General features: G+C 42.9%; 1 protein-coding gene and 1 pseudogene across 4 annotated transcripts in view; one reads left to right on the plus strand and one right to left on the minus strand.

Annotated features, from left to right (window-relative positions):
- Positions 1–17,739, plus strand: part of SEMA4F (ssemaphorin 4F) — a 28,021-nt gene extending 10,282 nt beyond the window's left edge. For 2 of the 4 annotated variants that reach the window (XM_025354816.1, XM_025354817.1), the window contains 9 exons: positions 9,173–9,292; positions 9,393–9,544; positions 10,198–10,376; positions 10,588–10,735; positions 10,862–11,084; positions 11,223–11,332; positions 11,447–11,607; positions 14,956–15,014; positions 15,279–17,739. In XM_025354816.1, the coding sequence (XP_025210601.1) occupies positions 9,173–9,292; positions 9,393–9,544; positions 10,198–10,376; positions 10,588–10,735; positions 10,862–11,084; positions 11,223–11,332; positions 11,447–11,607; positions 14,956–15,014; positions 15,279–15,889 (1,763 nt within the window). In that variant the 3' untranslated portion in view covers positions 15,890–17,739. The remainder of the gene's footprint in view (positions 1–9,172; positions 9,293–9,392; positions 9,545–10,197; positions 10,377–10,587; positions 10,736–10,861; positions 11,085–11,222; positions 11,333–11,446; positions 11,608–14,955; positions 15,015–15,278) is intronic. The other 2 variants (XM_025354818.1, XM_025354819.1) reach the window with 1 other exon arrangement.
- A 12,054-nt stretch (positions 17,740–29,793) lies between these two features.
- On the minus strand, positions 29,794–37,064 carry LOC112604511 (annotated as a pseudogene).
- Between the last annotated feature and the right edge of the window lie 35,025 nt (positions 37,065–72,089).

A 72,089-nucleotide genomic window follows, 5' to 3' on the forward strand; every position in this document is an offset into this window, starting at 1 on the left:
ACACCCTAAATCAGTAGTGAATGAGAGCGGCCTTTTTTTTTCACATACATTTCACCAGAATGTATTGTTCTCATTTTAAAAAATCTTTGGCTCAAGCCTGTAATCCCAGCACTTTGGGAGGCCGAGATGGGCGGATCACGAGGTCAGGAGATCGAGACCATCCTGGCTAACACGGTGAAACCCCGTCTCTACTAAAAAATACAAAAAACTAGCCGGGCGAGGTGGCAGGCGCCTGTAGTCCCAGCTGCTCGGGAGGCTGAGGCAGGAGAATGGCGTGAACCCGGGAGGCGGAGCTTGCAGTGAGCTGAGATCCGGCCACTGCACTGCAGCCTGGGCGACAGAGCAAGACTCCGTCTCAAAAAAAAAAAAAAAAATCTTTGCTATTTTGAGACTCAAAATGGCACCTTGTTTTTATTTGTATTTCTTTGAATATTAGTGAAGTTGAACATTTTTCATGTTTTAGTGCTTATTTTTATTTATTCTTTGGTAAATCCTCTGCTCATGTTCTTGGACCAGTTAAGAGGTAGGATATTAGCTTTTTAATTACATATCTTTTCCTTTGTGATTGTATATAATTTTTAAGCTCAATCCTTCACTTAAAGAGCAGATAACATTTTTTCTTAAAATTTTTTTTCCAAACATGTAACTCTTTGATCTATTAATATTTGGAGTTATTTTGATGAATCACATGAGGGGGGATCTAAATTAATTTTTCCCAGCTAGCTAATCAGTTGACTCAGCATCATTCATTATACTGTTTTTTTCTTTCCTTGGTTTTTTTTTGCCAACTGTATCATAAAATTAATTTTTGCCTATATTTTTGGGAAATATTTTATATAAAACAAAAATTGGGACACAAGATCTAATGATGAAAATTTTTTCCTATGCATGACTTTATTTTTTAGGGAAAGTCTTAAAAGATATACAAATTACATCAGTCTTTAGTCTTATAGTTAATGACTTACCTTTTTCTGAAAAATAAAAGTTTTTGAAAATGAGCATAAAGTATATATTGACTAAATACAATATTTTGAGTTGTCATGATTATCATTATCTACTGTTGAAATTGATGAAACCTTCCTTATACTCATACATGTTGGAATAAAACAGTTTAGTTGATAGTTTATTTTTATAGGTTTTTTATCAACATCTTTGGCAAAACTCCGAGTCATTAAGAAAGGTTTCTGAGTTTTCATGGTTGTGATGTCTCTTGAGTCTATAAAATTGTTTATCAACAAAATGACTTACTTGCAACAATCTAAGATAATCGTTTATCATACTTTTGTTTCAAGCAGTAATTTCTTTTTTTTTTTTTTTGAGATGGAGTCTCGCTCTGTCGCCCAGGCTGGAGTGCAGTGCGCCATCTTGGCTCACTGCAGCCTCTGTCTCCCAGGTTCAAGTGATTGTCCTGCCTCAGCCTCCTGAGTAGCTTAGATTACAGGCCCCCGCCACCATGCCCAGCTAAGTTTTGTATTTTTAGTAGAGATGGGGTTTCACCATGTTGGTCAGGCTGGTCTCAAACTCCCGACCTCATGATCCGCCTGCCTCGGCCTCCTAAAGTGCTGGGATTACAGGTGAGAGCCACCACACCTGGCCTCAAGCAGTAATCTTTAAGCATGTGCAGCCCTCTGTGAGTAATTTCTCTTTATTCAGTCAGCAAGTGAATTCGTATTAGAATGTGGTTTAAGAATATAAATTTCCAGTTTTAGTATATATGCTGCTGAAGCGAGCATAAGAATACAAATTTCATAAAGAAGATCATTGTGAGACAAAGTGGGAGGAACATTTTCAAAAAGGTTTTAAGTCTTTTTTTTTTTTTAAATAAAATTCAATGTTGCCTTTCAGTTGATAATTGATGGAGGTGATCAGAACTCACTTCCTAATGGCTTCAGTTAATGTGGAAACTCTGTCTCTAGCTGTCTCAGACCCAAATCATAGTCAATACTAATATTATACATTTTCATCTGCAGTTATTACTTTACAGGGTTACAATTTAAAAGTTTTTCCTGGTCTGACATGAGGGCTAGCATCTACTTGGGGCTTTCTAGAATGATTCATTATGCCTTACTTTGCCTCTGTTTTGAAAATAGCTGTATAGAAATAGTGGTAACATTATATAAGAATTAGAACCAAAATTCCCAATTAGGTTCTAAAAAAATATCCTTAAAGATAATAGCAGTATTTTGAAATGAAAAGAGCTTTTAATAATGAAAATATGATTAGAATATAATAGGAGTATTTACTTAAACCTATAAAAATTACACTGTGCATTGTAGAAAATTGAGAAAATGTAGAAATATATAAAGAAGAAAGTAAAAATGTTATTTGTAATTCTGTCATTACCAAGTAACCACTATTATTATTTTGGAGTATTTTGAGTGTTTTCTTCTACTGTGTCTATGTGTCTGCGTATTTATTATAACTTGGAATTATGTATATTTCATTTACTATTGTATACTGAGCATTTTCTCATCACAGACATTGTTTCTTCAAAACATGATTTTTAGCAATTGCATCCAATTACATAAATTGTACTGCATACGTAGATGGATGTAGCATGATTTAATTATTTCTATGTAATTATACATTCAAATTTTAAAATTATTGTTTTTATAAATAATGTAAATAATGCTGTAGCAAGAATCCTGTTACATAATTCTTTGCATTAATCTACTTAATTGCATATGAGTCAATCCAAAAAGTGGAATTGCTAGGTGTAAAAGTCTAAATATTTTGATGGTGCCTGATGGATTTGGACAAATTAATTGCTCTCCAGTTAGTCCTACCAGCAGTGGCTAAAGGGCCTGTCCCATTGCACTCTTGCCAGTCCCAAGTAATATGTACAAACAAACAGTGACCTCCTACAAAGTCCAGTATGATATTTACATATTTTGATTGGCATTTCTGTTAGTGAGGTTGAACAATTTTTCATGTGTTTATTGGTACTTCTGTTTCTTTTGGGAAAGCCTCAGAAATCTTATTTTCAAATATGAAGTTTATCTGTACTGTACTTAGATACAATTAAGAAAATGATCTCCTTGTCTTTATTTGCGCTGTTCTAATTTGGAAAAATATGAATATTTTGACATTCACGTTAGCATAAGAACATCGGTGATTCCTTCTCAGTCTTCTTGATAGGGCTTTTGTCTTCTGCTCATTCTTAAATGTTGGAGTTCCTTGGGCTTCTACCTAAGAGCCTCTTCTCTTCTTACTCTATGTAGTTGTGATCTTAGTGAGCCCCATGGCTTCTGTTTCCGTTGCATTCTGTTGGCTCCCAAATCTACATCTGCCCCCTGGACATTACCTGGAGGTACAGACCACACGTCCTACTGCCTTCCAGACATCTTCAGTTGGATGTCCCACAGGAATCTCAAAATCATCATGCCCCAAAGTGAGTTCATTGTCTTTACTCACCTCCCCCAAACCTGCTTCTCCATCAGTCTTCCCTCCTCCGAGTGTATAGTGCCATACTCACTCAGGTACACAAGCTAGGGACAGCAGTCAGTCGTCTTTGGGCCTCCCTATCACATCCTATAATGGATAGGGTTTCTATCAAGAAGAGCAGAAGACTTTGCTCTTTCTCTTTGGGAACCCATCCTGTGTTTTTATCATATGGTTTTGGTGTCATTGCATCTTGTGATGAATGCATCTGCCAAGGAGCTCTGCGAATGTTCCAGATGCACTGCATGCTGCCAGCATTTTGAGGCCAAGTCTACCTCTTAAATCTCCGAGACTAGCATTCACACATGAAAACAAGACAGTTACAGAAATCCTACATGCCCGATAGAGGGAAATGTAGAGTCAACACTGCATCTCCAATCATCTAATTATGCCCAATAATAGGCTTAAAAAAAATTTTTTTTTAAGTATCCAGCTGGCTCAATCCTTAAATAAGGAAAAGACTTTTTGAATAGGAGCTGTCTATCCTGAAAAATGTCTGACCATGAGAAGAAAAGGGAGTGGAAGAAGAAAGGAGGCCAGGGCATGTAAAAAATCCGTTTTTTGTTTTTTTTTTTTTTGTTTTTTTGTTTTTCTTTTAAACAGCGTCTTGCTCTCTCACCCAGGCTGGAGTACAGTGTGATCTTGGCTCACTGCGACCTCCGCCTCCTGGGTTCAAGTGATTCTTCTGTCTCAGCCTCCTGAGTTGCTGGGATTACAGGCACGTGCTGCCACGCCCAGCTAATTTTTTGTATTTTTAGCAGAGACAGGGTTTTGCCATGTTGGTCAGGCTGGTCTCTAACCCCTGACCTCAGGTTATCAAACCACCTCGGCCTCCCAAAGTGCTGGGATTACAGGCATAAGCCACCGCGCCCGGCCAAAAAAAAAAAAAAAAAAAAAATCAAAATCAGCTTTTTAAAACTAATGTAGGCCGGGCGCGGTGGCTCAAGCCTGTAATCCCAGCACTTTGGGAGGCCGAGACGGGCGGATCACGAGGTCAGAAGATCGAGACCATCCTGGCTAATACGGTGAAACCCCGTCTCTACTAAAAAATGCAAAAAACTAGCCGGGCAAGGTGGCGGCGCCTGTAGTCCCAGCTACTCGGGAGGCTGAGGCAGGAGAATGGCGTAAACCTGGGAGGCGGAGCTTGCAGTGAGCTGAGATCCGGCCACTGCACTCCAGCCTGGGCGACAGAGCGAGACTCCGTCTCAAAAAAAAAAATTAAATAAATTAAAACAAAAAACAAAAAACTAATGTACAAGGCTAGATGTGGTAGCTCACACCTGTAATCCCAGCAATTTGGGAGGCCAAGGTGGGAAGATTGCTTTAGCCCAGGAGTTCAAGACCAGCTGGGGCAACATACTGAGACCCTGTCTTTAAAAATTAAATTTAATTTAATTGATTTAAAATTAATTTAAAATTAAATTTAATTTTTAAAGACAGGGTCTTTAAAGGCCCTGTCTTTAAAAAAGACTCTGTCTTTAAAAAAAAGTTAGCCAGGCATAGTGATGCATGCATGTGGTCCCAACTACTTGGGAGGCTGAGGTGGGAGAATTGCTTGAGCCCAGGAGGTTGAGGCTGATCACGCCACTTCACTCCAGCCTGGATGACAGAGTGAGACCCTGTCTTAAAAACAAAAAGTAGGCTGGGCGTGGTGGCTCACACCTGTAATTGCAGTACTTTGGGAGGCCGAGGTGGGCAGATCACGAGGTCAGAAGTTCGAGACCAACCTGGTCTACACAGTGAAACCCTGTCTGTAATAAAAATACAAAAATTAGCTGGGCATGGTGGCGGGTGCCTGTAATCCCAGCTACTTGGGATGCTGAGACAGGAGAATCGCTTGAACCTGGGAGGCGGAGGTTGCAGTGAGCGAGATAGCGCCACTGCACTCCAGCCTGAGCAACAGAGCTAGACTCCGTCTCAAACAACAACAACAACATCAAACCAAAAAGTAACAAACACACTAATGAACTGATAATTCCTATTGTAAATCTCCTTTAAAAGGAAGCATTTTGATGCCAGAATGGAAATTTTAAACCCCCAGGCTGTAGAGAAATATTCACTGCCATGACACATGTTTATAGGCTTTCCATCTGGCAAGTTGGGATCTATTTTTACACACAATTATGATTTTTCTTTGAGTGTGTTTCTTCGTCTTTTGTGGCTTTCAATGTCTTTTTTTTTTTTTTTTGTATTTTCAAAATGAAAATATCTTAGTTTTTTTGCACTATAAAAGTAAAAGATGCTAACTACAAAAAACAAGGATTATTCAATGAATAATCTTTCCCATGCTTGCAGGCATATATACATATTTTTAAAAAAATAAAAATAGGGTTGAATTATTCCTGGTGATGTTTTCTAACCTGCTTGTTGAGCAAACTCATCACTGTGGGAATTACTCGCTTTTGCACATCATCTTTCGCCAATGGCAGATGTGGCCTTGATCCATTCAGCAATAATTTGCAAAGCAGTTGTATGGTCAGTGTTATTATATAAACAATGTATCACAATCACAATATTTGGAATTGAGAGTGTCTTGAAGAGTCCAGGGCATGTGGTGATCTTGTGGACTCCTATGCTCAATATTGTAATGGTTGCTATTCTTTCTGCTGTGTAGGGGTGTGTGTGTGTGTGTGTCTGTCTGTAAGATGTGCTGCAAGCCCCCTGGTACTCTTAGGGCACCTGGAGCCCTGCTACTTCCTCCCAAAGTGTCTGATCCCTCCTGCTGATCCTTGGCTGTTCCACTCTGAGTGACTGCGCACTTCTCAGCATTTCTGGGCTCCAGTGTTGCTGATTCCCCCATTGGTCACTTAGGAAGTTTTGTGACCTCCATCTACTGCTGAATCTTTGCATGGTTATCTGTGGTCCTTTACTGTTTCCAGAATATTTATGATTGTTTTTCTCCAACCCTACATACCAAGTCATGATCCCAGCATCTGCTTTACCACATCTCCTATTCTTAGGGTATCCATGACAAGGCTTCTACCAGGGTTTTGATTTTAGAGCATTTAATGTGTCATGCTCTTAGGGAACATTTTCAAACTCTGGCCTCTGTGTCAACTTTTTCCCCCTTGGAAGTACAGAGGGTTGGCTCATTTGCTGTTCCATTTTCTGCCAGGACCTTTGACCAATACTTGGTTTTTCTTTCCTGAAATTTTCTAGAAGGGAATGGAATATCTTTGTATAGCTTCCCCCTCTTCTGGTGGCAGATTGAGCATATGGCCTTTTGAAGTTTCATAAGGAGCTAACATGAATGAATGTCAACCGTGTGCCAGGCCTTAGCTAGGGCTCTTTATCTTATTTAACCCTTAGCGCTATTCTGAGTGGAAGATGGCATTATCTCTATTCTGCATTTGAGGAACCTGAGGCTTCGAAAGTTGCTTTGCCCAAGATCATAGTACCACTAAGTAGTCAGGGTTCAAACCCAAGTCTTCCTGGCTCCCAAACACTTGGATTCTTTTTAAAATTGCAAATAATGGAATAGTCTCACTTCCCCACCCCAAAAGAAGGCTTTCAACCCTGCAGTGCTGCCCTTGTAGGGCTCTGGCCCTCTTGTTCTCTACGTAGAGTGTTTCTTCAGTGCTGGTTACCTTTCTGGTGCCTGAGACATGCTGCTTCTCTGGAGCATGTGTGACCCCAGGATGATCATGCTTCCCTCCAAGTGGCCCCCCACTCTCTACTGCTTCCCCCAGTGTGCATGAGCCCTGTGGTTCTGGCTGAGCTTTCATGCACCCGCTTCCAGCACATTGGCCTGTCTTGCTTCTCTAGCCTCTCTGACTTGATCTTCTCAGTTGCCTTTGGTAGCTCTCCCCTTAAATGGGAGTGTTCCCCAGGGCTCTCTTCTGGCTTTAACTTTTTCCCTGGCTATGACTTTCATGTCATGACTTAAGCATGAAGTGTGATGACTCCCAGGTTGCTGTCTCTGGCCCTGTTGCCCAGGCCCTTCCCTTAATTGCTTTCCAGGATCTCTGACCAATATCCTGAAGGCACTTCAGCCTTAGGATGTGCAACGAGTGGACTCATTTCCTCTCCAGCTGTGTCTTTTATGGGCCTTGTTCTATCATTTGCTGTCTTGGTTAATAATGTCACCACCAACTATCATCAGTCTTATAAGCTAGAAACCTTGAGAAACATTGGTTTACTCCATTCTGTCTCATCTCATATTCAGTTGATCAATTTCAAATCCTGTTAATGGATTCTACCTCAGAAATACCTTCCAAATCCAGTCCCTTTATTTCCTCTGCCTCTGCCTTACTTTGGGCCTTTCACTCTTGCCTGGACTGTATGAATAGCCTTTTAAGTAGCATTATCTTTTTTAAAAACAAAACTGTTTATATCACTTTCCTCCTAAAAAAGTCTCTGCAGTTTTATGCTTACCTGCAGGGTAAAGTGCATATTTGCTGGCATGGCAGAGCAGACTAACCACAGAGTGCCCATCCCCACACCTCCAGCTTCCTCTCTGCTCACTGGCCCTGCCCAGCAGCCCCTCTGCCCCCACATGGCTGAGCATGGCTCCCCTCTTCACTGCTTGCTTGTCTTCCTCCCTGAAGTCCTCCTTCCATCTGGCAAATTTCTTATTCCCATACCCAGCTCACATGTTGCCTCTGAGATGCTGTTCCCTCAGGTAGATATAGCTGGGTGCCCCCTATGTGTTAGTCTGTGCCTCCCGGAATCTGATTACACACTTGTCTTCCTGACTCACATGGGGGTTCTTGGGGCCAGGGATTTACTTAGCACCCGGCACAGTTCCTTGTACGTAGTAGCTGGTGAAGGCATACCACCTTGTTTTCTCCAGAGTGCCTCTGATACTCAGCACACCCCCAGGGTGTTCATGACTTGGTACTACTCTCTGATTCATTTTCCTCCTACTCGTGTCAGACCCATTGGTGGTGGTACTCAGAGTGGCTACAGTTCTCTCCCATTCAGCCCACAGAGCTGAACCCCCCTTCCTTCCCAGAGTGTCTGTGATTTGTCTCTTACTCAATCCCCACTATCCCTGGAGCAAGCACCTTTGCCCCTCCACTATACTAGGAGGGAGGACCTGATTCCTTGTTGCCTCTCCTGGCTGCCTGTGAAATCTCCACTCATCTCCTAGGCCAGTATCTCTCAAAGTGAGGTCCTGAATTACCTGCATCCGATTACTCTGATTGCTTCTTCGAAATGCAGGTTCTTGAGCCAACCCCAGCTCTACTGAATGAGAATTGCTGGCCCAGGTATCTGCATTTAAATCACTTCCCCAAGTGAGTCTAGTATTCTCTAAAATTGTGACTTGTTCTAAAGCAGTGTATGCCCACTAATGTTCAGAAAGAATATTCATTCCCTGAGACATTTACCAGAGTGGGACAACTTAAATAAGATGGGGACCTGTTACAAAGCAGATGCCCCTTTTGGAGAGTCACAGTACAGTCAGCACATTACAGGGTTACTGAAACAGCAACAAAAAAGCCCCAGAGAAAGAAGCTTGATTTTTATGAGGGACGCCTTTATTCTCATACACATGGACATTTCCGCACAGTATTTTCTTAATGCTGGTTTCCCTGACTGCCCTGGAGGAGTTTATGTCTAGATTTCCTTAATTGCGATAATGCCTTTGATGTGCTCAGCAGTGTCTGGCACTCATGGGTGCTTAGTCCCTGAGAGTCGCTGCCCTGCTTTATGCCCTACTCTGCCTGTGACCTCTGTTGCTTCCCTCAGTGGGTCACTGATATCCCATCTCCTCCCTGTCGCCCTGCAGGGGGGGTCCTCTATGCTGCCACTGTGAAAAACTACCTGGGGACGGAGCCGATTATCACCCGAGCAGTGGGTCGTGCCGAGGACTGGATTCGGACAGACACCTTACCGTCCTGGCTGAATGGTGGGGAGAGGGAGAGGGGTCCTCTGGGGGGACTGATGGGGTGGAGTCTGGGAAGTCCCAGGTTGTGACTGTGAGGATCTGAGGCCACTGGTATTCCCAGCCCCAGCCTTTGTCGCAGCCGTGGCCTTGAGCCCAGCCGAATGGGGGGATGAAGATGGAGACGACGAAATCTACTTCTTCTTTACGGAGACTTCCCGAGCATTTGACTCATACGAGCGCATTAAAGTCCCACGGGTGGCCCGTGTGTGTGCGGTGAGACCCCATCCCAGCTGTCTGTCTGTCGTCTCTGCTCTGTCTGTCCCCCTGTCTTATCTTTTCCTCTTTGGGTCTCTGTCTTTAAATCTCTCCCGTGTCTCCTATTTTCTCTGCCTTGACTTCTCTTCTGGGAGCTTGAGGAATGTGAGAGAGAGGCTTTGGCCTCTTTGACACCCACAATTACCCTTGTGACACACTGTCTACAGGAGGTGGACTAGTGTAGAGGTTAAAGGGAGGAACTGGACCAGGGTTCAAGTCCCTGCTCCACCCACCACTTAACTGCCTTTGCAACTCTGTCCAGGTTCTTTAGTGTCTTTGAAACTTGTCTATAAAAAGAGGATAATAATGATGCCTGTCTGTGAGGGCTGTTTGCGTATTAAATGAGGTAACTTACGTAAAACACATAATGTAGTACTTTATAAGTGCACAGTTAACTTAGTCACTGTCATTGTTATTGTGACCCCTTCACCCCCGTATCTCATTATCCCTGCAGCTACTCTGTGTGGCTCCCTGTCCTTGCATTTGTATGCATCTGTCTCCCCATCTGTCTATGTCTGCCCTGAAGTCAGAAGGAAACTTAAATTGGTCTCCATGCTCCTTGCCCAATGATGGTCATCTAAAGAGAATCTCCCATGTGTTCGTCACCGCAGGGGGACCTTGGGGGCCGGAAGACTCTCCAGCAGAGATGGACGACGTTTTTGAAAGCTGACCTGCTCTGTCCAGGGCCTGAGCATGGCCGGGCCTCCAGTGTCCTGCAGGATGTTGCTGTGCTTCGACCTGAGCTTGGGGCAGGGACTCCCATCTTTTATGGCATCTTTTCTTCCCAGTGGTGAGGGGTCTTGGTGTGGAGGAGAGTTACAGGGTGGGAGATAAGTGGGGATGGCACAATGTCAGTGTTGTCTCTTCCAGAGGGGGCAGGCTGTCCCGCCTTTGGCTGCATGGCTCGCTGTGTGTTTCTCGGGGGTCATCTCATTTGACAAGGGATGAGTTGCTGTCCCCTAGACCCCTCCAGATATCCAGCTCCAACCTGTGAATTCCAGGGAGGGGGCTGCCATTTCTGCTGTCTGTGCCTTCCGACCACAAGACATTCGGACAGTGCTGAACGGTCCCTTCAGAGAACTAAAACATGACTGCAACAGAGGACTTCCTGTCATGGACAATGATGTGCCCCAGCCAAGACCTGGAGAGGTGAGGGGGCAGATCTTCATTCTAGGCCTGAAGTAGAGAGCTGCTATTAAGGCAAGAGCCCCACCAAGCATCACTGGCGTGTCCTGTTCGTGGGAAACTTTGTCACCACCCCTGTATTTCCTCTAGTGCATCACCAACAACATGAAGCTCCGGCACTTTGGCTCATCTCTCTCCCTGCCTGACCGTGTACTCACCTTCATCCGGGACCACCCACTCATGGACAGGCCAGTGTTTCCAGCTGATGGCCACCCCCTGCTGGTCACTACAGATACAGCCTATCTCAGAGTCGTGGCCCACAGGGTGACCAGCCTCTCAGGGAAAGAGTATGATGTGCTCTACCTGGGGACAGGTATATTTAGTGGTCAAGCAGGTTGCCTACCTAGTGCATACACATTCTCGTCACAGAGAGAGTACTGTAATACATATGTCTGAGTCCCAGGCACAGGGGCAATTATGTCATTATTATTGTTCCTTTCCTGTCCCCTAGAAGATGGACACCTCCATCGAGCAGTGCGGATCGGAGCTCAGCTCAGCGTTCTTGAAGATCTGGCCTTATTCCCAGAGCCACAGCCAGTTGAGAACATGAAATTGTACCACGTGAGTTGTAGATTTTGGAGAATCTATTGGGGAGACATCTGAGTCCAGAGCCAGTTTGTGACCCTGAGGTCTGGGAGATCCAGTGTATTCCCCTTCCCTGCTCCCTTTTTGTAGAGCTGGCTCCTGGTTGGCTCCCGTACTGAGGTGACACAAGTGAATACAACCAACTGTGGCCGTCTCCAGAGCTGCTCAGAATGCATCCTGGCCCAGGACCCAGTCTGTGCCTGGAGCTTCCGGCTGGATGAGTGTGTGGCCCACGCTGGGCAGCACCGAGGGTGAGTGTAGCTGCCTGGATTTCTTGCTTACTGTGCCAGGGCTCTGTCCCATCCATATGTCTATGTTTCTCATCTGTTAATGCTGCCCTGCCAGAGGCTGTTTTCTTTTTCTGTCTGTTAGTGTCTACATCACTCATGTGTCCTTCTGTCAGTCCATACTAACTCATCTGTTTGTCCATCTAGTGCCACCTCATTAATGTCCTTGCCTCTTGCCTCTCTGCTGGACCTGCCTTGACCTGACAGTGTGCTATCTCTAGTGGACGCTTCTTAGTTTTCATCTTACAAGAGCTCTTGGAAGTGTTTTCACAGTTGTCCACTCCCTCTTTCCTTGAAATACTTTACTCTTGGTCTCTATGACTCTGCATTCTTTGGTCTCCTTCACTTTCCCATCCAACTACTGAATGTTGATATTCCTCAGGGTTCAGTCCTGCACCCATTCTCTTTACACTTTCATGCTATCTCTAGGCAGTTTTATTCTCATTACTTTCAATACCATCTGACTGCTAATGACAACCACAAATATATCTAGTTGAACTGTGGAACTCCCTATCCAACTGTCTACTTGATATTCCCTTTGGATGCTTCATAAGCAACTCAAATTTAGCAAATCAAAGTGTGCGGTATTGTTTCCTCTTTCTCTCACATGCTCCTCCTCTGGTTTTCCTCATTCCAGTAAAGGGACCTCCATGCATCCAGTTGCTGAAGCCAGAAATTGCCCACATTGTATTATGATTTGTACTGGTTCTAGCCCCTAAACGTCCTTAGTCCACCCTCTTCTCTCCACCTCTACTGCTACCACTCTAGTCCAAGCCATCATCGCTTCTTAACTGGACTACTCTAATAATCTAATTGGTCTTCTTTTGACCATTTTGGGCTGCTACCATCCATTTTCCATTTAGCAGCTTAAAAGCATATGTCACATTGAAGCAAATCCCTGACATCATATCATATTCATCTTAAATATTTCAATATGTATCTCTACTAGATAAGGACTTTTTTTTTTTTTTTTTTTTTTAGACGGAGTCTTGCTCTGTCGCCCAGGCTGGAGTGCAGTGACGCCATCTTGGCTCACCACAACCTCCGCCTCCCTTATTCAAGCGATTCTCCTGCTTCAGCCTCCCGAATAGCTGGGATTACAGGTGCCCATCACCACACCCAGCTAATTTTTGTATTTTCAGTAGAGATGAGGTTTCACTATGTTGGCCAGCCTGGTCTGGAACTCCTGACCTCAAGCAATCCACCCGCCTTGGCCTCCCAAAGTCCTGGGATTACAGGCGTGAGCCACTCCGCCTAGCCCAGGACTCTTAAAAACATCTTATTGTGGGAAAGTTCAATCATAGCCAAAAGTAGAGAGAATTGTGTAATGAATTTCCATGCATCCATCCCTCAGCTTCAACAACCATCAGCTTCTGGTCAATCTTGTCTCTTCGGTACGTTTACTCATTCCCAACTATTTTGAAGCAAATCCTGAACATCATTTCACTTCATCCATAAATCTTTCTGTCTGTATCTCTAACATACAAGGGTTTAAAAAAAAAAAAAACCATATTACCATTATCATACCAAAAACTTACTTTCTTAATGTCATCAAATATCCAGTCAATGTTCTGATTTCTTCAATTGCATATATTTAAGAAGTAGTTTATGTCAGTATCCAAATAATGCTTATTAATTGTAATTGGTTGATATGTTTCTTAAGTGTCTTTTAATCATTGAGATCTTCCAGTGAAGTATTTTTAATTACTTGATTTGGAAGTGTTTTTGCAAACTGACCTTAAGATTTCCTATTTTGAAGTCCAGTTAATTTATAGCATATTTGTATACTACAGAACCTCAAGTATATACAGAACCCCAGAATATTACAGAACCCCATGGCTACACATTCTTTAGAGGTAAAAGTACTTGTCTTTTGGAATAAAACAGATTAATTCACACATGTCAAAACAGAGTGAAATGTTTAAAATGATAGCTGATCTGTAGGGCTAGATATGAAAGAAAAAACTGACATATAATTAGAATAGTCATAACATTTAATTTTGTTTTTCTGATATTTGTCTTTAATTATAAGTGTAAATCTTATGCCATCTATTGATCAGATTCTTGACTTTTTGCCAGTTGGGGATATAAAGTAATTCTTGGATGACAGGCTTGGCCAGCTTTGCCTTTTTGGTTAAGAACTTTAACCTGGTCTTTTAGTTTTCTGGGGGAGAATTTTTAAACATCTAAGACAAAAGCAAGGGCTTTATTCTGTCCTTTATTGTTTTAATTTCCATTAAAATAAGCATTCACTGGTCTTAGATATCCTCTATACTTGAGCTTCAAGGATTCCCTTAAGGTATACGTGAGTAGGGGGAGGGGGAAGAGTGTGGGGTGTGTGTTTATGCCAGTGTTCTGGGTTGTTCTTGTGTACATTTCCCATACCTCAGTTCATCCAAGGGAGAAGAACATAGACTGAGAAGTTCCTGTGGCAGCAGCTGTACATGTGGTCTTCCTGTGTTCCTCACTCTCAGCTAGACTAATCAACCTTGGTTTTACCCAAGAAACTTCCATCTATTCATACCAGTCTTGGAGCTCATTTCAGGGACCTCAATTCATATTGAAGGAGTTCCTACTCAGATGAGTCTGTGTTTGATTGAGGCTTTGTGTGTTCAGACCTTTTACCTGGCCTTCACTGACAACCCTAGTAGGGGTCTCATTGACTTCCCGGCCTCTGGGAGTGGTGCCAGAGAGTTCAGCAGTGAGCAGTCCATCTTGCTGTCCTCCATCAGATATAGTCCACCCAAATCCTGGAAGTACCAGGACTGTGCTATTTGAAACAGATCTATTCAAATAACACATAGGCCAGTATATATCAACCGCTATTGAAGAGTTCCTTTGTAGAGACAAGCAGCTTTTAGGAAACAAAAAATCACCTCACTGACCCTAAAGGGATTTTGATTAGCTTCTGCAGAAAAGGAATTTGCTCTTTGTCTTAAATAAGAGAAAAAAAATCCCTATAGTTTTTATCCTTTTTTTTTCCCTAGAGAAATCTTGTGGTTGTGGAGAACCAGGTTCATTTCTTAGAAGATTCTGTTTCTTTTAAAGCACCCCCACTAAACATCTTTCCAACAGACCTAGTGCAAATTTAGCTATCCATGGTCTGCTAGAAAGATGCATGCATGAAATGTCATGAGTAATATTAAGAGGTGTTGGGGAAAAATTTGGTGATGAGGAGAAACTTGACTGATAATTTCAGGAGTGATTTCTGGGATGATGGGAGATGTAGTGAATGAGGGAGTCTTCAGTAATACTGAGGAGGATTGAAGGGAATGTTGACACTGGATTTACCAAGCATTCTCTTCTTTATAGGTTGGTCCAAGACATAGAGTCAGCAGATGTCTCCTCTTTGTGTCCCAAAGAGCCTGGAGGTCTGTGTGGTCTGTATGGCTTAGGGAAATGTGGGTGGAGTGGATGGAAAGGGGCTAGAGAGTTGTTCATTTTGGAACCATTCTAAACCTTGGATCTTGGAGGATGTGGCAGCCAGGTACCTTGGGCCTTAGCCTCTTTGGAAATCCCCTTTTTAGCTTAGTCTCCGTAGCCCCTTCTCATGATTGACATCACCCCACACTTTTCTTCATCACACCTCCAGCCTTTAGCCTTACCTCCTTTTGTGCCTTTGCTGTCTCTCGCAGAACGTCCAGTAGTGTTTGAAGTTCCCGTGGCTACAGCTGCGCATGTGGTCTTGCCGTGTTCTCCAAGCTCAGCATGGGCATCCTGTGTGTGGCACCAGCCAAGTGGAGTGACTGTACTCACCCCCCGGCGGGATGGACTGGAGGTGGTGGTGACCCCAGGGGCCATGGGCGCTTATGCCTGTGAATGTCAGGAGGGTGGGGCAGCCCGTGTGGTAGCAGCTTACAGCTTGGTGTGGGGCAGCCAGCGAGATGCCCCGAGCCGGGCCCACACAGTGGGGGCGGGACTGGCTGGCTTCTTCCTGGGGGTTCTCGCAGCATCCCTAACTCTCCTTCTGATTGGTCGGCGTCAGCAGCGACGGCGACAGAGGGAACTTCTGGCTAGAGATAAGGTGGGCTTGGACCTGGGGGCTCCACCTTCTGGGACCACAAGCTACAGCCAAGACCCTCCCTCCCCCTCTCCTGAAGATGAGCGGTTGCCCCTGGCCCTGGCCAAGAGGGGCAGTGGCTTTGGTGGATTCTCTCCACCCTTCCTGCTTGATCCTTGCCCAAGCCCAGCCCACATTCGGCTAACTGGGGCTCCTCTAGCCACATGTGATGAAACATCCATCTAGAGCTGGGCAAATGACCACTAGTGTATAAGTGATCACTGGAACGGAGGGACCACTGAGATGCTGGGGTCACTAGGCCTGGAAGACCATCCCAGCCTCTGAGTTCTCTTTGAGTATGAGTGATTACTTGGACTTTAGTGTCTGTTCTCTCTGAGTCTGGATGGACTTGGGGCCAGACCTTTGCCTGATTCCCAATTGCCATGAAAGATCAGAACTGCTTTCTGCAGCAGTCAGGGCTTCTGCCCAACATCTGAACCCCTGTGACCCTTCATCCCTGGCTCCCTATCTTGGGCCCATTAGTTTTGGGGATGGGGCACAAGGCATAGCTATGACTTTGCTTTCTGGTTGGAGCCTGACCAGAAAGAAGAGCCCTGGAGGTGGTTGGAGGGGAATGTGCACTGAGTCCTTGGGGTGGTTCTGCTTATTCTTCAAGTTTATCTGAATTTCTGTGGGGAGTGCATGATCCCCATGTTGTGACATGGAGTCTGTGCCCTGAGATCTTCCCCATCTCAGTTTTCCTTCCATGAATGAGTATGTGTAAATACATGGTGTTCATAGGAGACCTGGCCACATGTGCATGAATGACTGGGCTGATGCTTAGGAATATTTATGAGGGATGGGGAGGGAGAAGATTGGAATAGGAATATTACCTGCAGAACTTTAGACCCTGTAGCCATAGAGGGAATGGCTTTCCTTTCTAAAAGGAACTGAAACACTGCCCCTCTCCCCATTGCCCCACAACCTTACTCTAAATTTGAGTAGAGAAAAGCTCGTAAAGTGACTTTCCGGCTGGGAAGGGCAGCAGTACACATGACTCCATCTTTTTCTTTGTTTTTGCCCTTTGGCTGCCACCACTGCCATGTCACAGCTGCTTTCTCTGGCTAGAGTGTAGGCTGTACCCCATTTCCTTGGCTCCCATTGAAAATGAACAGCATTCTGATGATTAGGGAACAACAGAAGGGGAACAGTCATAGGATATACAAGCAGTATAAAGATAGGTTCACAATCAGTGACTTTACTCAGGGTGACACCCTTGCCCTAAAGCAAGAGTCCCCCCTACCTGGGGTCCATGGACTCCCTGAAATTGTATGCAAAATATTGTTTGTATGTGTGTGTCTGTATGTCTCTGTGGGGGAGGTTTTATGGCTTTTGTCAGATTTTCAAGGCCTTAACAAAGTTAAAGGACCGCTGCCCTGAGGTCACTGCACTGAGACCAAGCTAGGATGGCATCACTCTGTGGCAGCTCTGCCTGGCCTTGCCTTGCCTGGAACAGGGTGATTGCTGGAATGGAGTTACCACTGAGATACCAGAGGTTCCTGGGTCTGGAAGACTTGTTGCCTTTCAGCTGTCTTTGAGTCTGACTGACTGTGGCCAGTCCCTGAACTGGTAGCTGCTGGAGGCCTTCTTGTTTCTCCAGTCCCTGGAAGCTGAGCTCTGTGTGTATTTGATGACATTGTCAACTCTCACCAAACTTCAAGACCTCTTCCTGCTTGACCACTCGCACATGCTCTAGGCTTCTCCTGCTCAGTACTGGTCTTGGCCTGTGAATGTGCCTCGTTCATCCCTGGTGCTTGAGCCCCTCAAGCTCCAGTCAATGATCCAGTCCTGCCCCTTTGAAGTTTTCTCCTCTGCTTTCCTTGGCAGCAGCCTGCGAACTACTCAAAAGAGTCCCCTTGGGTTTGGAATGATCAGTGGCTTTGCCATTAATAAATGTGTGATCTTCGGCAAGTAACCTAACCTAGGGACATTAGTTTACTCATTTGTGAAGTGGGGATAACAAAAACCTACCTCAGGGTTGCTACAAGGATTACATGAGAAAATATGTCAACAATAAAGACCTGTCTGTACCAATATATGTTGTTATTGCAGAAATGGGCTTATTCATAATCATGTAGCTTAACTATATGATAACCATGACACACGCAATCACATTAAGCCTCACTCAGTAAAAGGACAGTCATTACTTCACAGATGTCCTGTTCTGGGTCACCTCTGGACAGCTCATAGCTGCTGGTTTCTAGGTTTTGGGAGGCAGATCTATGATTTTTATAATCCTCAGCTCTGTCTGACCTTAGTGGCCTGAGATCCCTTTGTATAGAATGGAGGAAGGCTGTGTGTTCTTTGGTTTACCCTCAGCCTATCTTTCAACCCCACTCACTTGAGGTTATGGCCTAGTTCCTCTTTAGGGGAGGAACGAAGGTGGGGAGATGTCAAAGGGGACTGGGCTTCCTGTGGGGAGTGGGAGGGAAGAGTTTTTCAAGGAGGAGAGAGACCAGGGCTCTTATACTCTGAGCCACTATCTCCCTGCCCTAATCACCTAGGGCCAGGCACCAGACAACTAGGGATTGGCCTCTTTACTCCAAAGCCTGCTGAAATTACTCAAACTAGCCAATCCTAAGTCTGCCTACCCTGCCTCACTCATTCCTTACAATGGAAACTACAATAAGCGCTCTTGCCCATGATTCCCTGCTCCCTCTGCATCCTGACTGACCCTGGTGCTTCTCCATGTGGTCCCTGCATAGTGTGCTTTGCCTCCTGTTTCTAGGGACCTGTGAGTATAAACTTCCTCGATGATAGTCATTTCTGTGTCTGTGTGTCTTATTATACCTTATTAAAGCAAACCTGGGTACATTTTTAAAACAGCAGAGATTCTCTGAAGATTAATGATTGAGAAGGCTGATTGGACCTGTCTAATCAGGGAGGCTGAGGCCTCAGGCCTTCCTTAGGCACGTTGCATATCTGTTAAGTAAGGGCCACTAATCCCCTCACATGGGTTCATCTAAACTCTCTGCCAGCCCAAAACACGAGGACTTGCCACCCATCCTTAGCACTCTCAAGACACACATTTGTTTGATACGTAAGCTCCAATTCCTTCCTCCATAAGAAGTGAGAAGGCAGAAGTGGCCTTCCCCGAGGTGAGGACGGGGATGGATGTTTTTTCTTTGAGTGATGTAGACCTATGCCCTGCTTCCATGCCACTTCCTCAGATGTGACAGACCTCTGCTGGGATGGAATATGTGTTTGCTGGAGACAGCTGTGACATAGAGGATTGTGAGAAAGGGTCCCCATGCTTGGTGTGGAAGGAGGGAGCTGCTCACCCTCTGTATGGGCTTGGATGAGGAGCTTCTCAGCAACAGTCATAAAAACTAGAGGATCTTCTGCCCTTTGCTGGGAGCCACATGAGGCCCCTGGATTCATGTGGAATTCTAGGGAGAGGGACGATCACCCTCAAGATGGCTGAGATCAAATATCTTGTCAGATGACTGGACGCTTAGAATTGGGCTAATTTGATTAAATAAATAAAATAGGTTTTTGCACCTATAAGTTTGTGGAGAAAAATTCCTGCCCACTATACTAATATCAGCATTTCTAAAATGGTCTGTCTGGAGCATATGTGTGATGAACCTACCTACAGATTGAGCAGAATAGCTGTAGATAGGGTGGAGTTGAGTAAGCACCAAGTGCCCGAAATGAAGAAAGAGGACCTCCTTCCAACCTTTTGTAGGAACCATCCTCCTAATGCAATTTCTCCCCACAGATATCCACCAAATTAACTTTTTTTTTTAACCAGACTCAAAGTCTATGATTTCATCATAACAATATAGGTCATCATAGATTGAGATTACCTTGTAATTCCTAGGTAAATGTCCTTGGAAAAAAGGAATATGAACCTACGGGATTGCAGTCAACAAAATAAGGTGTCCACATGCTACCTCTACAAAGGTTTGTAATACAGTTGTCATTGGGATCTTTGCTAGATAAGTTCTTATTCTACTTTGGGTATTTATTGTGTTACTAGCCAGGGCAGGCTTTGCTATGATGCAATAACAACCCCACACTCTTAGTGGCTTAAAACATTTGTTACTCATGCCATATGTCTATCCTTGGCAGTCACTCAGGAACCAAGGCTCAGGGAGGTTCCATCTTGACACAAGCTTCCATGATTGTAGAAAAAGGAAAAGGGAACTTGGCTAGCCATAGGTAGGCACCTGAAGTTTTTGTCTAGAAGTAACATGCATGATCACATTTCAATGAACAAAGCAAGCCATGTGACTATGCAAGTTCAAGCAGATGGAAAAGAGCTATGATAGCCTTGTGCTAAGATCACAGTACTAAGCATTTGTGCCTGAAGTATGGCCACAGGGCCGGCGCGGTGGTTCACATTTGTAATCCCAGCACTTTGGGAGGCCAAGGCAGGCAGCTCACTTGAGCCCAGGAGTTCCAGAGCAGCCAGGGCAAAATGACGGAATCCTGTCTCTGAAAAAAATACAAAAGTTAGCTCGGGATGGTGGTGCATGCCTCTACTCCTAGCTACTTTAGGAGGCTGAGGCAAGAGGATGGATTAAGCCTGTGAGCCTGGGAGGTGGAGGCTGAAGTGAGCCATGATCGTGCCACTGCACTCCAGCATGGGTGACAGAGCGAGACCTTGTCTCAAACAAAAACAAAAACAAAAATTACGGCCTCAGACCCTTTTACTAGGACCAAGAGCTGCTGATGTCCTCTTTGTTTCTTTATTGAAGAGAAACATATACTAAATCTTTGTACTCATAATCTCACTCACCTCTCCTACTGAGCACCTGCTGCTTTCTCTCCTTTCTTCCGTCTCCTGGAGTAAAGTGAATTTCCTCTTAGAGAAATGGTGACTGGATATTTTAAAAAATACCTGGGTAAGAAGGGCTGTTAAGTTAGAGAGGGTTCATGGTGACAGGGTTCAGTAAAGAGAGAAACTTAGTGGCTCACTTAGTAGAAAAGAAAAGGAGTAGGTATTCCCTAGGATCACAAGAAGGGCCTTAGGAACTGAGGCCTTAGCCACTGGAATCAGGGTTAATGCCACCAGGATTATTTTTCTCCCATTAGTCTGCCATCTCTTCATGTTCTGCTTGCTGGAAATGGACATATTCCTAGAGCTATAGATGGTTGCCATTTTTTCTTCACATTCTCTCAGCTCTGTACCATAGAGGCAAGGCTACTTCTTTAGCTCCAATCCAGGAATCCCAGGGAAGGACTCTGATTGGCCCAGCTTAGATCACATGCCCACACTGAAGCAATGACTGTGTCCAAGGAAATGGGATACTATGATTGGTCAGGCCTGAGTCAGGTGTGTGCCCAGGGAGGACAGGATTAAATTGTCAGAATGAGGGACATGGTTAAGTTGGCTGGGCAAATAAAAACCATAATTACTTTAATTTACTATAGCTGTCTTAGAGTTTGATACAGACAGTGACCTTTGAAGACTAAGATTGGAGAAAATTTTTGCAATCTATCCGTCTGACAAAGGGCTAATATCCAGAATCTACAAAGAACTTAAACAAATTTACAAGAAAAAAACAACCCCATCAAAAAGTGGGCAGAGGATATGAACAGACACTTCTCAAAAGAAGACATTTATGCAGCCAACAGACATGAAAAAATGCTCATCATTACTGGTCATCAGAGAAATGCAAATCAAAACCACAATTAGATACCATCTCACGCCAGTTAGAATGGTGATCATTAAAAAGTCAGGAAACAACAGATGCTGGAGAGGATGTGGAGAAATAGGAACGCTTTTACACTCTTAGTGGGAGTGTAAATTAGTTCAACCATGTGGAAGACAGTGTGGGGATTCCTCAAGGATCTAGAAATAGAAATACCATTTGACCCAGCTATCCCATTACTGGGTATATACCCAAAGAATTATAAATCATGCTACTATAAAGACACATGCACACATGTTTATTACGGCACTATTCACAATAGCAAAGACTTGGAACCAACCCAAATGTCCATCAGTGATAGACTGGATTAAGAAAATGTGGCACATATGCACCATGGAATGCTATGCGGCCATAAAACGGATGAGTTCATATCCTTTGCAGGGACATGGATGAAGCTGGAAACCATCATTCTGAGCAAACTATCACAAGGACAGAAAACCAAACACCGCATGTTCTCACTTATAAGTAGGAGTTGAACCTCGTTATGAGAACACATGGACACGGGGCGGAGAACATCACATACCGGGGCCTGTGAGGGGGTGGGAGGCTAGGAGAGGAATAGCATTAGGAGAAATACCTAATGTAAATGATGAGTTGATGGGTGCAGCAAACCAGCATGGCACATGTATACCTATACTGCATAGGCGTACATGTGCACATGTATCCTAGAACTTAAAGTATAATTAAAAAAAAAAAAAAAGAAAAGAAAACTAAATAAGACAGTGTTGTTCCTTCCAAATTAAAACCTTCCCATCACTTCCCGTTAAAATTAGAATAAAATCCAAATCCTCCGTTGTGATTTACAGAGCCTTACATGTTAGGACCTCTGTTCATCTATCTAAACTATTTTTACTTTCCCCTCACTCAGGGGCAACAGCCACACCAACCTTCATTCAGCTTTCTAGATACACCAAGCTTGTTCCCAACTAGGGGGAACTAGTTGTTTCCCCTGATCTTTGCAAGTCCTTCTGGTCAGTCAGGCTTTATCTGAAATGTTGCCTCCATAAAGAGGCCCACTCTGATTACTTTGTATAAAATAGCTCCCAGTTACTTCCTATCACATCCTCCTATTTTAATTCTCAGCATAGCATATCATTAATTGGTATTTTCTTGTTTGCTTGTTTATTTAAATTATTTTCCTTCTTGTTAGATTGCTAACTCCATGAAAGCCTGGATTATGGCTGTTTTGTTCACTGTTGTATCCCCAGTGCTTAGAACAGTGAACAGTGCCTGACACGTAGTAGATGCTCAATATTTATTGAGTGAATGAATATGGCCATTGCCGAGCTGACACACCAGGTAATGGAAAGAACGCAGGTCCTGCTGAGAGGCCAACACCATCCACTGGTCAGTATTCCTATAGGAGACCACTTAGCTCCCAGCTCCTGTGGTTCCGCAGTACCAAGTGGCAGCCCCTGGGATCCTCTGCTCATAGGCTCATGGTTTTCAAGGGACAGCTTTAGGGTGTCCTCCTAGACCTCAAACGACCTCTCCCTTTCTATGTTCTGAACTCCATCCTGGACCCTTCTTTGCTTTGGGCCCTAATTTGTGTCTGGTTGTCCACAGGTAGGGCCTCTCTGCTCTTTCTTCCAGAGTGAAAGAATAAAGGTATCCCTGGAAGGCACAACACCACTTTGCAAGCATAAATTCCTTAATCATAGTTGCCTTTAATAATAATAATAATAATGATGCCCTAAAATATAATAATGTGCTAGATATGGTGTGGGCATTGAGCTAAACATTTTATACATCAAGCTCAATCTCAGAAAGACTAGTGTTGTTAGCCACATTGTCGGCCAGTGAAACTGAGGCTCGAAGGAGAAATAACTTGCTCAGGGTCATACAGTTAGTTTGTAGTTGAGTTGTGACTAAAACCCAGGTCTCTCAGATTCCAAAGCTTGTGCTCAGAACCCCTGCAGTTACAAAGTACCCAAATAGTGCCCATTAGGGATCAACTTCCAAGAACTGGGTCTTGCCTTCCTAGAGTGGAGCGGTGTTTCCTCCTTTACTCATTGTTCATTTCATATATGTAAAACAGAACATGATCATATTTCTTTTTTTTTTTTTTTTTTTTTTTGAGACGGAGTCTTGCTCTGTGCCCCAGGCTGGAGTGCAGTGGCGCGATCTCGGCTCACTGCAAGCTCCGCCCCCCCGGGTTCACGCCATTCTCCTGCCTCAGCCTCCGGAGTAGCTGGGACTACAGGCGCCCGCCACCTCGCCCGGCTAATTTTCTTGTATTTTTAGTAGAGACGGGGTTTCGCCGTGTTAGCCAGGATGGTCTCGATCTGCTGACCTCGTGATCCGCCCGTCTCGGCCTCCCAAAGTGCTGGGATTACAGGCTTGAGCCACCGCGCCCGGCCTTAACATGATCATATTTCAATACGTAACTTCTGCACAACCCAAAATTAAAACACCACAGTAACATAAATGAGAAAAACATGGTATTTCATTTGCAATACTTGAAAAAATGTTAACCTTCTTAATCATAAATGAGCTCTTAGAAATCAGTAACAAAGAAACTAACATTAAAAGGGAAATGAAAATAAAAGAAACAGAGGAAAATGAAATAATGCAAATGATTAATAAGATGATATGAAGATGATGTAGCTTAACATTAATAGATGAAAAAGCAATTTCTTTGTAATATTACATTATCAATGATCACAAATACAGAAATCTAACATTTGTATAGAATATTAGGAAATAAGGAACTATTAAACACTGGAAAAATTTACTCCAGTTTTGGGAAATTTACTCAAAATTTAGATCTTGTATGTACTTTGTCCTGGCAGTTCCAATCTGAAGGAATTATTCCAACAGAGTAGTTGGACAAATTGAAATTTATGTATAAGTATGTTTCTTACATAGAAAATCTATAGCTAATTTATCACCCCCAACTACTTGTGTATCAATTGATTTTAAAAAAATAGATTGGGGGTGTTCATTAAATATTAATTTAGGTCTATTTAGGTTAGGTTCTGGGCTAGATTCTGGAGACACAAAAGTGAATAAGACATAGTCCCTGTCCCCTTAAAGCTCATAATTCAGGGGTAGGCAGATGAGTAAGCAGACAGCAACACACTTTGAAAGGCGCTATTGTTAAGGTGTGTTCCAAATCTGAGGAACCCAAAGATACTTCATTCTACTGACCTCTCTTCTTAGCTAGCAGCTTGAGAAACAGGTTTGAGATGATCAAAGCATTTGTACCACCTAACCAGACTCCCCTGAAGCTACTGAGACAGTCTAATGTAGTGTAGTCTAGTGAGACATATACATGCCTCTTTTTGGCTTTTGTGTGTATCAAATTTTACATAATAAAACACTTTAAAATAAGATGTTTTTCTGTCTATGGAACCAGAAAAGACAAGAAAAAAAGGTTGGTGACCTTGTGTGCTCCCCAAATAAGGATTTGTGGAGAGTGGGTGTTCTATACTATTGTTGGAAATGAAATTATTACACACTCTATGGAGGGCATTCTGGCAATATCTATTGAAAACTTTAAAGTGTATATATCATTTGATCCAGTAATTACACTTTTAGATATTTATTTTAAGGAAATAGCAGTATAAGTGTGCAAAGACATACTTCTAAAGATTTTTATTTTATATTAATTATAAGCCTGAAATGTTGGGAAAAAATCAATTATTCAACAATAGAAATTTGGTTAAATTAGCTTCAGTATTGACATGAAAAAATGTCCACATTGTTAAGCAAAAAAAAGAGGAAACAATAAGAAAGAGAAAAGTGGGCCGGGCGCGGTGGCTCACGCCTGTAATCCCAGCACTTTGGGAGGCCGAGGCGGGCGGATCACAAGGTCAGGAGATCGAGACCACGGTGAAACCCCGTCTCTACTAAAAATACAAAAAATTAGCCGGGCGCGGTTGTGGGCGCCTGTAGTCCCAGCTACTCGGGAGGCTGAGGCAGGAGAATGGCGTGAACCCGGGAGGCGGAGCTTGCAGTGAGCCGAGATCACGCCACTGCACTCCAGCCTGGGCGACAGAGCGAGACTCTGTCTCAAAAAAAAAAAAAAAAAAAAAAAAAAAGAAAGAGAAAAGTGGTCCCTGACAGATGGGAGTTGGCCTGGCACTCATAGCCTCGGTGTTTTCCTATTGAACATAAAGGATTTCATAGAACACCAACATCAGACAAGGACACTCAGTGCCGATGATAGATGAAGAAAAAAATGAGATCACTCTGTAATCACGTCTGAATGCAGGCAAAACAGGAACATTGTCCAGACCACAAAATGACTGAGCAGCCTCCTGTCCCGGCTAAGAGGAATGACTGCTGCTTCTTTACCAGTTCTTCACTGGCTTTAGCTTTGCAGCAGTCTTCCCTCCTTCCGGATGAGAGTTATTAAGATACCCACCCACAGAATTACCCTGCTTCCTTAAACCCTTCTGCAAACCCCCTAGCACAAGCCTGAGTCCCATAATAAGTTCTTTCTAGCACCCTCTTACTGAAACACCCCACAGTTCCCCATGCCATGCATTCTCCCCCACAGCAAAGAGTAATAACCCCAACTTGCTTGACTACAGGTGTGTTCCGAGTGATCTTTGGCTGGAGAGCAATGACAACCAGTACTATCTTATAATAGTTTGTAATAGATATGTATTTCCACTGTCATAAAATTGTGTGGCATAGCACACAACCAACTGTTAGCAATGGTCACCCCTGATGAGGGGTTTTACTTTTGATTTACTATCTTATTTTTTATTTTATTTTTAACAATGTGCATGAATTGAGATGGAAGGAGGAGGATGATGAAGACGTGGGGAAGGAGAATAAGTGAAGGAAAAAAATGGAAGAATGAAGAGAAATGAAGATGGCAGTGGCAGCAGCTCTAAGACATGTTTGATAATGATGTTATTAGAGGATCTTTGTGTTCTTTAAATATCTATAATATGCATTACACTTGAATATGAAACAGTTATTTTTAAATGAAAGAAGATTGTCATTTTTCCGGAGAAATACGGTATGACTATTTCTAATTTTTTATTTTTGCAATAGTGAAGTAGGGATCTCATGCCCGACTAACGTTGAACACAAGTTTGAAGACTTTTGGTTTTCTGTGTCCATTGCAGTATAGTTAGATGCAGTAGGTGTCGCTTTTCCCCAAGAATAGCCTGTTGCTAACACTGGTGGAAGTCTGCTCCGAGCTGTGCCCAATTCTGTCAATTATCTGTCTTCAAGATTTGCCTAATCTCTAACCTTTGAGTAATGTGTACTTGTAGTTTTCCTTCCTTCTGTAATTTAGATGCATGATCCAATCTAGTTAAGGGAAATTACCACACATTCTTTATTCTTTTCTGTAGAACTTTCACATAGCTATCCTATTAGATTTTCATGGTGATCCGAAGCACTTCAGGCAGGTATTATTGGCTTCATTTTAGAGATGAGGAAGGCGAAGTTCATCAGAAAACTGAGGTCATTAACAATTAATTGGGGCCGGGCGCGGTGGCTCACGCCTGTAATCCCAGCACTTTGGGAGGCCGAGGCGGGCGGATCACAAGGTCAGGAGATCGAGACCACGGTGAAACCTCGTCTCTACTAAAAATACAAAAAAATTAGCCGGGCGCGGTTGTGGGCGCCTGTAGTCCCAGCTACTCGGGAGGCTGAGGCAGGAGAATGGCGGGAACCCGGGAGGCGGAGCTTGCAGTGAGCTGAGATCCGGCCACTGCACTCCAGCCTGGGCGACAGAGCGAGACTCCGTCTCACAAAAAAAAAAAAAACAAAAAAACAAAAAAAAACAATTAATTGGTCAAGGTTTCTTTCCCCTTCATTAGCTAATTCAAGAAACAAGGATATAGGCAGCAAATAAAGCACTATTTGTGCTTTAAATATATGAATATATATGTACTGGTGTAAGTGTATCAACCTTAAAAATGCATTCCCATCAGTTTCTGAGAACTGCAGTACAAACTATGAGAACTGAATGTGCTGCTCGCGTACTGTGATTATGCAAAAGCTTCGGGGGATGCATTACATGGGGAAGCCCTCTCAACTTCGGACAGGGTATGCAGTCTTCAGAGGTCTGGGAGTTGTTTGGAAACACCTAGGCATCCTCGGGGAGCATGCTGAAGGTGACTCATGTTTGCACGTGCGTGACTTGGGGTTGCGTTATAAACATGAGGTTGTGTGCTGAGTGGTAATATCAGATGCAAAGGACTGTTTTCTCCCTCTTTTGGAGGTCTCATACTTTTCCAAACCTTGCATGTTATCAATTATCAGGCAATCATTTCCTGAGGCCTGCCACATAGCTGCTGCTTTCCCTTTTTTCTAGTTTGCTTTTCCTAAAATGCTTTGGAGTTAGAAATCAAATAACCAAGCTAGGTGGAAATGAGCATAACGTAAAGATTTCCCAGGTTCAAAGCAACTCTATTTGAAGACATTTGTATCTGTGCATTAATTCCTGGTTCATAACTAAATTATGGAAAGGAGACACTTTCCATAATGGTTCTGGATAGATGAAGGATGACTATGCCAATATTTTTCAGAGTCCCAAGATGATCAAGGCCAGCTTTGATCTCAGTCTACTGAGTCATGCTGGACATATATATGGCTTGGTCACTCCATTGCTGCAGCCATGGGAATGCTCCTGTCTGGGGTGATGGTGTCCAGCCTTACGGAGTGAGTCTGACCACCCTACAATGGTGTGGTGGGCAGTGGGCCAGGAGGGAAGCTGATGGGGTGTGGGGCAAGTACCAGGCAAAAGAAGTACCAGGCTCTGGGGGCAGGCTGCTGGATTATGACTCAAGTTGACACAGGAAGATAGCAAACCCAGTCCTCTCCCCAGAGGAATTGAGACCTGATGGGGGCCTTCTCACAACTTCAGGGTGCAGGGTGGAGAATAAATAAGGATCAGATACACCACACATACCAGCAGCTTGTGCCCGGCAATGTTCCTAAGATGAGATGGGGAAAGGCAGACACAGGGTTCATGAAATGTGGCCAACAGAAACGAGGTAACAGAATGCACCCAACCAGCCGTCTGAAATACAAGGCAGGGACCCAAGGGAAGAAATACATATATGGGACATTTAAGGTCCCAAGATGAGGGGGATGAGGTGACAGGAACTGGTATGCTCTGCCTATGACCTTCAGCCCCATTGTGGGGCTGAGAAGCCTGGCATTTGGAGGCTTCAGACTGCCACAGGGATCTCCAAATTCACCCACTGGGGAGGCAAAGGCTTCTGTTGGATGTGTCACAAGGAGGAGCCCTCTTCACTCAGGCAAGGTAGGCAGGCTTCAGAGGGCTGGGGGTTCTTTGCAAACAGCTAGGATAGGGCTAGGACTAGATATAGGTACTGAGGACAGGGGCCATGGTTACCTGGGGAATTGAGGCCAGAGTAAACTTTTTTGGAGTCCACAGATCTGAGGCTTCTGTTCAGAGGTGCAGGGACCAGGCAGAGGAGACCAGCTTGGTTTTTCACAAAGGTGGGAGGTGGAAAGTGGCCTTAGGTCACAAACACTAACCACTTTAAGAGAAATGCAGCTCATCCCACTGACCTTGAAATGAGTTTTGCATGTGCATACACGAGTGTGTGTGTTTGTGGGTGAAAGAAATTTATCTAAAAAATTACATACATATGCTCATAATAAAGCATTTAGGACATGATGAAAAGTATATAAAAATAAGAATCACGGCCGGGCGCGGTGGCTCAAGCCTGTAATCCCAGCACTTTGGGAGGCCGAGGCGGGTGGATCATGAGGTCAGGAGATCGAGACCATCCTGGCTAACACGATGAAACCCCGTCTCTACTAAAAAATACAAAAAACTAGCCGGGCGAGGTGGCGGGCACCTGTAGTCCCAGCTACTCCGGAGGCTGAGGCAGGAGAATGGCGTAAACCCGGGAGACGGAGCTTGCAGTGAGCTGAGATCCGGCCACTGCACTCCAGCCTGGGTGACAGAGCGAGACTCCGTCTCAAAAAAAAAAAAAAAAAAAAAAAAAAAAGAATCACTTCAAAACCCATAGGCCAGAGATACAATCTCTAAATACATTTTGGTGGATTTCCTTTCAGACTTTTCTCTACGTATATATTCAACATGGGGATATAAATAGATACTTTAACTAAACATAGTATGATACTATTTTGTAAACTGCTTCTTCCATTTGATACTATATCTTGGATACTTTTCCACCATAAAATGTTATTCTATATCATCATCCTGCAGTAGGATTCTATTGCTTGATATTTCTTTTTTTTTCTTTTTTCTTTTTTTTTTTTTGCACCAAAGGCATCTCCTAGCTTTATTAACGGGACCCCGCTGCAGAGTCAATATAAAAACACAAAAAGTCCCATCAGTTTAATAACAATAAAAAAACCCCAAAAGTGGAAAACTGAGGGGTCAGGGGAAGAGACTCCTAGGCCAGGGGCACGAGGAGCCCTGCTCATGGCACCAGGCCTGGCCGCAGGGTCCGCCGGTATTGCTGTTGCTACGAGTTCGGGGGGCAGCGATTGTCCTGTGGGAGCCACCGTTCGCCTGGGTCGGGGACCCTCACTTCTTCTGGGGTGTGCTCAGCTTCTGCATGCCCCGGATCTTGCCCAGGAGGCCAGAGGTGAAGGCCTCTGTGGGTTTGTAACAGTCAACCAGCAGCCCGGGCATCATCACTCTCCTTGTCCAGGAGCTCATCCACATCAATCTCCAGTTCTGGGATCTCCTCTTCCTGGCAGTCGTAGAGGCACGTAAGCTGCTCCAGGATCCGCTCCTCTAGGTTGAGGCGCTTCCGTAGTTCCTTGAGGTCATACTGGACGGTGACCTTCCCTGGGCGCCTCACTGGGCCCTCATCGTCCGTGCCGCCCGGGCCCTTTCCTGCGGCCCCGGGGGGGGCTCTGCAAGTAGACGCGTGGTCCTGGGCCGCCACTGCCCGGCCTGGGGACCGGGGCCACCGACGCCGCGCCCCCCGCCGTGCTGCGCCGCCGCCTCCGGGACGCCCGCCGGCTGGCTCGGGTTAACTCGCAGGCTCCGCTCCGCGCTGCTCCGCGGCGAGGGCGCCGGCGGGGGCGCCCGGGGGCAGCTGCAGCTTGCGGAGCCCGGGGCCTGGCCTGCCGCGCCCCGCCCCCTCCCCGCCGATCCGCCCGCCCTTTGTCCCCCGCGGCCGCCCTGCTTGATATTTCTTATTTTAACTAACGTTCCATTGATTAACATCACATCATTTGAAAATAATACATTTGTTTTTTTCTCCTTTTTCTTATTTCAGCATGTTGGCTGGAACTTCCAGAACTGGCCCAGACAGAACTCATTCTTGACTTGAACCTGATTTTATAGCGCGCATTTAGTATTTCAGCATCGTTTTTCACACTTCCTCTTGGTTTCTAATAGGTTTGTAATACAGAGGGAGTCTTTGCATTACCTCTAAAACACTAATAGGGTTTTATATTTTTCTTTTAAGAGGATAGGATGGATGCTGAATTATGTCAAATATCTTCCTAAGCAGCCAGTAAGATGATGGTATAGTTTTTCTTCTTTAGCCCGTGAATGTCCTAGTGCTGAAGCCGCGTTGGTTCCTAAGGTCAGCCCTGTGTTGGTGGTTTTGCAGATCGGGAAGGGGAAGTTGCTACTGTTGAAAATATTGCAGAAAAGGTAGCATGTTTTATAACCTGTGCTCCACCTGCTCTTTTTAACCGTAAATCAAGGAAATTGTCCTCTATCAGTTCATGGGGTGTTTCCTCATATTTTTTTTTTTTATAGCTACAGAATGTTCCTTTGTGTGGTTGTGTCCATAGTTTATTTATTCAACCAGTTCCCTAGTGATAGATATTTGAGGTGTTTCCAGTCTTCTGCTGCAGTAAGTAACCCTATAAATCCATTATTTTGTAGGTGTGTGGATATACTTTAAAATAAATTCCCAGAAATGGGACTGCTGTGTTAGAATGAACTGGAAAGCTTTCAGCCTTTTAGAGATAGATTACTTACAGATAAACTCTGATGGACTCAGATAAACAAGAGTTTAGACAACTTCGCTGTAATATATTCCTATGTTTGATAAAACATATGCAGCCAAGACAGTTGAGCTTGGAATTGTTGCATGTGTGTGTGGGTGTGTGTGAATGTGTGTGTGCGTGCTTCTTTCATACCTTTTATGCTTCCTTCTTGATATTAATGCTTTCTCATAGGGATTCACATCCTTCAGTCTCTCATTTTTTTTTTTAATGCACTTAGATTTTCCAGCACATGATGGAAGCAAGGAAGGTGATAATCATTGTTAGACACTGAGCAGCTTGGGGCCAGACACCTTGGCAGGTGCTCTGAGTATATTATTTCGAACTCTCATTTCAACCACACCAAGAGCTCTTTTGAACTCTTTTTACAAAATGAGGAACCCAGAGCTCAGTTTGCTCAAGGTCCCCAGTTAGAAAGTAGTAAATGCAGAGTTTGAAGCCAAGTCTATCTGCTCCACAGCCATATCCTCTTTATTAGCCACACCCATCCAGTATTTACCCCCAACGTTCCCGTTCCCAGTCATTTCCAGCTAACAATGAGCTGGGAAAGACTGATGCGTGGCGACATGTCCTAATAGTTAAAAACAATACCATTCAGTTTCTGGCTTATTCTTTTAAATAACAGCTCTGTGTTGCTCTTTTTGATGCCAATCAGGTAAAATTAACAAAGACTTGTGGAACATCTGTCAGGTGGAAAGCATGGGGCTACTTTCTGTAGGGAATATGGAAGTGTAAGTCAAGACTCATGCTGGACAAGCTGAAGCCTAGTCTTGCCAAGCAATATGTACATTGACTGGTTAACCTATAAAGAACTGCTCCCATGGGATAATGCGACCAAACTGACTTCCCAGGGTAGGGACTTATACGTTGTGAAATAAATACAATCAATCAGTCAAGATTAGTTTACTCTTTCTGGGGGCCACACACCACACACCAAATTAAACTCCCTATCTGTAAGCTTATTAAACCTCTAAATCAAGTTGTGGAAAAACTAGCAAAGATTAGAGTATTCATTTCTATTGTGGAGGAATAACTTTGTAAGAACGAAGGCTACAGAAAAAAATGATAAAAAAATTGATAGATAGCAATGAAAAATTTCAGAAAAGAACTTAAAAATACAGTGGATTAAATGAATCAATGTGATAGCATTACTTTTAAAATAAAGATAATGGTTATGATAGCTTAAGTCAGAGGTGTAAAAAGCTTATTAAAATACATTAAAAAATGAAATCTTGATCCCAAATGATGGCCAAGAAACAAAAAGATGCTCTGCCTAAATGTCCTAGTAAACTTCATGGCTGAAGATAGGATAAATTCAAGAAAGATATAAAGTAAGAAAGTAATGAAAACATCTGCCATGTTCATATACTTTAACCTAGTTATGCTTCCCTTCCCTGGAGAATTCTTTTTTTTTTTTTTTTTTTCTATTTTTTGAGACAGTGTCTTGCTCTGTTGCCCAGGCTGCAGTGCAGTGGCACAATCTTGGCTCACTGCAGCTTCTACCTCTCAGGCTCAAGCGATCCTCCCACCTTAGCCTCCCAAGTAGCTGGTACGACAGGTGCACACCATCATGCCCGGCTAATTTCTGTATTTTTTATAGAGATGAGGTTTTGCCATGTTGCCCAGGCTGGTGCCAAATGCCTGTCCTCAGCCTCCCAAAGTGCTGGGATTATAGATGTGAGCCACCTCGCCTAGTGCTGACAATTCATTTTAAAGAAATTTTTTTGAGGATAGGAAAGCTAAATATATAAGAAACTTTAACATAATAGGGAAATGGTTAACTAAATTACAGTGTATCTATGCAATGGAACATTATTCAGTCATTAAAATAATCATTGTGAAGGCTTTCAGGCCACAGGTTTATAAAGTAATATTAAATGAAGATATCAGAAATCTACCTACAGAATTATTCTATTTCTGGAACAATAAGTTTTTATGATCAGGGCCTGGAAGTAAACACAGAGAAAAAAAAAAGAATTGTGTTTGGGTGAGAGTAATTGGAATTAAAAAAACATACTTTATTTTGTAGAGTAGTTTCAGGTTCACAGTAAAATTGAGAGGAAGGTACAGAGATTTTCCATTAACCCTCTGCCCTCATATAGGAGGCAGTTGCATAGGCTTCCCCATTATCAACGTCCTTCACCAAAGTTGTATATTTGTTAAAATTGATGAACCTACATTGACACATCATTATCACCCAAAGTCCATTATCACCCAGAGTCCATAGTTTACATGAGGATTCACTCTTGGTGGTGTACATTCTATGGGTTCGGACAAACGTATAATGATATGTATCCACCATTATAATATCATACTAAGTAGTTTCATTGCCCTAAAAATCATCCATACTACACTTATTCATCCCTCCCTCCCTGCTAGTCCCTGACAACAACTAATCTTTTTATTGTCTTCGCCTTTTCCAGAAGAATGTTTTATAGTTGGAATGGCTGGATGCGATGGCTCATGCCTGTAATCCCAGCACTCTGAGGGGCCAAGGTGGGAGAATCACTTGAGGCCAGGAGTTTGAGACCAGCCTGGCCAACATGGCAAAACCCTGTCTCTACTAAGAATACAAAAATTAGTGGGGTATGGTGGCGCATGCCTGTAATCCCAGCTACTTGGGAGGCTGAGGCACGAGAATCACTTGAACCCAGGAGGCCGAGGTTGTAATGAGCTAAGATCGCACCATTGTACTCCAGCCTGGATGACAGAGGGAAACTCTGTCCAAAAAAAAAAAAAAGAAAAGAACATTATATAGTTGGAATCATAGAGTATGTAGCCTATTAAGATTGGCTTCTTCCACTTAGTAATGCATTTAAGGTGACTTTATGCCTTTTCAAGGCTTGATAGCCTGTTTCTTTTTAGTGCTGAATAATATTCTATTGTCTGGATGTGCCACAGTTTATTTATCCTCTCGCCTCCCAAAAGACATCTTGGTTGCTTCCAGGTTTTGGCAATTACGAATGAAGCTGTTATAAACATACATGTGCAGGTGTTTGTGTGGATATGTTTTCAACTCCTTTCGGTAGATACTGAGGAGTGTGATAGCTGGGTTGAGAATTAATTTTTTAATATGAAATTTTGTTTTTGAACAAAAATGGTTTTCAAGGAATGAAAAGAGGAAAATTGTTGTGCTGGGATCTCTGGGTGTCTCAGCAGGTTATACCAACACTGTCAACACCAGCATCAGACACCCAGCCAGATGTGAGAGTCGAGTTGCCTCCCGAGTAGCTGGGAGCAGACTCAATTGCAGAGTTGGTGTCTTATACTCGTAGAGCTCCTCTATCCTCCTTGAGCCTTCAGCCTCTGTCTCCATGCTTCTCACTCAATGATCTCCTTTGCACAACCTCAGAGCACAACAATGCTTCTGTTCTGCATAGAGCACTCCCCTGTCTGGTTTTTTGTCATCCTTAGCCTTGCCCTTTTTTCCCCAAACGCAGCAGAGCAGTTGGCTGACCTCATCTTCCATGTCCTCTACCCATGGATTTCTGTTATCCCTACTCCCTCATCCCTACAACCCTCAATAGAAGTAATTCCAAATCAGTGAATAAAATAACTGGACTTTGTCATATAGAGGGTAATCCCCCAATAAACAGGATGCTGTATTAAACTCTTTCAAAAGAGTAAATGAGTTACCTTTTATATGACCAAATTGCTTTCTAAAAGGACTAATCCAAGTTAAAGTGCAAATTTAAAAGCCTCTGAATAAAGTCTAAGAGAAAAGTACACGGCATGGACAATTGACAAATATAATCCAAGAGCAGGAAGTAACCAGATATGAATTGTGAGATGCCGGGAATTCTCCTGTAGTTGGTGCCAATCATGCTCAGTCAATTTGATACTGTCTGTACAAACGAAAGGGCACAGAAGGGAGCAGTAATATAACACAGGGTGCGATCCAGGAAAATATCTTATTTATAGAAGAGCAGGGCTGTAAGGGACTGAGAGCATACAGGGCCCCACCCAAGATCGAATCTGAACCTCTGCCACCTAGTTCAGCACTCTTTGCCCATTTAGAAGGCATTCTGAAGTGATTTTGAAAAAATCTTTATTAATTTCTTTTTTGCAAAGTTAAAATATTTACGTTTAAAATATATATATGTTTGTATACTGAAAAACCTCTCTCCTGCCTCTTTTTTTTTTCTTTTCTTTTCTTTTTAAATTGAGACGGAGTCTCACTCTTTCACTTAGGCTGGAGTACAGTGGTGTGATCTTGGCTTACTGCAACCTCCACCACCCAGGTTCAAGCGATCCTCGTGCCTTAGTCTCCCAAGTAGCTGGGACTACAGGTGCATGCCACCACTCCCAGCCAATTTTTTTGCACTTTTAGTAGAGATGGGGTTTCACCATGTTGGCCAGGCTGGTCTCAAACTCTTGACCTCAGGTGATCCACCCGCCTCGGCCTCCCAAAGTGCTGAGATTACAGCCATGAGCCAATGTGCCCGGCCTGCCTCGCTTACTAATTTCTTCTGTACACTTCTAGTGTTTCTTTGTGAAAATACAATCAAATATAAAAATGTGGGAAGGGGGTGAAGGATTACAAAAAACTACAAATTGGGTTCAGTGTATACTGCTCAGGTGATGGGTACACCAAAATCTCACAAATCACCACTAAAGAACTTACTCATGTAACCAAACACCATCTGTTCCCCAAAAACCAATGGAAATAAAAAATATTTTTAGAAAAGAAAGAAAAAATTAAAATGTTAAAATGCATTCTTATTTCCATTATTTTTTACATAAACAATATATCAAGGAGATCCTTCCACATCAATGCATAAAAAGTGTCCTTGTTCTGTTTTAAGGTATTGTGTTGTAAGGCTGCATCACAGTATATTTAACTAATCTCTATTTATGGTGCCTGGGGCTATTTCTAATATTTTGCTGTTACAACCTGTGGTGTCATAACTAACTTTGTACATACGTCATCTCATAAGAATGTATATCTGTGGATTCCCAGAAATGGATTTGCAAGGTCAAAGAGTAATTGCGTGTGTACTTCTGATGAATATTACCAAAATACTTTCCCAAAGGCCTGTACCATTTTGCATTTTCATGAACAGAGTAGAAGTGTGCCTGTCTCCCCACAGCTAGAGTAAGCCCTTGTTGGAGATCTGTCTTCCCAGGTTATAGTCTGCTTGGACTAAGATTAAATTCTTTCATCTGTTGAGTACATACTGGGGGGCATTAGTCCTGAGGCATGCTGGGTGACATGGAAAACCAGCATTGACTCAAGAACTTGGCACGGCTAGAGCTCAATGTATAGTCCAGAGTATCAGTGTCTGTAACCCCAGATTAGCTCTTTCTTGCACTACTCTTTGAGAGGCGGTTGCTTAGAATAGCCTCGAATGTTGGGCAATCAGGTGATCAACTCTAATTTTATCCTCAAAGTAATCCTGGGGAAGTGAGGGGGCAGTTATGACTTCCACTTGATAGATGAAGAAGCTGGGGCAGAGAGGGAAGAGATAGCACCGTCTTACTGCCCTCTTCCTCTTCTGAGATGAGCCCCAGTTGTAAGATTGGGGTCTTGATGAACTGGAGAGCATTTTGAGAGGGCAACACTTTGAGGTGGGGTTGCCTCCTGCTGGGGAGGTGCAGGTCATTCAGAGGGAGTAGAGAGCAGCACATTGAAGGCTGCTCCAGGCTCTGGGCTTTAGACAGAAGAAAGAAACAATCTTTAGTTCAACTTTGATCCCTGGTTTACTTGTGTTCTTGATGTTCCTTTGGGCCAGCGACTGGACCTCATTCATCTTCATACCTGGAACCTCTAGGATTAGCCGGGCCAGGGCAGGAGTACAAACAGAGGATCCCAGCCCCCAGTATTCCCACTTCTCTTCCTGGCCCTGGCTCCATCCTGCATCTCAAAAAGCCCTGTGCACTGCCCTCAGCCACGCCTCAGGCCTGGGAGTTCACTCACAGGCAGCAAGGTCCCCTCTTCAGACCCAGAGAAGCTGCTTGTCCAGGCCCTGGAATCAGGATAAGGACTGTTTGGACAGGAAATTCCAGGGTCCCAGTTACCTGCAATATGACCCAGAAGGAAGTTTGGACTCCCGATGGGCACATCCCTTAGGGACCATAGATTTCCCCAAAGAAGAACCCTCTAAAACATAGGTCCTAGGTCTAAGGGTGATTCTATGGGAAAGAATCCAGTTAAATCATCAATCCAAAGGGACTAGGCAGAGCTGGAAAATCAAGATACAAAAAAGCTAGAAGCAAGTCAGAGAAATCTGTTCATAAGAAGGTTTTAAATGGAGAGAAAGGAAGCAGAGGTTGTAGGAGCCTCATAGAAAGAAAATATAAGTATGATACATATTATGGGATGGGATGGCCCAGGGATGGGCAGGGATGGAGCTGTCATAGAGTTGGGGTACATTGTCATATAGATGTGCATGGAGCTGGCTGTCAGTGGGAGCTATCCTTTTCCAGACAGCAATGCTTGTCTTCTGTTTTCTACTTAGAAGGCAGAGGTATCTGTAGACTCAGTCACAAAAAGTCCTTCCCAGCCTGGTTGTCAGGCCATTTTACTCCACCCAGATTCAGGGGCCCTGCCTCAAAGGATATCTGGTTAGGTTCGTTGAAACAGAACCTTAGCACAAAGGCCCTACTGTAATACGAGTCATGCCAAATCCATATCCACTGAGGGGTTCCTTACAAATATAACTAAGTACAAATACCTCCAAGAAAGTCATGCCATGGTGAGTTTTCCTTTGACTATCAGTCCTTCCCACTTGAGAGTGTATTCAATTTCTTCTCTTCTCTCAGGTATCCTAAAACATCCCTGTTGTTATTTCCACTTCAGAGGGTCAGAGCCCCCACCAGCAAACCAATGCCCAATTAATAAGCAGTAGTAGTACCAGGTTTCACTGTATTTGGTCAAATTTGCATAAGCTCCATTTTGCTTTCTCACAGAATCACAGGCTCCTAAAGTTTGAGGGATTATTATTATTATTTTTTTGTAGAGATGGCGTCTCACCATGTTGCCCAGCCTAGTCCCTAACTCCTGGCCTCATGTGATCCTGTTGCCTTGGCCTCCCAAAGTATTGGGACTACAGGTGTGAGCCACTGTGCCCTGTCTCACTGAAGGAGTTTAAAGCCTGGTGCTTTAATGCTGTCAATAACTGAGGTAACTTACAAGGTAGCCAAGTTTACCTTTGAGCCACTCTGACTTCCAAAGGGTCTTCTTTAGGTTCAGCTGAAATCTGTCTCTTCCAATTTTCCAAACATTTGTCCTCATGTCACCCTTTGGGGTACACACAGAATATCTCCAGCTCCTTTCCCAGTTGACCCAGACTGTGGTTCACTTTACTACCATAACCCATCTGAGTCACCTCTGTGGATCAGATACCTCCTAGGTTTTCAGTCATCCTCCACATGATATGGTTTCAGGAACTATCCCCTACACCCACATGCTGAGTTTGCAATGCCTCAGGGGGACCTCCAAGTGAAGATGCCACATAGGCTGTTGGATAAATCTGACGTTCAGAGGGAGGACTAAGATAATGGCTATAGATTTGAGAATCCTTAGCTCATGTTGGAGGTGGTTGAAGGTAGTTGAGGTCACCTATGGAAACTGTAAGATGAAGAGAGGGTGGAACCTGGGGGAAGATGGATTGTTCAAGGGTAGGTGGAGGAAGATAGAGGAGCACACAAGAGACATAGAGAAGGAGCTGTCAGAGAGGCAGAGGAATGACCAAGAGAATGTTACCATAGAAACTCAGGGAGGAGAGTGTTCAAAATAGGGATAGCGGTGATGTCTAATATAGCGGAGGCCCAGGCATTTGTCAGCTTCTCAGGAGAAGTGAGAATGAGAACTCGAGAACATAGGGCTGAGGAGAGAATGGGAGGGGAGAAGTGGAGGCAGGGAGTGAAGACAACTTTTTGAGATGCTAGCTGGGAAGGTGGAGTCAAAGGAGTGCCATTTGTGATCAGGGTGGGAGAGACCTGATCTTGTTTCAATGCTAATGGAAGGGCCAGGAGGAGGATGAGGTGGAAGATATGCAGAGAGTGGGTGGAAGATATGCGGAGAGTGGGAAGAACACCACGGCTAAGGTGGTCTTGAGGAAGAGCATTGCGGGCACGAAAGGACAGTGGAGGAAATTATTCTTAAATAATCTTAAATAATCTTCAGAGAGAACAGATGATTCACAGAGCGGGAGGAAAAGCATGTGGATGGGCTTCAGAGCAGACATCTCTGAATGAATGTAGGGGTAGGGTGGAGGGCAAGATGCCCAGTTTTGCCTTGACGTAGTAGATGAGGTCATCTGTTGCCAGTAAAGGGAGCAATGGTAGAGTAAGGGTCTGAGAATAAATACCACATTTTGGAATAGATTCCCCTGCTCCTCACTAAATGATATGTCTCCTGCCTGACCCTGAGTAGCACCATGGCTCCTGCTGCCCCCCACCCCATCCATGGCATTGGATCCAACCCTTGGCCTGAATGGGACCTCAGTTTATTATCTTCAGTCTTGCAGGCTAGATTGCTGATTAGTACTCTTGTTGTCCAAACTCTTCTCTTAGATAAGACAGAGCCTGGGGATGTGGGAGGGATTCTTCCAAGTGCTTTAGAAGTATTAAATCATTTATTCCTCAAGCAATCATACAAAGTAGGCACTAGTGTTATCTCCATAAAAAAACTGAGGCACAGAGAGGGTAAGTAACTTGCTCAAGGTCCTTCAGTTGGAAGAGCAGAGCTAGGATTCAAATCTCAGGCACTGGTTCCAGAGACCATGTTCTTAACTTTCTTTAGTAAGAGAAAGTGAAGGTAACATGCAGAACAAAGGACAGAAGAAAGGTGAAGAGACAGTTCTAATGGTGTTTCAGTTCCTGGTTCTAGTACTTGAGGTCTCTGGAGATTTCCTGGTTCCTGCTTTCTTGAAGCTTAATTCTTCAGTTATTCCTTTGATGCTGTGAGACACCCCAGTGTCATTCTAGTAAAACATGAAATTGGAGAGATTCAGCTGGAGGTTCTGAATCATTCCTGGGACACTCAGCCTTCAGCAGCCCCTGATATTTGGAGATCTCTGATGGGTGGGGTATGGCTTAGCCAGAGGGGAATGTGTAGCACCCCAGCTGCCTTGCTTGTGGGACACGATGAGGCTGTTGAGTTTACTGAGCTGGACCGGGCACGGGGGTGTCAGCTGCACTGGTCTCCATTGTTCTGGCCTTGCCTTTACTGGATTCCCCCACACTCCATCCTATTGAGGTGATCGCTGGTTCACCAGCAGCCTATCTGAGATGGGACACTGTTTATCAGTTCCTTCTGGGTTTCCCTTCCTTCTTTACCCAGGCTGGGACCCACTGGCTATTTCACCTACATTCTCATCAGTGACTCCCACCTTGCTCTCCCTGCACACCTGTCAGGCCATCTCCCAGTCCTGAATCAGCCCTACCATTTATTTTCTCCAGTTGAACTCAGCTAGAAAAAATTCCACAGCCAGGTTGACTGGTTCCAGAACAAATTTATGATTTCCAACCTCAGCTGTGTTTGCAATGCTGCTAAAAACATCTTTTCATTCAGTCAGTACTTTCCAGATACCCCATGTCAGTTGCTCTGAGCTCTCGCCGTGCTCTGTGAGTCCCTCCCCCAACCTCAGCACCTCTCATTGTTTGTAACCTCTATCTTCACAGCTAGGGGCAGGCGTGAGATGCATATTGACTGAGTAGTTGGTGAAGTGGTACATGCTGTGCCCAAAGTACGAAAAGAAAAGAAATTGGAGGATCCTCATATCACACTATGAAATCTGTGTCACTTGTTTCAGTTCAGAGATATGCAAAGTCACTGAAAAGAAGCAAGTTGGATCCCAGGCCTGAAGTACAGCTTTAACCTATCTAAAAAGAATGTGTCCATTTACAAGTGCCTTGGGCAGCCTGGAAGCCCAGGAAAAAGGTAATCCCAGAGGTCAACCATTACAGCCACTGAACAATTGCAATTGATCACACATACACTCATGGAGTTCCAGTGGGACCCCATGAGAAGGGCATTGTGGTAAACTTGAGCCTCATAATGCCGCAGCTGTAGCAATTTGGGGAACACTGAAATCTCTCCATGGCTCTTCCGAGCCTCTCAAAAACATTTAACACAATCATCAGGATTAGGGACCTGACAGCCAGGAGGTAAGTTTGGCAGCTCTGAGGCATTTGCTTTTAACAAGCTCTCATGATGATGTCAACTCCCCAATTTATATCTCTAGCCCTCTTGCTTGAACTTCAGACTATTGAGAGCTGTTTATGGAACATCTGCTCTTGAGTGTTGAAGTGACATCTCAAATTCAAGATAACGAAAACTTAACTCCTTCCTCTGCCCTGAAACCTGTTCTATCTGCAGTTATCTCCATTCAGTTCATGTTTATGGTACAGCTAAAATTGTTCATCAGCATCTAATGAAGCAACGAAGCAACTTTGTCAATCAGAAACTGTTGTTTTCGTTTCTTTTTCTTCCATAAACTTAGTCTATGCTAGTTCTTTGGTTACTAGTGGACCTTGAACTCTTCCTGGGCATCTCCAGACCTGGTCTCTCATCAAAAGGCTGGTCTCATCTAATTAGGGCCTGAGGACTGCAGGGGAAGGAAGATCAAGGGGAATCCTAGAAACCTGGATTCCGTTCAGGCAGGAAAGCAGATTGATGATCAGTGGCCTGGGTTCACACCCTAGCTTTGCCACTTACTGCTTGTGAGACTAGGGAAGTTACTTACTTTCCAGAAGATTCATAGATCAACCTAGGGGAGGGGGTGTTGACTAAATGAGAATATGTATAGTCACTGATGCATAGTAAAAGCTCAGTTAACTACTGGTAGTAATGCTTTATCTTAGGATATTCTGAGCTAGAAATAAAGTAAAAAATGAAACTGATTTGGGAGCCTAAATAAATTATCCTGAAATACATAAAGAGAAACATGTAAGATACTCATTGAAAAGTTGAAATGGAAAAGGGTCATTTCCCCATAGATATTGGTGGTTCATTTCATAATTCTTTCTGAATTAATCCTTTAATTCAGCATGTATTTATTGAGCATTTACTATATGTTAGGCGTTGCTCTAAATGCTGAAGAAAAATTGGTGAGCAAAACAGGTGAAAATCCCTACATTTCTGAAGCTAACCTTCTATTGGGGGGTCATATATTGAACAAAATAAATCATATTACAGATTGGAGGAAAGGAGATGATTCATTTGGAGTTTTTAAGTAGAGTGATCTGGGACCATGACATCATCTTCTGAGCTGGGAGAAGATACAAAAAAAATCTTAAAATATAGTCCCAGCCCTCCAGAAATGCACATTTTGGTTAAGGAAACAAGACAGCATTCACATGCCAATTTTGGTGGTAGAACAAACAAGGCATTACTATGTACATGGAAACAAGCAATGTTCTAGAAGGTCAGAGAAGCTGGGGAGCAGGAAGGGATGCAGCTCAAGGACTTGTTGGCAGGAGTGATCTGGAAAAGTCTCCTGAAGGGGGTGGAACTTAGCCGGGAAATAGTGAAGCAAGTTTTCTTCCATCCTTCCCTCCCATTAGCTGCTGGGAAGCAGTTTGTGTTGCAATGGGTCAAAATGAAACACTAATCTTGGCCTTTTCCAGGAAGAGGCTGTCATGGGGAGATGCTGTAACAGGCGCAGAAAAATAATCGCAATAGCTTCAGCGGACCCCCACACGACCTGGTCAAATTGGCTGGAGAGGAAACAAGTCTTTCAGGTCAAGCTCAGGCTTTGGACTCAGTAGGAACCAACTCCTGCAGACTCAGTAACATCTTCTACTTCCAAATCTTTGTAGCATGAAAATCCAAGGGGGCCACAGATTGCCCTGTTAACCACCAGGAGCTGCCAATAGGAGGGTCCTCCTGCATCTCTTTCTTAAGGCTTTGAGTTTGTACCTGTACTCTAGAGATGCAGCCAAGCCCCACTTGTGGTCTGTGTTAGAGAAGCCCCAAAGAACACAGACATGAACCTTGGGGATGGTAGCCAGGTGCAAAGTAGGGCTTGAGAAGACTGAGTTCCTAGTACCCATTTTAGATTAGACTGCACAGGGGAGAAGGTAGGCAGGATTATCCCGGCCCGTGGGATCGTCGAAGCAGGCCCTGGAGGAGGGAGTGGGAATTTGGGGGACAAGAGACACGAGAAATGGAGACAAGACAGTGCTCTGATCAAGTCTCGTTTAATGGCGGTAATGCAGTGCCTTATATACACTTGGAGGGGAAGGGGTTGGGCCAGAGGCGGAGATGATCTCAACGCAGAGGGCGTGACCAAGTAGGTATTGGTTTCTCTGGTCCAACGTCATGTTGCGCCTGCGCTGTCAGTTGGTAATTTTCCCGGGCGCAGGATGGTGCCTGCGCTACAAAGTAACAATTTTCGAGGCACGGGGGTGGGGGGGAAAAACAGGTGAAGAAAAAACAGGAAGAGCGCCATCTTTTATGAGGTATTGATACAAAAGAGAAACAACAAATCTAGGGAGGAGGTAGAAGGTGGAAAGGAATAGAGCTCAGGCGTTTAATCATTAATTATTATTTGCTATGGCCGGGGCGCGCAGCTCCGGACACAGGATGTGTAAATCAGGAAATAGGTTGGTTTTTTGGGCCTAAATGAGTGTCAAATCTCCAAAGAGTCAAGTACATTAAATTCATTAAATTCATGAGGTAGGTGCTAAGTTTTTCTAACAAGTAGATGTTTGAATAATTGAGGCCTTATATGAGTCACTAGAGAGGACTGGGTGTGGAGAGGGGCAGAATTATTGATCTCCTTTTCCTCATTCTCCATGTAGAATTGCTACTAGAGTCTTACCTTTATTTTCTCATGGCTATTTGGCCTTCAACTTGAAATAGCATCTAGTATGACTCATGGGTTGGATAAAGATGTCAGCCCTGGTGAAATATTGCAGTTACTTTGAAAAAAAGTTGGAGTTCTCATCTAGGATCCCGTCTTACCAGCTATGTGGCCTTGAACAAATTGATGCACGTCTCTCAGGCTGTTTTCTTATCTGCACAATTGGCTAGTGTAAACTTCATGAGGTTATTATAATGATCAAATTAGATAATGCATATAGAGTATAGCACCTGGCTCAATAATTGTTTATTGTTATTACTTTTATTATCTAACCAATTGCAAATGAGGAAAAGTAATTATTAGGGGACAAATATTGTATAACGAGCCAACACAAGAGTAAGTGGAAACTGTAACTTGCCTACCAATGTGGGCGGGATTCACACTTAGCCAGACGTCTCCAATAATGTTCCCAACACTAGCAGAGCCCCAGTTGCCTTCTGAATGGTCACTGGATTTGTCCCTTCCTATCTTCTCTCCTTCTCCAAGCCCGGCCCCATAATCCTGACCTTCATTTCTGCTAGCCCTGGAGTCCTACGATTTGCCCTGCTCTTCTTCTGTTCCTCCTAACACTGCAGATATCTTTGTTCTCCTATGCGTTTGGTCCTCCTCCTGCCCCTCAATCCAAGGGTCCATCAGTTTCATGCAAATTAGGATCATCTTCTCTTCATGACCACTCACCCTAGAAGGGCAAAGCTTGCAAATGTGGCGTGATGTCAGGATGGTTTGGCGTGATGTCAGGATGGACAGAGAAGTGCATTTATTCAGTCCAACATTTTCTAAATACAAATTACATTTTTTAAAAAAGGAAATTAAAATAACAATTAGATACCATTTCCCCATGGCAAAGGCAAGAAAAGAATGACCGTATACCCTGAGTAGGTGAGGAATATAATTTGATAACATCTTTCTGGAGAGCAATTAGGCAATGTATTTCAAAAGTGTTAACATTTTCACATTTTCTTTATCCTAGCAATTCCACTCTTAGGAATTTAATTGAGAATAAGAACAAAGATTTACAAGCTTGTTCATCACAGTAACTGCTTGGAAATAGTGAAAAAATTGCGAATGATCTAAGTATTCACAAATAGGGCATTGGTTGAGTAAGTAGAGACATCCCTGTACAGGTTTACTCTGTAGCCATAATGGATAATATTGAGAAATCTATTTATGGTCAGTGAAAGATGTTGTCATATATTATCATATAAAAAACAGATTATAAAGCACTATGTACAGTATTTTACAATGAGTATTTTAAAAAATTTTATTTTTGTAGAAACAGGGTCTTGTTCTATCACTCAGGCTAGAGTGTAGTGGCACAATAATAGCTCACTGACGCCTCTGACTCATGGGCTCAGGTGATCCTCCTGCCTCAGCCTCCTGAGTAGCTAGGACTACAGATGTGTGTCACCATGCCCAGCTAATTTTTAATTTTTTTGTAGAGATGGGATCTTGCTATTGTTGTCCAGGCTGGTCTTGAACTCCTGGCCTCAGGCAATCCTCCTGCCTCAGCCTCCCAAAAGCACTGGGATTATAGGTGTGAGCCACTGGGCCTGGCCATATTTGCACATTTATAAAGTTTCAAAAGATATGTATCAATTTATACACTAGTATCTTGGTGTTTGGGGGTTACTAATTATTCTCTATTTTCTTTTTGCTTTTGTATATTTTCTGATTCCATTATGGTTAATGTGAATTAGTCATGTAATTACAAGCCATTTTAATTTGCATTAAATTACTAGTAACACATTTTAGGCCTTGGGAATTCAGAAAATGAATAAGAGAAGGAGAAATTACAGTTATTGAATTTTTTTTAACATTTTAGGCAATGAACTGAATCCTTTGCATAATTTAATTCATTTAATTTTTACCATAATTGCATAGGATATTGTGTTTCCAGTTTACAGATAAGGGAACTGAGGCTCATAGGTTAGAAACTAGCCTAAGATTGTACATTCAGTGGGATTTGAAACTAGATCTGACTCCAAAGAACTTATCGTTATTCATACAGGTTTAAAATTTTTCCATGACTCCACAGGAGCTTGCGGTATTAGAGGGGCTCAGAACCCACAAACACAAAGACTTCAGGTCCAGGCAGATCCAGATCAGTGGCTCATGAGTGAGACAAACATAGGGTCATGGAGATGCATAAAGGGGAGATCTGGCTGCATAATCAGGGAGGGAGATCTGATGTGAACTTGATATCAGATTTCAGGAATCAGCAATTGAAGCTAGAGCTTTTCCCGAAAGCCAAAGAATGTGGTTGCAGTGGCAAGGAGGAAGAGTAGGGACAGATGGGTTGTCTGGAGTAGAGGTGGGGAAGTTTCTGACACAGGCAGTACTGGACTAGGTTGCCTGTACGAGGTTTGCTGACTCATATTTCACGGTTAATCTCTTTGCATTTATTTATTTTATAGCATTACCACTTTTGTGTCATTGATTTTCACTTCTGAGTTTGCCTATTTGTTTGAAATCTCTTCATTTCATTTCTATTAGTTTTTATACTCCACTGAGCACTTCTCAGTGAGTGAGGATTTTCACCTCACACTCATCAAGGAGCCAAATGATGAGAGGAGACACCCTAACTGCAGGGATTAGGTAGCAGGCTTCACAGGCAGTGACCAAGCAGGATCCCTGGTAGGCCGCTCCCTCTCCTCTGCTACCTGGAAGCAGAACAAGGCTGGATCTCACCCCTCTGCTACCTATATTTAACTAACTAGAAAGTCATATGGGTTATATTTTAAAATATATTTAAAAAATATGTATCTGACAATAAATGCATTTCATGATCCTAGATTGGATTCTGGGTTGGAAAAAAATTACTATAAAGTACATTAGCAAACTTTGAATGTAGACTATATATTATATAATAGTTTGTTATCAATGCTAAATTTTCCAAATTTGTTAATTATACTGTAGTTATGTAAAAGGATCCTTGTTCTTAAAAAACAGATGCTGAAGTATTTGGGGTTAAGGAGCATGATGTCAGCAACCTACTCTTTTTTTTTTGAGATGGAGTCTTGCTCTGTCGCCCAGGCTGGAGTGCAGTGGCGCTATCCCGGCTCACTGCAAGCTCCGCCTCCTGGGTTCATGCCATGCTCCTGCCTCAGCCTCCCAAATAGCTGGGACTACAGGCGCCTGCCACCATGCCCAGCTAATTTTTTGTATTTTTAGTAGAGACGGGGTTTCACCGTGTTAGCCAGGATGGTCTCAATCTCCTGACCTCATGATCCACCCGCCTCGGCCTCCCAAAGTGCTGGGATTATAGGCGTGAGCCACCACAGCTGGCCAGCAACCTACTCTTAAATGGTTAGGCAAAACCAACAATAATGTGTGCATGTGTGCAGATTATCTATCTATCTATCTATCTATCTATCTATCTATCTATCTATCTATCTATCTATCTATCTATCTATCCATCCAACTATCTAGAGAGAAATAAAACAAATGAGACAAAATATTAACAATTTGTAAATCTAGGTTAAATGTATGTAAAAGTTCATTGTACTATTCTTGCAGCTTTTATGAAAGTTTTATTTTTTTTTTTAAAAAAGTTAACAATTTCTCTAGAAGACTTCTGCTTCTGGCCAAGATGGAGTAAAAGGTTCAGATTTGCCCTCTTGCCTGAAACAATAACAACACCACCAAACACAATAAAGATATATGAAAGAATGGTTTTCAAGACATGGACATCAGGTAACAAACGACAGTGATTCCTGGGAGGTGAGGAGAGTTTTACAACTGCTCCAGCTTACAGCCCTGAAGAAGTTCCTAGGCCACAGTTCAGGAAGGTGGAACCCAGGTGGAGCCTGGAAAATGCTCTGAGTTGACGAAACAGAGATAAGAGTCTGGAGAGACCAAAGCAACTGGAGTTTGCAGGATAGATGATGGAGAGGAGAGAGGTGCACAGAAAGAGCCCAGGAGATCCTCAGGGGTCTCCTCAAGATCGGTTCAACTAAGTATCAATCAGCACATGTGTGTGAGGAAACCACCTGTGAGGATTAGAAGCAACGCTGTTCAGTGCTCACACAGGGCTGAGAATAGTGCCAGTTCCCACCTGCCGGACTGGAAAGTCCCATGATTCCTGGAACACTCAGTAGTTTGTACAGAAGGGCGTTGCCTTAGAAGTGGGCAATAATAGCCCTAGACTGAGCACTTCTCAGCACCCTTGAAAAAAAAATCATAAAATCAAAACCTGAGGATCCAACTGTTTCCAAGTAGTTTAACTTATCCCAGAGCAAAGTTCAAAAATATGTATAGGAATCCAAAAATATTTAACACCCAACAAAGTACATTTACAATGTCTAGCATCTAAGCAAAAATTACCAGGTATGTGAAGAAGTAAAAAAATATGACCCATATAAAAAAGGAGTCTAGGCTTTTCCCCTCACCCAGCTGTAATGAGGTGCCCCCACCCTTCCTTGCTGACATGATGTGCCCTGTAATGACCTTCTCAATGATTATGTCAGTGAAGTCCATGTGGGAACCTGGAATTCTCACCCTCACCAGCAGTAATGAGACACCCTACCCCAGTGGAGTGTCCACGGAGGCCAAGTGAGGACTGTGGACTTACACAACCACCTGGCAATTATGAAGCAGCAACCCCCTTTCCTGACTGGCACAGTGTCAGACAGGGCCTGCTAAAACAGGAAATTTAAATGAGATCTAAAGTCTTACATAATTCCCCCAAAGCCCACGAATTAATAGAAAATCACTCATCATGTCAAGAACCAGGAAAATCTCAACTTGAATGAGAAAAGACAACAGATGCCAATGTTGAGATGACACAGATGTTGACAAAAATTAAAAAAAAAACCATTATAAAAATGCTTCGATGAGCAGTTATAAACATGCTTAAAACAAATTAAAAAATAGAATGTCTCAGCAGGGAAACACAAGATATAAAGAGGAGTCAAATAGGCTGGGTGTGGTTGTTCACCCCATTAATACTAGCACTTTGGGGTGCCGAGGTGGGAGGATCGCTTGAGCCCAGGAGTTTGAGACCAGCCTGGGAAACATGACAAATTCCCGTCTCTACAAAAAATACAAAAAGAGCTGGTGTGGTGGTGCGTGCCTGTAGTCCCAGCTAACTCAGGAGGATGAGGTGGGAGGTTGGCTTGAGCCAGGTGGCAGAGGTTGTGGTGAGCTGTGATTGCATCATTTAAGAAGCTAATGAACCTCAAACAGAATAAACTGAAAAGAAATCCATGCCAAGGCACATCATAATCAAACTTCTGCAAAACTAAGACAAGAGACAGAATGAGAGAAATGACACCTTGCACAGAGAGGGAAAATAATTTGAATGACAGAAATTTCTCATCAGAAACTGTGGAGGCCAGAAGGAAGCATCACACATTTTTCAAGTCCTGAATGAAAAGAACTGTCAGCCCAGAATCCTATATTCAGTGAAAATGTCATTCAGGAATAAAGAGGAGATTGCCTAGCTGTATTAAAACATTATAATTTAACCTAATGTAATTTTCTAGGCAGTTTTAGTCAGGTTTTTACTACTGTCTGATGTTCAAGATAGAAAAAGTTATTTTACAAGCAAGCTGAATACAAAATAATGGAAATAGTTTGTAAAACCAGTATATATTTTATGCCTACATTGCACATGTTAAAGCACTCCATTATAATATTCAATTACAGTATATAATCTACTGTTTTTGAACAGTTTTGTTCAGCATTTGGCTATTTAAAAAAATTTTATAAAGAGATTTATTTCTTCCAGTTCTGGAGGCAGGAAAGTCCAAGGTTGAGGAGTTCACACCTGGTGAGGGCCTTCTTGCTGTGTCATCCCATGGCAGAAGGTGGAAAAGTAAGAGAGCATGTGTGTATATGTGTGAGGGGGTGGAAAAGAGCGAGAAGGAGAAAAAGAGAGAGAGAAGTAAGAAGACGAAAATCATCCTTTTATCAGGAACCCTGTTTTATTTGGGAAACATAACAGCATTAATCCGTTCATGAAGGCAGAGGCCTCATGACCGAACCACCTCTTAAAGGTCCTACCTCGCAACACGGTTGCATTGTGAATTAAGTTTCCAACAATATTTGGCTCTTAAGTAGATTTTTGTTGTTGTTTCCATTTAGAATTTCTTTTCTAGAGCTTGCTTTAATTTTATTCATTCAAAACTTTGAACTTTCTTTCTTTTCCTATATTTATTTCCTTTTTAGGTTATGAAGCTTTTTGAGGCAGAACCAAGCACAATTCTTGGATCTAAATAAGCATTTTATTTAAATTATCTTTGAGCTTTTAATAACTTAGTGAAGGCCGGGCGCGGTGGCTCAAGCCTGTAATCCCAGCACTTTGGGAGGCCGAGGCGGGCGGATCACGAGGTCAGGAGATCGAGACCATCCTGGCTAACATGGTGAAACCCCGTCTCTACTAAAAATACAAAAAACTAGCCGGGCGTGGTGGCGGGCGCCTGTAGTCCCAGCTACTCGGAGGCTGAGGCAGGAGAATGGCCTGAACCTGGGAGGCGGAGCTTGCAGTGAGCCGAGATCGCGCCACTGCACTCCAGCCTGGGTGACACAGCACGAGACTCCGTCTCAAAAAAAAAAAAAAAAAAAAAAAAAAAATAACTTAGTGAACATTCTAGCTATTCTATGGGAAACGCTTGAGTTTTTCATTTGCTTATATTTTCTGTATCAATTTTGTGTCTTTGGGTAAGTAAAGGACACAAAGTATGGAATACTTTAATAAGACAGTGAATTAAATCTATTCCTCTGATTTAACCATGAAAAAAGTCGATAATAAGAAAACAATCTCCCCTTCCCCAAATAGTACAACTATTTGAACAGCTATTCAACCAAAGACAATATATGGATTGGCGATAAGAGGATGCTCAACGTCATTCATTAGGGAAATACAAACTAAAGCCACAATGAAATATTACTGATTACCTATTAGAATGATTAAAATAAAAAATACTGACCATATCGGCCAGGCATGGTGGCTCATGCCTGTAATCCCAGCACTTTGGGAGGCGGAGATGGGCAGATCATGAGGTCAGGAGATTGAGACCATCCTGGCTAACACAGTGAAACCCTGTCTCTACTAAAAATACAAAAAAATTAGCTAGGCCTGTTGGCGGGCGCCTGTAGTCCCAGCTACTAGGGGGGCTGAGGCAGAAGAATGGTGAGAACCCGGGAGGCGGAGCTTGCAGTGAACCGAGATCGCTCCACTGCACTCCAGCCTGGGCGACAGAGTGAGACTCCATCTCAAAAAAAAAAAAAAAAAAAAAAAATACCGACCATATCAAGTGTTGGCAAGGGTATGGAGCAACTAGAACTTTCATATATTGCCAGTGTAAAATGGCACAGTCATTTTGGAAAACAGTTTGGCAGTTTCTTAAAAACTTAAACATATACCTACCATGTGATCTAGTCATCCCATGCCTAGGTATTTACCTAAGAGAAATGAAAGCACATATCCATACAAAGAGTTTATATGAATGCTCATAGACACTTTATTTGTAATAGTAAAAACTGTAAACGGGCCGGGCGCCGTGGCTCACACCTGTAATCCCAGCACTTTAGGAGGCCGAGGCGGGTGGATCACCAGTTCAGGAGATTGAGACCATCCTGGCTAACATGGTGAAACCCCGTCTCTACTAAAAATACAAAAAAATTAGCCGGGCGTGGTGGCGGGCACCTGTAGTCCCAGCTACTCGAGAGGCTGAGGCGGGAGAATGGCATGAACCCAGGAGGCCGACCTTGCAGTGAACCGAGATCGTGCCACTGCACTCCAGCCTGGGCGACAGAGCGAGATTCCCATCTCAAAAAAAAGAAAAAAGAAAAAAAAAAAACTGGAGACGACCCAAATGTCCATCAAAGGATGAATGAATAAGTATCTATGCGGTGGAATACTACTTAGCAATGAAAAAGAATGAACTATTGACACATGCAGCAACATGGATGAATCTCAAAATGATTAAGGTGAGTAAAGAAGCCAGACAAAAAACAGTACATATTGTAAGCTTCCATTTATATAAAATTCTATAAAATCTAACATAATTTATAGTGATAAAAATCAGATCAGTGGTTGCCTAGGTGTGATGGGGTGTGGTTGCAGGGGGAGGGATAATAGAAGGCCAGGAGAAAACTTTTGGGGTGATGGATATGTTTATTATCTTGATTGTGGGGCTAGTTTATCAGGCATATTCATATGTGAAAACTTATCAAATCACACACTTTAAATGGGTGTATTTTATTGTATATCAATTATACCTCAATGATGTTGTTTTAAAAACTTTATCTTTAGGAAGAATATGAGCTCTAAGTCAGTCACACATTAATTAACGTTAATTAATTTTCTTTCTCTTTCTTTCTTTCTTCCTTTCTTCCTTTCTTTCCTTCTTTCTTTCTCTCTCTCTCTCTTTCTTTCTTTCTTTCTTTCTCTCTCTCTTTCTCTCTTTCTCTCTTTCTCTCCTCTCTTTCTCTCTTTCTTTCTTTTTTTATGGAGTCTTGCTGTGTCGTCCAGGCTAGAGTGCAGTGGCGCGTCTCGGCTCACTGCAACCTCCGCCTCTTGGGGTCAAGCGATTCTCCTGCCTCAGCCTACCAAGTAGCTGGGACTACAGGTGCACACTGCCATGCCTGGCTAATTTTTTATATTGTAGTAGAGATGGGGTTTCACCATGTTGCCCAGGCTAGTGTTGAACTCCTGAGCTCAGGCAATCCGCTCGCCTTGGCCTCCCAAAGTGATAGGATTACAGGCATGAGCCACTGCACCCGGCCCCAGAATCTGCATTTCAACAAGCTCTTCTGATGGTTCCTCTGCATCTGGGAGTTGAGTTCTTTCTCTATGGCCTCTGAAGTTGCTTTGAATCCCACTTCAGAATCTCAACCCACTCCTCCGCCTTTTCTAGTCATAGTTACTTTTCCTTAAGTGCCACATTGGCATAAAGGCATTCTGTGTTCCACTCTCTCTCCTGCAGGTGTTCAGCACATGATTGGTGGTTTCTAGGGTCTGCCATGGGGCTTACTAATTATTTGGAACTAAATGTAACAGAAAACGAGTTTGGAATTCTTTAAAAAATCCCTAAAAGCCTTTTAAAAAAATCTTGGACGCAGCAGCTGTGAATGGTCTGGGCCTGCCTGTGCAATTATTGCTGAAATTACTGGGGCTGTTGAGTATTTGGAAATCAAATCCCAGAAGTGAATTGGCTGTGCCAGTCAGTTGTAAAAGGATCTGGCCCTGGGAGGTTTGATGGGTAGGGGCAAATGGGGACATGGGAAGAGGGCGGGAGGCTTCAGGACTGCATAAACTGAGTGGAAAGATTTGGCCTTTGGGGACAGGAGCATGCAACAGGCAGTTGTTCCCTGTGACCTGGGCATCTGGGACTTACTGAGGGAGAGACGTGATCTTGGCCTAGCTGACCACCATTGAAACCACTCATCGGAGGCGTGGATGCAGTTTGCTGGGAAGATGAGTGCCAGTCTGTCTGGTGGTCACATGGAGGGTTTTGCTGATCTCTGACACTGGATATTTCCCCTTGCCCTGGTGTCAGGGACTAGGGGAGAGATCACTCTGGGCTTGGGTCAGGGACAGGGATGCCAGACATAGCGAAAGAAGATGGCTGTGGTACAAACCCAGTCGATGAAGTGGAAAATAAACAAAAGAGAAGGAATCAAGCTGGTTCATATAGGAAGCATGCACACACTCATCCCATCCATTGTTCCACATCGGGCACCTCCCCTGAGCTAGCTGCCACTCCTGCTGCATTCTGCCACTCATTGGCAGGCAGCACAGGGCAGTGGTTAGAGCCTTCTCTCTCAGTGTTAGACAGGCCTGGGTTCAAGTCCAGGTCTACTACATTACTTACTAGCTGGGGGATGCTGATGAGCCCAAGCTCTCTCTTAGCCTGCTTCTTGATCAGTAGAATGAGAATGACTAGCGTACCTAGTATATGGAGTTACTGCAGGACTCGAATGTGCCAATACATCTAACATGCTTAGCATAGGGCCTGATCATGGTTGGCATTTGATAAGTGCTGGTTGTTATTATTATTAATATTACTAATCATCAAAGAAGGATCTTCACTTGGATATTTGGGCAAAATTATGAAATTTATCCCTAATCTCTTGATCTACAGATTGGTGTGGATCTATTATTGTTTTTTTTTTTTTTTTTTTTTGTAAGTCATCTTGTTTCCTGACTCGTGAAGTGAAGTGTGTTTCTTCTCTGCATTTCTTAAAGAAAGAAAATTGAAAGAACTTTTAGAGAACTGACATGTTAGACACAGTCTTGAGCTTCATAGAGATCACAGTCTGTCAGGGAAGAAAGAGGATGAAAATAAGCAATTTCACCACAGGGGAGGAACATTTCAAAAGGGGAATGTGGGGTGCTAGGAAGGAGGGAGATGCATGAACTTAACACATTTGTCACTTCTGAGCCACTGGTACTTCCAGCAGCCCCTCCTGCTGCCCCCTCCACCCTTCCTTCCGAAAGCAACACCTAATAAGCCATTAATAAGTCATGAAGAAAAGGTTTGCCATGAAGAAAAGGCTCTAAGTATATTTCTTTTAGTTTCTTGAAATTTTCAAGTCTTATTTTAGGAAGTTGCCATAACTTGAAAAATTTCAAACACTGCATGGGCATCTAGCAAAGGCTTGTAAAATAAAATGGGTGCTCATCACATTTAGAGGAAGTATAAAGGCAGCTGTGATACAGGAAAAAAAGCCCTAGTCTTGGACAGTATGTGCCCTGGCTCCACATGCTGTATGATGATATCAGGCATGGCACTAAACTATGATGAGCCTCAGCTTCTTCATCTGTGAACTGGGGATGAGGACACCTACCTCCCAGGATGGTAGAAGGATTGCATATGATTGTACTAAATACAAAAGTAAAACAGTGAACAAACAGATGAAGATTGTTTACCTGCGAGTTTAAAACCCAGAATCTTCCAAACAACAGAATGCTGGAAAATAGTAAAGACTAGCTAAGGTTTAGAAGACTAGCATTTATTGAATCCTTACTGTGTCTAAGCATGGAAGACATTTTATCTCATTTAATTCTCATAAATAACCTGTGAGACAGATACTTTCATCATCTGCATATTACAGGTGAGAAAACTGAGGCACAGAAAAGTGAAGTAATTTGTCCCATATTCCCAAACTAGCCTGACTTTTTGACACTGGATGTTTAGAGCTTAGAGCACCTTTTTTTTTTTTCTTGGACATTTTGAGCTTAGAGCACATCCTCTTTTATGTTATATTCCTGTGCTTGTGTGTATCATCTCATTTAAAATGCACAGTCCTATGTGGCCTGTGTATTATTCCCATCAGTATGTGAGGAAACTAAGTCACAGAGAGAAAAAGTAACTTTCTTAAGGTCACCAAGGCGCTTTAACCATAATGCTAATGGAATTATTCTAAAATGATTTTAAAAATAATCATTCATTTTCAAAATCATAGCATTGGAATGCCTGAAAAAAGACTTCCTATGGCACAGAGAACACTGTAATGGGTAACCCGCCAGGCTAAGAATGACCCGTATATGACCACTGGTTATGGCACACCGCCCTTTCTGAGCAATACAGGCAGGGCAGAGCCTCCCATGATGGAAATCACAGTAACATCATGGAGGTGGCGCTGGTAAAAAAACCAGCTCTGCCCGATGTGCATCGATTACAAGCCTCGGTGGCGAACATCTGTTTTACGGCCCTAAATTGCATTCGTGCAAATATTTATCATTCATCCCCTGCCAAATCCGCATAATGGAAAAACAAACCAAAGGAAAACTTCCAGAGGATGTGGAGGCTAGATCAAGTCTCTTGCCAATTGTTGTGCTCTTTGGGCTTAATATATCTAAATCTTAGTAATTCCAGGATTTCCAGTAATCTGGAATATCCGCTACCCTGTCCTGAAAGCCCTCCTCCAGGCGTGGGTCGCCCAACTTGAGTTCGCTCAATTTCCCCTTTCACCTGCAGATGGCAGCACGAGTGCCGATCACTGTCAGGCGAGGGAGCTCAGGGGTGGGAGCCGAAGAGAGTAATTTAGGGATAGAGGTGAGAACGGGGTTAGACACAGAAGTAAGATCACATGAACTCCGACTTCGGATGGAACACGTCATCCATTTAAACCCTCGAGCCGAGCTCAACTGGAAACTCCACCTGAGTAAGCGTCGTGGGCCCTGAGCCCCGCGGCGCAGGGCGGGCCGGGGCGGGGCGGACGCAGCGCGGTTTGCCCGCCTGTGCGGAAGTCTCCGCAGTCCGCGGCGGGCGGGCTTGGGGCGGTCTCCCGCGTGGGTGTCCGTCCCCCCGCGGCCGTACTGCCGGCGCCGGGGCCGGCTCTGCACGTTTCGTAAGGCCTTACATGGCTGCATCCCCAGCCACCGAGGACCCGAGCCCGCCGGCCGCCCTCCCGCGCTCTCCCGCCTGGGAACTGCGAGGCCAGTGCTGCATCTCCAAGGGGGGCGCCTGCGGACTCCACCAAGCTGGCTTCCCCCGTACTGCAGGCCCCTGCAGGAGCAGAGGAATCGGGCCCGGGTCTGCAGGCGAGGGACCGAAAGCGTCTTTAGACCTGACAGGGTGCGGGTTATTTTGTCCCTCACCTTTCCTGCTCAGGGACCTGTCCTCATCTCTCTCGTTCCTTGCCTTCTCTCCTCCTCTTAAAGGATGCTAATCACATTCAAGCCAAAAGATTAGAGACTTTTCTGTGGCCTTCTTCAGGAATGCTTGCAGTTGTAAAGAAGGGAACTGGATACAACTTCAGGAGATATAAGGGTGTATTTTCAGACATGCGCGTTTCTTTCTAGGATTCTTTAAATTATACCTCAACTTAACAATCGGCTCATGCCTTACAACCATCTGTGACTGAGAGGCAAGTCGGACTTCCTGCTAAACCCTCTTCTCTTAGGTGAAGCATAGAGCTGTGATCTTATTAACCTGAACAGCAATTGGGAGCTTCAAAATAGAAAAAGCAAAACTCAGAAACGTTTGTTTATTGTTCAGACAGAGTCTCAGGCCGGGCGCGGTGGCTCACGCCTGTAATCCCAGCACTTTGGGAGGCCGAGGCGGGCGGATCGCGAGGTCAGGAGATCGAGACCATCCTGGCCAACACAGTGAAACCCCGTCTCTACTAAAAATACAAAAAAAAAAAAAAATTAGCCGGGCATGGTGGTGGGCGTCTGTAGTCGCAGCTACTCGGGAGGCTGAGGCAGGAGAATGGCATGAACCCGGGAGGCGGAACTTGCAGTGAGCCGAGATCGTACCACTGCACTCCAGACTGGGCTACAGAGCGAGACTCCGTCTCAAAAAAAAAAAAAAAAAAAAAAAAGAAAAGCAAAAGACAGAGTCTCATTCCATCACCCAGTCTGGAGTGCAGTGGCACGATCTGGGCTCACTGCAACCTCCGCCTCCTGGGTTCAAGTGATTCTCATGCCTCAGCCTCCCGAGTATCTGGGATTACAGGAGCCCACCATCAGGCTTGGCTAGTTTTGTTTTTGTTTTTGGTTTTTGTTTTTTTTTTTTGTATTTTTAGTAGAGACAGGGTTTCGCCATTTGGCCAGGCTGATCTCGAACTCCTGGCCTCAGGTGATCTGCCCGCCTCGGCCTCCCAAAGTGCTGGGATTACAGGCGGGAGCCACCATGCCTGGCCAGAAACATCGTTAATCAACATTGATTCTCCAGGAATAGCAGTTGTATAATAGAGAAAGCAGCACCTGAGTGGGGACTTAGAGTGTAGAGGGTGCTTTCAGTTACAGGCTTGGGAGACACCCATTACTCATCTGGTTTTCGATAGGTAAATATTAATCCCTGGTGTTTGTAGTCATGATAATTACCACTTGTGAACAATGTAGCTGGTGTCCATTGTCCTCCACCAGTACTCCAAGACAAAGAGTCATTAACTAAGTAGATGACACGCTCCTCTTAGTTTACACTCCTTCCCTCTTTCCCCCCACCTCCATGAAAGCAGGTATGATTATTCTTCTGTAAAATTATTTTTCCTCCTACTTTCCTGAACTGAATTCAACTGTCTGCTCCACCTTCTGGTGAAGATTTCTGCCTCCGCCCCTCCCCATCTCACCTTCTAATTCCTACAGACTCCTCCCTAGCTTGACCACCCGGGAATAACTGTCTGTCTAGATTATACATTATGAAATTTGATTATAGTTGATTAAACACATTGTTAAATATTGCCCTGACTTGTTTTCATTCTAGTTTCTGAAAGCATAATCTGAACTAGCTGTAAGCTTTGAGAGAGCAGGAACCATATTGATTAATCCTAGGCTTAATAAGATGTATTAAAAAGAGAATAAATATTTAACAGATGAGTGTGAAGATGAAACTTTATTGATGAGAAACAGGAAGTGTCGTCCACTCAATCTTTCCATTAAAGTTTCCTGAGTTTCAACTTTGTGCCAGATCCTGTGCTGGACAGTGTAGAGGAAATTAAACAAGAGGAAGACATGGTCCTGCCCTGATTTGTAGGAGATAAAGCATTCACACAGCTCACCAGAAGGCAGTATAAATGCCTCAGAGCGCTGGAAGCAGAGCCCTACCATTCAGAGGAGCAAGAAGAGAGCTCCTGTGGCTGGCGGTCAAAGAAAAGTTCACAGAGAAAGCAGCACCTGAGTAGGGCCTTAGGTCTAGGAGGTGCTTTCAGAAGGCAAAGATGTTGTGTCAAAGTTAGGCAGAGGGAAGGGTAGGAGCAAAATTAGGAGGAGGGGAAATAAGTTGTAAAATTTATATGGGAAAACCTAGCAATTCAGTTTGACTGTAGTGATGTAATAAAAGTAGTAAGTGATATTTATCAAGAACCTACTGTATGCTGGATATTATATACTTTATATATATTTTTTTCATCTTATCCTCATAATCACACATGAGGTAGATGCTGCTAATACTACCATTTTATGGATGGGGAAGCAGAGGCTCAGATGACTTAAATAATTTACCCAAGGCTATAGCACTACTAGGTTGGGATTCGACTCGGGAGCCATGCTATTCCCCCTCCAAGATATGTATGGGAAGAGGAGAGAAGTGAGATTAGGGAAATTGTTTGGCAAGTCCTATTGAATTGTACCTTAAATGTCAGAATTCAATTTGGTTAAGTAATAGGGAGCCACTGAAGATTACCGAACAGGTAAGTCACCTAACTAAAGTCAGACTTCAGGAAGATTGATGGGTAGGATGGATTGGAAAGAACAGAGACAGAGGAGGAGGAGGAAGGACCAAGTAGGAGGTGAATGCAAATAGGAGATGAAAATTGTTGACCCCATTCACAGTCTGAATGAAGCAGTGAGAATCCAAAGTAAGAAACTGTCATGGGAGACATGTCAGAAGTAGATTCTTTAGGGCTTGGTGACTTGGTGAAATGGAGGGTGAAGCAAAGGGTTGGTAGTGACTCCAAGGCATTGAGCTGAATCCTGAGGACATGCAGCATTGTGGTCAGGTGGGAGGAGGCAGGCTGAGCTGCTTCTGGATAGCTCCTTTTGGTTGCTGAGTCATGTTGGTGGGACTGGACTATATTTTGGCGAACATGTACAATGGACAGGGGAGATGCAGGTGTGGAACACTGGGAAGGGGTTAGGGATGAAGTTATAAGATCTGGGAATCCTTCACGGTGAAGCCAAGGGAGAAAGAACCCACCTAGGGAATGAGAGTAAAGAGAGGAAAAGAAATAATCTAATGGAACCTTGGAGAGGGATTTTATTCAGGGAGCAGGAGGAAGACAGGTCACAGAAGGCAAGAGAATGACCAGTCAGAGAGGAGCGAGATTGAGAGGATATCAGGAAAGCCAATGAGAGAATATTTTAAGGCAGAGGGTGGTCACTAGTGTCAAAGTACTTTAGAAAGTCAAGGAGATGAGGGCTGAATTGCTTTGGCAACTAAGGGGTCACTGGATCTAACATTAGGGGATGAGAAAAATACATTATGGCTCATGTATGTGACAGAATATTCCACAGACATTAAAAACCAGGTTTTCAAAGAAACAGGGATTTGGCATAGTGTTTATAATATAACGTTAAAGAAAGAAAGAATGAGGAAAGAAAGAAAAAGAAAAAAAATTAAAGCATGAGAGAGGATACAATTATGTCTATAAAACATCATTCCAAGTTTATTTTGTCTGCCTACCTTTTAAACACAGAGTATTGACATATACTAGGGAGTTTTCCTTTGTTCTCTGCCAGGCTTTTGTGCTTTTATTGAGTGAGGCAAGGTTATGAGAAGAGCCATGGAATTAGAAGGTTATGAGCAGAGCCATGGAACTGGAATTTGAAAGACTGGATTGCTTCAAATTAGAAAGGGCCTGGAGCTACTTGCATGAAGGATCCAGGGAAGATCAGGAAGAGGGTAGCAAAGGGTAAGAGTAAAAGGGTCGCAAAGAAGGCAAAGAAGGCAGAACAGCCTGGGTAGGGCAGAGTTTGGGAGTGAGTCAGACAAGGGAAACATTGGCTGGGTTAGTGAGACCTGGAGGACTCAGGTGGATATAAAAGGTCTTTTGTACTGGTGTTTGCCAGACTTAAACGATGTGATTCTTTGTGCTATGTATTTGAAAAACTAAGGCAAAAAAGTCTAAATTTATTTTTAATGACTTTGAATGTTGAATAGATGATTCATTTTTAAAAAAAGCATTCATAATGGATAATTTCAAAGCATACACAAAAGTAGAGAAAATGTTTTAATGAACCTAATTCACTCATCCTTTGACTTTAACAATTATTAGTGCATGGCAATCTGTTTCACCTCTACTCCCACCTATTTCCCCCACCCCATTACTTTGAAGCAGTCATTCCATCTACCAATATTTCAATATCTATATCTAAAATAAATGTTCCTTATGTAAACATAGTAGTATTATCATGCTTTAAAAATAACAATAATTTCTTAGTATTACTAAATATTCAGGATTTTCAGATTCCTGATTGTCTTATAATTTTTGTACAGTTTATTTCAATTGGAATTCACACAAAGTTCACCTTTTGCAATTGGTTAATCTAGCTTATGAACATCTTTTTAAGTTACAGATTCCCCTGTCATCTCTTTTATTTTTCCTTGAATTTTTTTTTTCTGAAGAAATCCACAGTCTGGAGCCGGGCATGGTGGCTCATGCCTATAATCCCAGCACTTTGGAAGGCTGAGGCGGGCAGATCACCTGAGGTCAGGAGTTGGAGACCAGCTGACCAACATGGAGAAACCCTGTCTCTACTAAAAATACGAAAATTAGCCGGGCATGGTGGTACATGCCTATAATCTCAGCTACTCGGGAAGGCTGAGGCAGGAGAATCGCTTGAACCCCAGGAGGCAGAGGTTGCGGTGAGCCAAGATTATGCCATTGCACTCCAGCCTGGGCAACAAGAGCGAAACTCCGTCTCAATAAATAAATAAATAAATAAATAAATAAATAAATAAATAATAAATCCATATCTGAATTTTGTTGATATTTCCACGGTGGTATTTAACATGTTCTGCCCCTGGTATGCCCTGTAGATTAGTAGCTTTATCTCTGGCCAGATTGTGGGTGGTTTTTATTTTCTTCTTTATATCTTTTCATATTTTCTAAGTTTTCTACTCATTATTCCTTAATTTTATATTCAGAATTTATGAAGTAAAACAAAGTTTAAAATGACTTTAGTAGAAAGCTTTTTTTAAAAGAATGACTTTAGAAATTAACAGTAGGACAATTGGTGAAATTCTAGGCCGGGCGCGGTGGCTCACGCCTGTAATCCCAGCACTTTGGGAGGCCGAGGCAGGCGGATCACAAGGTCAGGAGATCGAGACCATCCTGGCTAACACGGTGAAACCCCGTCTCTACTAAAAATACAAAAAATTAGCCGGGCGAGGTGGCGGGCGCCTGTAGTCCCAGCTACTCAGGAGGCTGAGGCAGGAGAATGGCATGATACCGGGAGGCGGAGCTTGCAGTGAGCCGAGATCGCACCACTGCACTCCAGCCAGGGGGACCGTGTGAGACTCCGTCTCAAAAAAAAAAAAAAAAAAAAAAGAAATTCTAATAAAGCCTATAGTTTAGCTAATAGTATTGTCTGAATGTTAATTTCGTGCTTTTGATAAATGTCCTGTGGTTATATAATTTGTTAAAATTTGGGGAAGCTGAACAAAGGATATATGGGAAATCTCTTCACAGTTTCTTGCAACCTTTTTTTTAAAAACTGAAATTTCAAAATAACAAAGTTAGAAAAAAGAAGAATTTTAGTGGAGTGATAGAGATTGAAACTAGATTGTAGAAAGTTAAGAACCAAAGAGGAGAAAGAAAAGGTAACCTGTTGGAAACAGTGGCCATTTAAAAAATGGAAAGAGATCAGGAAGTAGCTCAAAGAAGTGGTATGATTAAGATTATTTTTAATTTATTTTTTGTTTTGTTTTTAAGGCTGGAAGAGACTTGAGCTTGCAAGAAAAATAAACCAGAGAATTTTGAAGGTACGAAAAGTTAATAAAATTATGTGTATGCATTTAAAATGCTCTGTAAGAAAATGTTTTTAAAATGAGATTATTGGTATAATAAGAAATGGGACCCAGAATAGAGATGGGTTTGTCTGGACAAGGAAATTAAAACACCACCTCTTCCTCTGAAATAGGAGGAATACAGAAAAGGAATGATGTTAACACAGAGAAACTCCACAGTGGAGAGAAACAGAGTTGAGGTAGTAGATCCCTGAAGACTTTTCACTTCACCAGAAAATTGAAGTGACATCCTTCACCAGAAAATTGGCTGATGGTAAGAGGCATTGGGATGGAGCTGAAGACTCATGGAGCCTAGAGAATTCTTTGCAAGGGCTGGGAGGAAAGCAACAGGAAGCTAACTCCAGATGGATAACCATGGAAGCAGGAAGGGCCCGGATAGGGTTGTGGAGTGGGATACTTAGGGGGTCCTGTGGTACAGTAGTGACACTTTTTCTAGCAAAACTTGGCAATCCTGGAGTGAGCAGGTGGTGGGTGATCTAGAGTGAGAGTTGCCACTGGGGACACTGGCAGGTAAAAGGGCCAAGTGTCCCCAGGATGTTAGCAAGGGCAGTGCAGAGGAGCTGGTGTGGGTCCAGACTGAGCAGGACAGTGAGGGAGGCCGGGAATGTGCTTGTGCTTGGTCCCATGTGGTTATATCAGCCACCATGACATTGACCTTCATATATTGGGTTCTTGGAAATTCTTTGTTTAGCCAAGGAAGATAGTTATTTCAGCATAGGCCAAGCCACAAAATGATAGAATGAGGGTTTACGTTTTTTGTAGATTGTTCCTTGTCTTGCAGCTCTAACTTATCTGGATGAGCCACCAGTGGGACGGTAATGGCTCCAAAGAAATGAGTCTCCCTTCTCCTCTGGGGGTTTACCCACTGTCTGACATTCTTGGCACCAATTCCTTTCTCAGGTGGGGAGAATGTGAATTACTTCTCCTAGAGCTAACATCTTTTCTATTCAGCAAAGTCCAATCACAAGTCAGTTCTTTGATATCTCAGGTGGGTTCTGGGAGCAAACTGGCCAAGGACTCCAAAAAGCTACCCTACACTCACTCCTCCAGTACAAAGACATCCTATAATGTTAGAAACACATGCTTCACTCTGTAACCACTGCTTCTAGCCCTCTCAGGAGGGTGGCTTTGAGAAATCATTCCTCAAGAGAAAGTGAGGAAGAGGTAATTGAAGGCAGGAATGTGTTTCCAAAAAGATAGTGTATTAGTTTCCTATGGCTGCCATAACAAAGTACCACAAACTGAGTGATTAGAAGTTTATTGACTTACAGTTTTGGAGGCCAGAAGACAGAGATCAAGGTGTCAACAGGACCAGCTCCTCCTGTTAGCTTTGAGGGAAGGATCTGTTCCAGGCATCTCTGCTTGGCTTGTAGATAGATAACCATTTCTCCCTACTTTCCTTTTCATCATCTTCCCTCTATGCCTGTCCATGCTGGTGTGTCCAAAGCTCCCCCTTCTATTAGAGTAGAGTCCATCCTATGACCTCATCCTAACCTAACCCTAATTACATCTGCAATGACTCTATTTCCCAATAAGGTTATATTCTGAGGTACTAAGGGTTAGGAATTCAACCTATGAATTTGGGGGATACATAATTCAATCCATGACAGATGGACTGGCATAGTGTCTTCTTTCTTTTCCCTGACCACTTACCTGCTATAGACTCTCATGACCATCTTTGTGAAGTATTGAAATTTCCTCCCTTGAATCCCTGTCTCATATCTTCAACCTCCACCTTGCATATGCCTGTCAAATTCATCTTTCTAGAATTTCCACTTCTGTCATGCATCCTGATTACAAACCATCCATGGTTCTCCATTGCCTGAGGAAGTGGTTCCAAACTTGCCAGTTTACTGGACTCACATGGAAAGTTTAAAGGCATATAGGTTCCTGGGCTCTTCTCTGATATTCTGATTTAAAGTCTGGGGTAGGGTCTCTGGCATTGAAAACAAATCTCTAGATGACTTTGATCATGGAATCCACTGATATAAAAAAGAAATTCAAACTCTCCACACTCTGGTTGAAGTTTACACTTCCACTTCATTATTCTAGAACCCTTTGCCTACCTACCAGCGCCCAACATGCTGTGGTGATCCTGCCCCAGTGTCATCTTTGTACTGGACACCTGAGGAGGTGCTCCCTCCCCTATTCCTCCAACTGGCTCTTGTCCTGCTCTCGTCCCACCTTTTCTTTCAAGTTTCCTGCCACTCTATCCCACTGTCACCTCACCCTTCTTCACCTCCTGTATCTTCCTGTCTATGTTACTGCCTAGGCAGAGCTCTCCACCTTCTGAAGGTTCATAGAGCATAGAATCCCAGGGCCAGGAGGGCCCTGGACATCCTACGTGCCTCAAAGATCTTCCAAGTTCAGAGGAGGAAATTGAGTTCCCTATGTAATACTTCAGGGCCGTAAGTGGTAGAGCTGGGAAATGGTTCAGGGTGTGACTATAAGCAACAGAATTGCATGAGATGCTTAGGCTTCTACATCTCCTTCCTCACTCTACACAGCCAGGTGATTGTCCGTTCTGCCAGGGCACTGGGGCGAATGTCTTCTCTGCAGAGGCTGACTGAAGAGGCCAGGGAATTGGGGACTCAGTATGGCAGAGGGCAGAGCAGAAGCACTGTATTTAAAGAGTGGTATTAAGTAAAAGTTCACAAGCCGAGCAGGCTCCCCTCCTTACAGTGCACCATCATCAGGAATACCTAAGACAAGAAACAGAGTCACTTCTAGCTGGAGAAACTGACAAGGCTAAAAGAAAATACTGACAGAAAGGACTCATCAACAAAATTGCTGGGTCCCCACCTAATCATCCTGTAGCAAGGCAAGACCTGACAATCAACAAGCCCTGCCCACATGCACTGAACTGTCAGTCAGCCTTTTGGTTTCTCACTTTTGCATATGAGTGAATAGTCATGGATCACCAGAGACCACAACAAACAAAAACCACAGGAAAAAAAGGAAAGTCCTAAAGTCCCAGAGAAGCACAAAAAAGAAAAATAGGATACATAGAAAGGAGTGAGAGGCCGAATAACATACCACTTTTCAATAGCAACTTGAGGAATTAAAAGACCATGGAACAATACCTTCGATATACCGAGGAGAGTAGTTTCAACTTAGCTTTTTCTTACACAGACAAACCATCCATACAGTCTGAAAGTAGACAAATTCAGATACGCAAAATGCTTATCTCCTGTGCATTCATTCTCAGAAAAATATTGGAGAATGTGAGCCTCAAACATGATTAAACCAGGAAAGAGGAAGATTGGGATCCAGGAAATACGGGATTCAACACAGGAGAGGACGTTCAGAGTAATGTTGGGGAAGGGAAGTTCCGGAACAGCTGTGTAGGCCTCAAGAAGAAACAATCCAGTCTGCAGCAGGAGAGGTAGAGGGCTCCATGGGGAAGGAAAACAAAATAACAGATGGATCATCAGATACATTTGAATATGTGGAAAATTGTATCAAGAGGCTGTTAGAGAATACGGGAAGAAGTAATCTTAGAAACAAAGAAGCTAAACATGAAAATACAAGAGACAGAGGACTGCACTGAAGCATGGAGTCATGAAAAAAAATGAGCTGATAGTTTCCTGATGTGTTTGACTGTATTGAGAAGAGTTTTTTTTCTTTCTTTCTTTCTTTTTTTCTTTTGAGACAGAGTCTTACTCTATCAATCACCCAGGCTGGAGTGCAGTGGTGGGATCTCAGCTCACTGCAAGCTCCGCCTCCCGGGTTCCCGCCATTCTCCTGCCTCAGCCTCCCAAGTAGCTGGGACTACAGGTGCCCGCCACCTCGCCCAGCTAGTTTTTTGTATTTTTTAGTAGAGACGGGGTTTCACCGTGTTAGCCAGGATGGTCTTGATCTCCTGACCTCGTGATCCGCCCGTCTCGGCCTCCCAAAGTGCTGGGATTACAGGCTTGAGCCACCGTGCCCGGCCGAGAAGAGTTTTATGTGAGAATTTGGGGAATGAAATTGAGATGAAGAAAGATAGGCAATTATTAAATCCTGGAAAAACAGAAAGATGTACAAGAAAGGAAATGTAATCATTGTACACCACATGACTCAGCTGCAAATAATACTCTATATTAAAAATAATGTAAAGAATAATGTAAATTTAAACAAAAATGGAAATATAACTACATTGGGAAGATTAGTGCAGGAAAACTGAGTGTGTGTGTTTCGGTTATTAAACTGTTTCTCAGCCATCAGCTCACCTTTTTACACTCTGCTGTGTGATACTGGGGCTGGAACTCTGCAAACCACATTTCTTCCTTGCTGGCTGTCTCCATGTTAGGCTCTGTCAGTATGGAAATTAGAGGGATGCTGCAGAGGTGGAGGAGAAAAGAACTGTCATCTTCCTGTCTGCTTACTTCTCTCTTAATGTTCATTCATTCATTTATTCAACAAATATTTATTTAAAGACTATTTTCTGGCCCGGCACTATTCTAGGTGTTTACCTTCCAGTAGGGAAAGATAAATAACAAACAATACACATAATAAATAAGTAAATAAATAAATAAATAAAGTATATGGCATTATGTGGAAAAAAGAACAAAGAGTTAGAGTAAGGGACATTGGGAGTGCATGGGTGAGGTATATTATAATTTTATCTTATTTTATTTTAATTTTTTGAGACATAGTCTCACTCTGTTGCCCAGGCTGGAGTGCAGTGGTGTGATCTCGGCTCACTGCAACCTCTGCCTCCTGGGCTCAAATGATCCTCCCACCTCAACCTCCTGAGTAGCTAGGACCACAGGTGCCTGCCACCATGCCTGGCTAATTTTTGTATTTTTAGCAGAGACAGGGTTTCGCTATGTTGGCCAGGCTGGTCTCGAACTCCTGACCTCAGGTGATCTGCCCACCTGGGCCTCCCAAAGTGCTGGGATTATAGGCATGAGCCATTGCAACTGGTCTATAATTTTATTTTTATTTTTATTTTTATCTTGCGATGGAGTCTTACTCTGTCACCCAGGCTGGAGAGCAGTGGTATGATCTTGGCTCACTGCAAACTCTGCCTCCTGGGTTCAAGCTATTCTCCTGCCTCAGCCTACTGAGTAGCTAGGACTACAGGCGCCCGCCACCACGTCCAACTAATTTTTGTATTTTTTAGTGGAGCTGGGGTTTCACCATATTCACCAGGTTGATCTTGAACTCCTGACCTCAGACAATCCGGCCACCTCGGCCTCCCATAGTGCTGGGATTACAGGCGTGAACCATTGTGCCCGGGCTATTTTTAATTTTAATTAATTATTATTATTATATTGAGACAAAGTCTTGCTCTGTCACCCAGGCTGGAGTGCAGTGGAGCCATCATAGCTTACTGAAGCCTCAACCTCCTGGACTCAAGTGATCTTCCTGCATCAGCCCCCCAGGTAGATAGGACTACAGTAGGTGTGTACCCCCATGCCTGGCTGTTTATTTTTTTGTAGCAATGCAGTCTCACTATGTTGCCTAAGCTGATCTTGAACCCCTGGCCTCAAGCAATCCTCTCACCTTAGCCTCCTAAAGTGCTGGAATTACAGATGTGAGCCACTGTGCTGAGCCTTATTATTTTTATTGACACAAAATATATCTACATATTTTCTGTGTACATGCAATAGTTTATCACATTCATATAACTTGTAAAGACCAAATCAGTGTAACTGGGATATCCATCACCTTAAATATCTGTTCTTCATGCTTTTCTTTCTGATCACTTTGGTTAGTATGAACATTTTAACAATGTTTATGCTAGAAACAGTATTATCTTATCGCTATTTTGAAATAGACCATAGATTATTGTACACTATAGCCACTCTACTAATTTATCAAACACTGGGTTTTATTTCTTCTATCAAACTGCATATTTTTACCCATTAATGAACCTCTTTTTATCCTTCTCACTCCCTAGCCTTCCTGGCCTCTGGTAACAACCAATCTATTCTGTCTTCATTAGATCCACTTTTTCAGTTCCCACATATGAGTGAGAACATATGATGTTTGTCTTTCAGTGCCTGGCTTATTTCATTCAACATAATGACCTCCAATTCCATTCATTGGTACAAACGACAATATTTCATCTATTTTATGGCAGAATAATATACTCCATTGTGTATGTATACCACATTTCCTTTACCTGTTTATCCATTGATGGGCACTTAGGTTGATTTCATATTTTGGCAATTGTGAATAGTGCTGCAGTAAATGGGAGTGCAGCTATGTCTTCAATATGTTGATTTCCTTTCTTTTGGATATATACCCAGTGGTATTTGTGGATCATATGGTAGTTCATTTTTAGTTTTTGGAGGAACCTCCATACAGTTCTCTATAGTGGTTGTACTAATTTACTTTCCCACCAATAGTGTACCAGGGCTCTCCTTTCTCCACAACCTCACTAGCATCCATTATTCCCTGTCTTTCTGATAAGAGCCATTTTAATTGGGGTGAGATAATCTCATTCTAGTTTTGATTTGCATTTATAGTGATATTGAACTTCTTTTGATATTCCTGTTGTCTATTTGTATGTCTTTTTTTGAGAAATGTCTGTTCATATATTTTGCCCATTTAAAAATTGGCTTTTTTTTTTCTATTGAGTTGTTTGAGCTCCTTATATATTCTGAATATTAATCCCATATCAGATGGATAGTTTGCAAATATTTTCTCCCATCAGGTAGGTTTTCTCCTCATTTTATTGATGGTTTCCTTTTCTGTGCAGAAGCTTTTTAGCTTGATGTAACAAATTTGTCTATTTTTGCTTTGCTTGCCTGTGCTTTTGGGGTCTTTGCTCAGAAAGCAAAAAAAATCTTTGCTCAGAAAAATGTCCTTGAGGATTCCCTCAATGTTTTCTTCTAGTAGTTTCATAGTTTCAGGTATTAGATTTAAATTTTTAATCTATTTTGAATTTATTTTTGTATGTGGTAAGAAATAAAGGTCTAGTTTCATTCTTCTGCATTTGGTTGTCCTAGTTTACCAAGCACCATTTACTGATGACACTTTCCTCTCCCCATTGTATGTTCTTGGCACCTTTGTTGAAAATGAGTTCGTTGCAAATGTGGGGATTTATATTTGGGTTCTCTATTCTGTTCTATTAGTCTATGCATCTGTTTTATGCCAGTACCATTGCTTTGCAGTATATTTTAAAGTCAGGTAGTGTGATGGCTTCAGGTTTGTTCTTTTTGTTCAAGATTGTTTTAGCTATTTGAAGTATTTTGTGGTTTCATACAAATTTTAGTATATTTTTTTCAATTCTCTGAAGAATGTCATTGGTCTTTGGTAGAACTTGCACTAAATCTGTGGATTCCTTTGGGTAGCATGGACATTTTAACAATATTAATTCTCCCAATTCATGAACATGAGATATCTTCCCATTTATTAGTGTCCCCCTCGATTTTTTCATTAATGTTTTATAATTTTAGAGATCTTTCATATTCTTGGTTAAACTTATTGCTAGGTTTTTCTTGTAGCTATTGTAAATGGGATGGCTTTTTTGATTTCTTTTTCAGATAGCTCACAGTGGCACATGGAAACTACTGATTTTTGTATGTTGATTTTATGTCCTGTAACTTTACTGAATCTGTTTTTAGTTCTAATGGTTTTTCTAAGATCATGTTGTCTGTGAATAAGGCTAGTTTGACTTTTCCCTTTCCATTTGGAATGTCCTTTTTTTCTTTCTTTTGCCTAATTACTCTAAGTTCTCTGGCCAGGACTTCTAGTATTATGTCAAAAAAAAATGTTGAAAGTGGGAGTTCTTGTCTTGTTCCAGACCTTAGAGGAAAGGTTTTCGATGTTTCCCTGTTCAGTTTGCTGTTAGTTGTGGGTTTGTCATATGTGGCCTTTGTTGTTTTGCAGTATGTTTCTTCTATATCCAATTTGTTGAGGGTTTTTATCATAAAAGTATGTTGAATTTTGTTGAATACTTTTTCAACGTCTATTGAAATGATCATACAGTTTTTGTTCTTGGTTCTGTTAATGTGATGTATCACATTACTGATTTGCATATGTTGAAGTATTCTTGCATCCTGGGAAGAATCCCACTTGATCATGGTGAATCTTTTTAAATATGTTGTTGAATTTGGTTTGCTAGTATTTTGTTAAGGATTTTTGCATCTGTGTTCATCAGGGATATTGGCCTGCAATTTTCTTTTTTTGTGTGTGTGTCCTTTATTTCTCCTTCATATTGGAAGGATAGCTTTGCAGGTTACAAGTATTCTTGGTAAGCAGTTTTTGTTGTTGTTGTTGTTGTTGTTTCTTTCAGCACTTTGAAAATGTCATCTCACTCCCTGATGGCCTGTATGGTTTCTGTTGAGAAGTCTGTTGCCAGAAGAATTGGAGCTCCTGTATATGTTATTTGATTCTTTTCTCTTGCTGCTTTTAGGGATCTCTCTTTGTCCTTGACCTTTGAGAGTTTGATTATTATGTCTTGAGATCGTTTATTTGGGTCAAATCTGTTTGGTGTTCTCTGATCTTCCTGTATCTGGATATTTATCTTTTTCTCAAGTTTTGGAAAGTTTTCTATTATTATTTGTTTGAGTAAGTTTTCTAGTCCTTGCTCTTGCTCAATTCCCTCTTGAACACCAGTACTCCTTAGATTTGGTTTTTTGAGGTAATTTTCTATATTTTATAGGTGACCTGTATTCCTTTTCATTCTTTTTTTCCTCCTTGTTTCTCCTTTGTGTGTTTTCAAATAACCTGTCTTTGAGCTCACTGATTCTTACTTTTGCTTAATCCGTTCTGCTGTTGAGAGCCTCTAATGCATTTTTCAATTCAGTAAATGTATTTCTCAGTTTCAAGATTTGTGGTTTTTTATACTTTATTTTATTTTATTTTTAAATTTTGAGACAGGCTTTCACTCTGTTCACAGGCTGTAGTGCAGTGGTGCAATCTTGGCTCACTGCAGTCTCCACCTCCTGGGTTCAAGCGATTCTCATGTCTCAACCTACTAAATAACTGGGATTACAGGTATGTGTCACCATCCCCAGCTAATTTTCATATTTTTAGTAGAGATGGGGTTTCACCATGTTGACCAGGTTGGTTTCAAACTCCTGGCCTCAAGTGATCCTTCTGCCTCAGCTTCCCAAAGCGCTGGGATTCCAGGTGTGAGCCACTGCACCCAGCCTCAAGATTTGTGTTTTAAAAAACTACTTCAATATCTTTGTTAAATTTCTCTGATAAATTTTGGAATTGCTTTTCTGTGTTATCTTGGAGATTACTGAGTTTCCTTAAAACTGCCATTTTGAATTCTTGATCAGAGAGTTTATATATCACCATCTTGTTAGGGTCAGTTACTCGTTCCTTGCTTTGTCCATTTGGGGCAGTCATAGCACTCTACTGGCTGCCGTTTCTTGTGGATGTATGTCTATGTTTTTGCATTGAAGGATTAGTTATTTATTCCAGTCTTCTTTGGCTTGTTTTGCTTTTTATTGGATATGTTTGCTTAGAGATTCTTTGTAATTTATCAGTTGATTTTCTCTCTTCTGTGTCCACTGCTAGGTTGCTGCCTCCTTTTTGGCACTAAATGGTGTCTTAAGCCTGGATTTGCCTTGGTTCTAGTAAACAACCAGAGCGCCACCAG

This window comes from Theropithecus gelada, chromosome 13 (genome assembly GCF_003255815.1).
Source record: "Theropithecus gelada isolate Dixy chromosome 13, Tgel_1.0, whole genome shotgun sequence".
Taxonomy (NCBI): domain Eukaryota; kingdom Metazoa; phylum Chordata; class Mammalia; order Primates; family Cercopithecidae; genus Theropithecus; species Theropithecus gelada.